This window comes from Zingiber officinale, chromosome 9A (genome assembly GCF_018446385.1).
Source record: "Zingiber officinale cultivar Zhangliang chromosome 9A, Zo_v1.1, whole genome shotgun sequence".
NCBI lineage: Eukaryota > Viridiplantae > Streptophyta > Magnoliopsida > Zingiberales > Zingiberaceae > Zingiber > Zingiber officinale.
The window spans coordinates 199,636-255,813 of record NC_056002.1 but is presented as its reverse complement, the minus strand read 5'-3'; the positions used below and the strand labels follow the sequence as shown (position 1 = coordinate 255,813).

Below are 56,178 nucleotides of genomic sequence, written 5' to 3'. Positions count from 1 at the left end.
TAAGTATTATATGGGATATAATAATATATTTATGGGTATAATAACATATTTGAGATTTATATTTGAACATACATTGACTCTATTAAATAAAATAAAAAATTACTCTCGTGAACAGCCGTGAACTGTGTAACGCGTAGAATATTAGGGGGTGTTTGTACGCGTATTTTCCATTTTCATTTTCTGGAAAATACGCATTTTCTGGAAAATGGTGTTTGATTTGCGTTTTCCGTGCGCATTTTCTAAAAAATTGGCTATCGTTTTCTAGAAAAACAGAGAATGACAAAAAGTCATTTTATGTTTTCTAAAAAACACGCGTTTTTCAAAAAATGAAAATGAAACGGTACTGATCCTGTCCGAACCAGAAGTCAACAGACGCTGGGCACGTGACGCTCCAAGGCTCGCTGATGTAGGTCTCCAACTAGTGTCGAGATGCTCCGGCTATCCTGCACAGAAGTCGAGCCGGGAAGGGGATTCCCAGCGACGACCCTCCGACGCTCAAGTCAGGTAAATCACGATGAACAAGGTGGCTCCAGAAGTCTCAGAGTACATACCAGCCTCCTTTGTCGATGAAACCTGAGGTTCTTTATATAGAGCTGTGAAAGGTTTGGGCACGCGTACCAAGGTGCATAAGTGTCCCCTGTCCTATCCCAGGTATGCGGCTGTCAGAAAGCTTACCTGTCCTTTCCTAGGTACGCGGCTGTCAGAAAGTTTACCTGACCCATATCGCTACAGTCAGAGCATGCCCTCGATGGGACAGCAGAATCCCCTGTCACAAGATTTGGAGCATGACACACACGTGAAACCTACAGGTTGTCAGAGAAAGAAATCCTCTGGCCCTTTCCTTTGCTCCAAACTTGTAGTCCGAGCGGAAAGATACCTAAACATCCGACCGGACATCCGTAGTGGTTTACTTGTGCTTTGTGGAGACTAACAAACAGGGGTGCTTTATGACTGTGATCGGTCAAAAGGTCAGCTCGGTCCATGACCTTTTTAACTGAGCGTCGGAACCCCGATTTGACAGGGTGCCTACCAACTATAAGTGCAAACCGGCCGGACCCTTCCGGGTACTCGATTCCATCGGCCGGCCGGCAGTCCAGTCGGACCGACCATCTATGGCCGTCCGTCCGGTCGGACCACACTCTCCTCTGGGTGGGCGGCTGTTCCGGTGACTTCCACTTGGCGTTGACTTTGCCAGAGAAGGGGGGGCCCGCTCTTACTACCGGATCACTTGCCTTCCCTTCAAGTCTAGTCGAAGGAGGCGCATAGTCCGACTGACTGGACTGTGAGTCTAGCCGAACGGCTCTTCCATGCTAATCTCCTCCGCCCGGTCAGCGGCAGAGGTATCCTTGAATGAATCAATGATGGCTTTCGCCGGATCTCCTTTCTGCGCCAATCTTCGACATCAATGTCGATCATACCTTCATTAAATGCTCCGAATGATTGACTGCCACGTGGAGCAATGCCATCAGAGTACGGAGGCGGTTGCATGATATTTTGATGTGACCGAAGCAATTCGAAATAAACGGCTAGATGTATGCATTGATTCCCGTGACCTGGATCCGACGGTGGAGGCCGACCGGCCCTCACCCTATAAATTCTTCATTTCCTTCTCGCCTTCACACGCCTCCGTTACCTCTACTGTTGCTCTCTGCGCTGTGGAGCTCCGGCGATCTTGTTGCTGCCTTCTGACGCTCTCCGGCGCCTTTCCTCGATTCATCTCCCCTCAGTAAGGTTTTAGATCTATCCTCCTTCCTTTCCGGTATCTAATCCGTATTTCTTCCCCTAGCTCGAGTCTTTGACATTCCATTCCTTCGTCTTTGGAACTTCCTTTTTGATTTCTTCTGCCCCGATCATGGCCAGTTCTTCTCATCCCGAAGAACAATCCTTAGGCCCATGGTATACTACCATGCGATCTCGTTTCGAACAACGGGATTTTGATATTTTGACTGACAATTTCGAAATCCCCGAGGATATCGAAGTTCGCCTAGCTGGTCCTGCCGCTCGGCCACACAGACCGCCGCGCGGTGGTTTCTGTGTCTTTCGCGACCAATTTACCGCCGGTCTGCGGTTCCCCGTCCATCCTTTTATAGCAGACGTCTGCAATTATTTTGGCGTGCCGCTCGGAAGTTTAGTACCAAACACCTTCCGTCTCCTCTGCGGCGTTGTCGTTTTGTTCAAGATTCACAACATTCCCCTCCGACCGGAGGTCTTCTTTTATTTCTATTATCCTAAGCAAGCCGAGCCGGGCACCTTTATGTTCCAAGCTCGGCCCGGTCTGGTCTTCTTCAATAAACTACCCACTTCCAATAAACATTGGAAGGACTATTATTTCTACATTCGCATGCCCAGTCAGCCCAACTTTCCGACCCAGTGGCAGGTCAGTCTACCTCCTACTCCCGAGTTGAAGAAATTCAAGACCCGACATCAACAAACTTCTTCACGAGGGAGTGATGTACATTTTTGGGCTGAGTCCTATACGGATCCCACTTCCGACCGGCTTCGGTAAGAATTTTGCTTGGGCGCTTGCTTTAATTGCTAACTGATTTCTTTTTCTTTTCATGCAGCTGACATCGTCATGGACTCGGTGATGGCCGGCGTTCTGAAGAGAAAGGCAGCGGCGCTGGAGGCCGCGGCGGCAAAGGAAATGGAGGCGCTGGGTATTCAGCTGGTCGGTTCTCACGAGGGAGAGAGCGGCACCCAGGCTGAATTGGCCGCTCCGGCCTCTCAACAGCAGGGAGCCAGCGGAGCTACCCCATCCAGGGAACCAACGGCCCCAGAGGAAGGGTCCGTTCGGGAGGAGGAACAGCCACCGAGTGGAGACACCGCTACGCTCGGCTACCTCCGTGGTCCAACCCTCTGACCGGGCCGCCTCGACTGCGAAAGGGAAGGCACCGGTGCCTGAGACCATTTCATCTGACCGGACGCCTTCTGACTGGGACGAGCTGACTGCTCCGGTCGAGGCCACTCCGGTCGACACTCTCCCCCCCGCTCGCCGTTCAGTCCAACGTTCGACCATCCATTCGCGGTCTTCTGCGCCAGCTTCTGATCCCGGTCGGGCGATCCCTGGGCACGGCCGCACAATACGGGTTACTCTTCATCTTCCGACTGAAGAGTTGCTGCCAGAAGCTGACCGGACGACCGTGCCCGAGCACACTGTTACTTTGAAAGGGCCCCTCGCCGAGATGTGGGCCGACGCTCGGGCGCGCGTAGCACTGATCCCTCTCCAGAACTTAGCCAACAGCCACATGCAAGCGGCTACGGGGGTAAGTTCTTCGTTGTTTTTTGTTTTTTGTTTTACCTAAAATATTTCCGCTCGGCTTATAACAACTGCGCCTTCTCGTTTCAGAGGTGGGTGGAAGAGATAGCAGTTTCCAACCGTCTGGCCATGGCGGACGAGGAGATAAGGCAACTGCGGGGTGGTCCGAGCGGCTCCCAAGGACCTTCCTACTCCGAGCTGCAAAAAGAGCTGAAGAAAACTCAAACTCTGCTAGCTGCTGAGCAGAAGAAAACAGCTGATCAGGCCCACGCCCTAGCCGAGTCCGAGCGACAGGTCAAGTCGCTTGACACAAAGATAACTCTGGCCACCACTCGGAAGAACACAGCCATCTCCGATCTGGAGAAGAAAATCGTGGTGGCCCGGGGCCTGGAGTTGAAGATAAAGGAGCCGACGGATCAGCTCGGGAGAAGGCAGGCCGCTCGGCCGATGCGGAGAAGATTGAACGTCTGAATGAGGCCCTGACAAGCTCCCAGGCAACCTTCAAGGAATACCAGGATGCCGAGCCGAGCCGAGTCGCCGCTCTCCAACAAAGTTACATCCGATCGCCCGAGTTCTCGGAGAAAATTTGCGAGCGGATGTACTCGGCTTTCGACCTGGCAATTACGGCCACTATGACCTATCTGAAGTCGAAGGGCCTTCTTCCGGAGTCCACCAATATTCCAGCCGGCGATCAAGTGGAGCTCCTGAGCAACATTCCGAGGGACCTCTACGACTACATCGAGTAATTTTTGTAATTTCGCCGCTCGGCTGAACATGAACCTTTTTGTACTTAGGCCACTCGACCTAAGGTTCTAATTTTAATGAAATGCTTTCCTTTCGTGTACTCTATCTTTTTGCACTGTTCCCTGGCTAACACTTGTACGGTCCGCTCGTCTTCTATCACATCATACCTTGGGCATTCGAGGTGCATTCTTCCAGAATGAAGTGTTTTCCCCAGCTCTTCCGTCCGGCCGAATATCAATCTGGGCTGCTAGCCAGAATCGCTCGCTATAAGCCGATCCGAACCTTTTATACCTCGAGTCCGATCGGAAAATAGCTTCGGTCTGACAATCGGCGGGGAATACGGATAATCGCAGTGTCGACGATATTCCGCTCGGATTATTTATAGACGCCGGCTCGTCTCTTGATTTTTAACGACGGAGCTCGTCGGTCTTCCGCTCGGAGGGTTTATAGACGCCGGCTCGTCTCTTGATCTTTAACGACGGTGCTCGTCGGTCTTCCGCTCGGAGGGTTTATAGACGCCGGCTCGTCTCTTGATCTTTAACGACGGTGCTCGTCGGTATTTATAGCCGGTCGGCGCGGCTCTCGATCTTTAACGACGGAGCTCGTCGGCGCGGATACTTATAGCCGGTCGGCGCGGCTCTCGATCTTTAACGACGGAGCTCGTCGGTATTCCGCTCGGAGGGTTTATAGACGCCGGCTCGTCTCTTGATCTTTAACGACGGTGCTCGTCGGTATTCCGCTCGGAGGGTTTATAGACGCCGGCTCGTCTCTTGATCTTTAACGACGGTGCTCGTCGGTCTTCCGCTCGGAGGGTTTATAGACGCCGGCTCGTCTCTTGATCTTTAACGACGGTGCTCGTCGGCGCGGATATTTATAGCCGGTCGGCGCGGCTCTCGATCTTTAACGCCGGAGCTCGTCGGCGCGGATATTTATAGCCGGTCGGCGCGGCTCTCGATCTTTAACGACGGAGCTCGTCGGTATTCCGCTCGGAGGGTTTATAGACGCCGGCTCGTCTCTTGATCTTTAACGACGGTGCTCGTCGGTATTCCGCTCGGAGGGTTTATAGACGCCGGCTCGTCTCTTGATCTTTAACGACGGTGCTCGTCGGCGCGGATATTTATAGCCGGTCGGCGCGGCTCTCGATCTTTAACGACGGAGCTCGTCGGCGCGGATATTTATAGCCGGTCGGCGCGGCTCTCGATCTTTAACGACGGAGCTCGTCGGTATTCCGCTCGGAGGGTTTATAGACGCCGGCTCGTCTCTTGATCTTTAACGACGGTGCTCGTCGGCGCGGATATTTATAGCCGGTCGGCGCGGCTCTGCGGTTTAACGTCTGGGCTAGACGGCCGTCAAGGCTAATTTTGACAATTCTGTTCAGAGTTGCTCTTCGCCTTTCCCCCAGCTTGGATAATGCCTTCCTGGCCGCACGGCTCAGGATCTACTTCATCGAGTATTTTGGCTCGGATAATATACCTCCGTTCGAAGGGTACGGGGCCTTCGATCTTGCGTTTGGCTTGACCAATTTAATTCCGGCCGAACGGCACGGGTTATTTGCTTACAAGTCTAACCACATAAACCTCCCGGCCGATCGGCCTGGAGGCCTTCGCGCTACGATGATAATGCCTTATATTCGCTCCTTGACTTTTCATCTCGCATTTCAAGTATTTAGTCGAAAAATGAAATACACGGTGATTCAGTGATACACCTTTCACCCCGCTCGGTACAGAGTTGGTCCCGCCGCCGTCCGTCCGTCCTCATCCTCCAGATAATCTCCCGAGCGGAGCTTCTCGATGATTTTGAAAGGGCCTGCCCATGGCGCTTCAAGCTTGCCGACGTCGACCGGCTTGACTTTCTTCCAGACGAGATCGCCGACTTGGAACGACACGGGAATTACGCCGCGGTTGTAGTTTTGCTTCATCCGTGACGGTACGCCATCAGCGAACGGACGCCTTTGCCCTCTCCTCTTCTACCAAGTCCACTCTATGTTTCTTCGTTCGGTGTTGTCATCATCATAGTTCCGGATCTGGCTGACTCAACGCCTACTTCGACCGGTATGACAGCCTCACCGCCATATACCAAATGGAACGGTGTGACTCCGTCCCTTCTTTTGGCGTCGTTCGGATAGCCCACAAGACGCTCGGCACTTCATCCGGCCAACTCCTCCCAAATGGTCGAGCCGAAGCGTAGAATTCGAAGGAGGCTTGACCGTTGCTCCGAGGATAGGCCACGGACGTGAAATGTTGCTCGATCGTAGCTTTGGCACCAATCCTCAACATCTTCCCGTGAACTGCGCCTGTTGCCGGACACCGATCGGCGAGGATCGAACCGACAAATGATGTCTTGCCAGATGAATTTTTAACCGCTCGGTGATCTTTGCTAGCGCCTCGGCCTCCACCCACTTGGAGAAATAATCTACCGCCACTAGTAAAATTTCCTCTGCGGTCGCCATCGGAAATGGACCCACAATATCCATTCCCCAGCGATCGAACGGACATGAGATGGTTGATGCCTTCATCTCCTCTGCGGTCGGTGGGAGAAGTTGTGATACTTCGGCATGAAAGGCATGTAGAGCAGCATCCGCTTGTAAAGTTGGCCAAAGTATCCGGCCAAGAGGATCTTCTTGGCTAACGACGCCCGGATGACCTCCACATGATCCTTGATGTACTTCACGGAGGATGTAAGCTGAGTCCTCCGAGCTCACACATTTTAGCAGAGGACGCGAGAAAGCTTTCTTGTTGATCTCCGATGAGTGTAAACCGACCGGCTCTTCTCGGGCTGCATATTCATCGGATGGTGTGGTGCCCGAACGGAGGAATTCTATAATAGGTGTCCTCCAGTCACTTGGAAACGCGAGGCCTTGCATCCGGTCGACATGCGCCACCATCAGCGTTTTTTCAATTGGCTGCTGAATGGCGACCGGCGTTATTGAGCTTGCGAGTTTGGCCAACTCATCGGCCGCCTGGTTCTCCGTTCGGGGAATCTTCTGGATAAGCACTTCTCGGAAAGTAGCTTTGAGTTTTTCAAAGGCCTCAGCGTAGAGTTTAAGCCGAACACAGTTGATTTCAAAGGTGCCGGAAAGTTGCTGAGCGGCCAACTGTGAATCCGAATAGAGAGTTACCCGACCGGCCCCCACATGTCGTGCCGCCTGCAATCCGGCTATAAGGGCCTCATACTCTGCCTCATTGTTGGTGGCCTTGTAGTCCAGCCGGACGGATAGGTGCATCTTTTCTTCTTGCGGTGAGATAAGTAATATCCCAATTCCGCCTCCGAGTCGAGTGGAAGACCCATCCACATATATCTTCCACAGAGCTTCCGGCTCGGGCCTCTGCACTTCGGTCACAAAATCAGCCAAGGATTGGGCTTTAATCGCCGAGCGGGGCTGGTATTGGTCGAATTCTGTTGTCCACTTGATAAGCCGTCCGGACGCTTCTGGATTCAACAGGACTCTTCCGAGTGGACTGTTCGTCCGGACAATGATTGTGTGGGCCAAGAAATACGGTCGAAGTCGCCGAGCGGCTAGAACCAATGCCAAGGCCAACTTCTCGAGCCCGGTGTAGCGAGATTCAGCATCTTTCAAAATATGGCTCAGAAAATACACCGGCTGCTCTTCGCCGCTCGCCCTCACAAGTGCTGAGCCTACGGCATGCTCGGTTGACGACAAATACATATACGGTGACTCACCTCCGATCGGCTAGGCCAGTACCGGCAGGGAATTCTGATATGTTTTCAACTCTTCAAATGCTCGGTCACACTCTTCGTTCCACTGGAACTTAGTAGCTCTGCGTAGGATCTTGAAGTATGGCAGGCTCCGGTCGGCAGTTTTGGAGATGAAGCAGTTATCCGGCCGGTCAACCGCTGCACTTCCCTTGTGTTTCGGAGGAAGCATGTCTTGCAGAGCTTTCACCTTGTTGGGATTTGCTTGATCCCCGCTCGGTCACTATATACCCCAAGAAACGCCTCCTTTAGCTCCAATCTGGGGATTTAGCTTGACTCCATATTTGCGCAGTGTTCGGAAGGTTTCTTCCATATCCTTGAAAAGATCGGCGCTCGGACGGATTTGATAAGAATGTCGTCCACGTAAACTTCCAGGTTCCGATCTGCTCCTTGAATACCTTGTTCATCAAGCGATGGTGGCATTCTTCAATCCGAGCGGCATCACATTGTAGCAATATGTGCCGTCAGTCAAGCTCACCTTTTCTTGATCTTCGCGGGCGAGCGGTACAGTGATAGCCCCGGTAGGCGTCGAGCATGCAAATTAACTCACAGCCGGCCGTAGAGTCCACCAGGCAGAGGATAAAATCTTTGGGACATGCTTTGTTTAAGTCCCGAAGTCAATGCAAACTCGCCACTTGCCGCCCGGCTTGGAGACCAATACCAGCTTGGCTACTGCACCTCGCGTATGTGGCCGGCCTCCAGAGTTTCTCTACTTCCGGATTATGGCATTATGCTCGGCGCTAAAATCTCTTTTTCTTTGCTCGTTCGGTCGGACATGCAACTCATGTTGCGCTAGGCTTGGCGAAATTCCAACGTGTGTCGACCAAACAAAGACATCATGATTTTCTGGAGGCATTGGATCGACTTCTTCTTCCATTTTTCCTCTAGATCCGAGGCGATGAAAGTGGTGGCCTCCGATCGGGTCGGATGGATCTGAACTTCCTCCTTTTCATCATAAATTAAAGCGGGAGGTTTCTCGGTTATGGCGTGTACCTCGATTCGGGGACCTTCCGAGCGGAAGAAGCTTCGCTCGGATCATCTCTATACCGAGCTGCTAGTTGATCTCCCGCACTTCTCCAACTTTGTCCTCCACGAAATTTTATCTTCGGTGGAAGGTTGAGACAACCGCTCGGAATTCGCCGGTCGTCCCAAAATGACGTTGTAGGATGAGGGAGAGTCAACCACCACGAAGTTTGTTGTCCTGGTCCTCCTGAGTGGTTCTTCTCCTAGTGAGGTGGCCAACCTGATTTGTCCGACCGGCTGAACTTCATTGCCCGTAAACCCGTAGAGCGGGGTCGTCATTGGAAGCAGCTCGGCTCGATCAATTTGCAGCTGATCGAACGCCTTCTTGAATAGTATGTTGACCGAGCTCCCTGTGTCAACAAATATGCGGTGAATGGTGTAATTTGCTATTACCGCTTTAATGAGCAGCGCGTCGTCGTGGGGTACTTCTACTCCTTCCAAGTCTCCGGGCCCGAAAGTGATTTCCGGTCCACTTGCCCGCTCTTGGCTACAGCCGACCGTATGGATCTGCAGCTGCCGAACGCCTGCCTTTCTTGCTCGGTTGGAATCTCCTCCGGTCGGCCCTCCAGCAATAACGTTGATTTCGCCCCGGGAAGTATTGCTCCTGTTTTCTTCCTCCCGAGTGGATGGTCGGGACCGTTCCCTGGACGTCCGGCGACTCTCCTGTCTTGGGGATCTATGCCGATCGGACGTATGGTGATGTCGCCTCTCTATGCGGGTCCGGTCGGCTTCCTGGGTCCTTTGCCTCGTGTTGAGGGGAGGAGACCGTCGTTCGGCTCTCCGGGGAACAGGATTGGACACAAAGGGAAGGCTTCGGCAATCCCTCGTGTTGTGCGTATCCGTTTGGTGGAATTTGCAGAACATTGGGGTCCACCTCTTCTTTGGCTTGGGCCGAGCGGCGGCCACTTCTTGCACGTGCGATCTGGTGTGGGGAGATCGAATTGCTTCAGCCCTTGGTCCTCTAGGTGGTTGCTGAGCGGAGTGATGCTTCCGCTCGGCATGAACAAGTGCACGCTCTGTTGGAGCTTCTTTTTTCCGAGCGGCTTGCGCTTCTTCCACGTTTATGTATTCGTTGGCCCGATGTAGCATGTGATCATAGTCTCGGGGCGGCTTTCGGATGAGCGACCTGAAGAAGTCCCCATCAACAAGGCCTTGTGTGAAGGCGTTCATCATCGTTTCCGATGTGGCTGTTGGGATGTCCATCGCCACTTGGTTGAATCGCTGGATGTAAGCTCGAAGCGATTCTTTTGGTTCTTGCTTGATGGCGAACAAGCTAACGCTTGTTTTCTGATAACGCCGACTGCTGGCGAAGTGGTGGAGGAAGGCCGTTCGGAAGTCCTTGAAGCTTGTGATGGATCCGTCCGGCAGTCTACGGAACCACCGCTGAGCCGATCCCGAGAGCGTGGTAAGGAAGACTCGGCACTTCACTCCATCAGTGTATTGGTGGAGCGTGGCGGTATTATCAAACTTACCCAAATGATCATCCGGGTCCGTTGTTCCATTATACTCGCCGATCGTAGGGGGCACGTAGTGCTTGGGCAGAGGATCTCGCAGAATGGCTTCCGAAAATTGGCGGTTGGTCCGCTCGGGAGATGAGTCCGTCCGGGGAGCTTTCCCCTTCCTGTCATCCCGCCTTGGCATTTCATCTGAGGAAGATCCTATATCTCTTCGGGCTGGCGTGGCTCCAGGGGTGCGAAATAAGGCCGGTGGAATCGACGGTGGTCGGAGGTGCTTCGCCGCCCCGACGGGACGTTGCTGTTGCTCGCCCTTGCTCGGCGGATGCTTTTCTTTGCTCCACGAGTTTGGCGGCCCTTATCTCGACCAGGGCGAGTTCCTCCCTTGAAAGCGTCACCGTGTGTTGTCGTCCAGCCTCGTCCATTGTCTCCGTTCGGATGCAGGAGCGTTCCCACGACGGGCCAATTTGATCTGTCCGAGTGGCCGGACCTCGTGCACGTGACGCCTCCAAGGCTCGCTGATGTAGGTCTCCAACTAGTGTCGAGATGCTCCGGCTATCCTGCACAGGACGGGAAGGGATTCCGGAGACGACCCTCCGACGCTCAAGTCGGGTAAATCACGATGAACAAGGTGGCTCCAAGTCTCGAGTACATACCGGCCTCCTTTGTCGATGAAACACGAGGTTCTTTATATAGAGTGTGAAAGGTTTGGGCACGCGTGCAAGGTGCATAAGTGTCCCTGTCCTATCCTGTACGTCGAGCTTACATCCTTTCCTATGGTACGCTCGCGAAAGTTTACGACCCATATCGCTCTGATCGAGCATGCCCTCGATGGGACAGAATCCCCTGTCACAAGATTTGGAGCATGACACACACGTGAAACCTACAGGTTGTCAGAGAAAGAAATCCTCTGGCCCTTTCCTTTGCTCCAAACTTGTAGTCCGAGCGGAAAGATACCTAAACATCCGACCGGACATCCGTAGTGGTTTACTTGTGCTTTGTGGAGACTAACAAACAGGGGTGCTTTATGACTGTGATCGGTCAAAAGGTCAGCTCGGTCTATGACCTTTTTAACTGAGCGTCGGAACCCCGATTTGACAGGGTGCCTACCAACTATAAGTGCAAACCGGCCGGACCCTTCCGGGTACTCGATTCCATCGGCCGGCCGGCAGTCCAGTCGGACCGACCATCTATGGCCGTCCGTCCGGTCGGACCACACTCTCCTCTGGGTGGGCGGCTGTTCCGGTGACTTCCACTTGGCGTTGACTTTGCCAGAGAAGGGGGGGGCCCGCTCTTACTACCGGATCAGGTACAAATCAAACGCACCCTTAGTTATTTACCTATTAACATTTGGTAATGTAATGATTTTATATTAAATTAGTATTTGGGTTGACTTTAATTAATTTGCATCAATTATTTTTTATATATGATTATGGATATATTTATAAAGAAAATCGTGTTTTTTATTTTTGTTAATTTTGTGTTTTGAGTTTTCTTAAGGAAAAAATAATTTTAATGTCCAACATCTCCCTCTCCATTGTTGTCTTGTCGGCATCAATCTTTTCTGCCGTCACTGTCATGCTTCGTTATGAGTATTTGAAAATCGAGCATATCTAAACTCCCAGTCAAGATTTTTTAAAAATAAATAAATAAAATTATAATATAAATTTTATTGACTAATTAAATTAATTTAAAATTTAAATAATCATTCAAACAAAATTAGTTAAATTTAAATGGATAAAAATTAAAAAGACTTTTTTAAAAAAATTATAGAAGGAGCATCTTATTTGATTTTTTATCAAAAAGATATCCACACTATTATTCAACCATGCATAAATACACAACTGCTCTTTAGTATTATTTAATTTTGTTATCTCTTGTTTAATTTTTGAATTGTTCGAATTTAAACTATAAAATTATATTTTTTTTATAAACAGCGAGTTCATTGACTAATCTATGTTGGCTTAAACATTCAAGTTGATTGAGTCAATTTGAACATTAAATTTAACCAATTGAACAGTTTGTCTGGAACTCATTCAATTCGATTGCGATTAGCTTGATGTAGCCACATGGGCGTTGAACAAGACAAATAAACACATTCAAGTCGCTTATTTATTACAAATAATTTATTTTTTGTTGTCGACGGTTAATTGAATTTGATTTTTCAACTCTCAGCAGTTCACTAGCAATTGGGCGAAGAACCGCGGCGAAATCGGCGACGGCGGCGGCACGCCGAACAACCCGCCCGTGCTCTCCTCCTCCACATCCCACACGCTGCTCCAGCTCGAAGGCGACAAGGGTCGGACGAGGAGGAGGTCGTCGACCGCCTCCGCATGCGCCGATCGCTCCTTCTTCACCTTCCTCGATTCCTCCGTCTCCGTCGATATTTTCCTTTTCCCCCCCGACGCCGGAGACGGAGGCGTCGTGGGAGGGAGGGGATCCGCCGATTGTCCGGCGGAGCAGCCGATCTCGTTGGGGAAGTTGAGGATGGCCTTGCGGCCGCGCATCTGGAAGGCGGCGCGGTCGTAGGCTCGGGCGGCGTCCACGGCGGCGTCGAAGGTCCCCAGCCAAACGCGAGAGCCACGGCGACTAGGGTCGCGGATCTCCGCAGCGAACTTGCCCCACGGGCGCAGGCGGACGCCGCGGTACCGCCGCCCGGAGGGAGCGCGATCCTCCTCCGCATAGGAAGCCCGGTCGATGTTTCGGGAGGAGGGTGTGGCGACGCTGAGGGAGGACCACGGATCTGAGGTCGAAAGCGTCGGATCGGGAGCGGCGAAGCTGATCATGGGGGCGGCCGGCGAGGGGAAGCTGAAGGATGCAGTGTCAAAGGAAGGCGCCTGAGGGAGGTCGGCGAGGAGGTGCTCGCGGATGAGATCGAGCACCGCATCGCCGCCGGAGCTCCCGCCGAGAAGTGAGTGCATACTAAAATCGGTAAAGTGCAGATCAAGACGAAACGGAAAAGGCACGAACTCAACGCAGAGAAGACACCTTTATGCGGGGGGGGGGGGGGGGGGGGGGGGTTTAAAGGAATAAAATGATTTTTTAAAAATAAAAATGGTATGGGAAATTAGTGGGACCGGATCTTCGTCGCGACTTAGCTCACTCACTATGGAGAACAGAATACGAAGGGGAATCGGTCGTGCAATTGTGGACTTAGCTCACTTTGCAGAATAGGAAGCGGTCTTCGAACCGTGATGTGGTCCACGAAATGGAACCGGGTTCAACTAATTATTTGGGTCAATCGAGATCTAGAGGAGCAATATGATAAATGCTATGCACCAGGAGCAATTGCTTCATCTGTACGGAGTGAATAGGAAAAAATATAATTTTTTAATTAAAAAATTATCATCTTTGTTTATGTTAGGATGAAAATGGAAAACAAATTTAATGTGTTCCCATCGGAGGATCTCTTCAACTTGATGACGAACACGGCATTCACATCGATAAAGATAAAGAGACGAAATTAATAAGCAAAGCAGACACTAGACAGGTGCTCGATGTACGTGGTCCTTTCATGTCACTCTCGCAGCTCTTACCCTAAATGGATAAGATCTTTCTTTTTTTAATATATATTTGAAAATAAAAATAAATAAATAAATAAATATGCAAGACGATGAATGACGAAGGTAGATATGAAGATGGAGAAGTAAAATAACATTTGATGAAAGAAGATTCGACGACAAAATCTAGCTGTGCCAATTTAGATTGAAGCGTACACACTGACCAGTAGTCAAACCCCACTTCGAAAGATCGCAGCGGGTCAGCTCCATTAAGGATGTGCCATCGGACGATTGAAATTCAGCCGACATGGCACTTATTTTGCCCTCTAAGAATCTGTCTGAACCAAGTAAAGAATGGAAGTGACATAGAGAGCCGTGCACGTGCGATCGTGAGTGAATACTTCTTTAGTTTGTAAATTTTGACACGAATTTAGTGTGGCTTTTATTCATCCAATAAATTATCGGTATAATATTATTTTATTTCATATCAAATATTTTCTCTATTTTTTTTAGTCTTTAATATAATAATAACGTAAACTTTTGAATGAAATATAACACGTATAACATCAAAAGTAGACGGCTGCTAATTTGTTTTGTTAGAGTTAAAAAATAAAAGTAATATAAAATTAAGGATTTTGGTCAAAGTCGGAAATTTTGACTCGACCACATCTTGATCGTTTCCGATTAGTTTGACACATGAAGACATTGCCACATTGGAGTTAGTGTTTGACTTCATCAGCTTAAACGTGTGGTTGCATCACAACCGTCGATTCGAACCATTAAAATTACTCGAATGAAAAGTTCTGTAAAATTGTGTTTCACATTCAAATGTCGGTGTAAGATATTGGCAAATTAGATGATCTTAGTTAAATTAATTAGAGTTGATTAAATAATTTCTTATTATTTTATTAAAAAAATTTCTTCTTTACTAATTAATTTTGATGAATTCTAAAATGAATTTACGTTAATATTCTTTTATTATTCACACTAAAAATAATTCCAAGATTTATTAGTAATTCCACAAGCGAAATAATCAGTGATCTAGAGTTCGAGACTCAGCTGCGGCATATTATTATGAATTTTTCTCATCATTAATTTTCTCTGGTTGTTTTCTAAAAAAAAATATAGTTTTCTTTAGTCCCACATCTTAGAATTAAGAAACTTCTATAAATATTTTAGGCCGACAATCTTAAAATATATATTTTTCTTAATTTTTTTTACTAAGATAAGAATAATATTAAATTAAATTAATTATTTTTCATAGGGAAGTCATAAGCGTGACAATTGAAAATCCAAATAATTCGAATTTTCAAAGACCCAAATAATTCAAATTTTCAAAAGTCATGTACTTTATCGATTCTACTTTAGTATTTTAATGCTAAAATACTTTAATTAATATAATTTCATTATAAATTGTCAATGTGATTTCAATGTATTATATTACGCACGCGACGCGTGTGCACGATCACTAGTATCGATAAAAATTCTGGAATAGTTCTTATCCACCTAAAATTGGGTCGTACAACTTTCCTCCCAACTCTGCCTTCAACAATGCGAGTTGCGGATAACCTTGCCGAGCACAGTTCTCCTGGACCATTTTTTATGGTCCAGGGGATGTGCCACTTGTAATTAATTAAACATGATGCATAAGTTCTAATACAATTATACTCATCCAGATCGTGTCTAAAAACTACATAGATAATACATTAGGCATGATGAAATGAAAATTGATTAGTAGAAGATTTTTTATTTTACCGACAAGCTTTCTTTCAATCCTGTGTGATCCTGTCCGAAGGCTGAATCAATGGACGCTGGGCACGGAGTGCTCTTCGACTACTGAAGTGGCTCTGAAACTGCTAGAACGAAGCTCCGGCAAACCTGCACAGAAGTCGAGCCGGGAAGGGGGTTCCCGGCGGCGACCCCCCGACGCTCAAATCAGGTAAGCAACGATGAAAAAGGTGGCTCCCAAAGTCTCAGAATGCGTACCTCCAGTGAAATCTGAGGCTCTTTATATAGAGTTGTGAAGGGTTAGGGCATGCAAACCGAGGTGCATATGTGTCCTCTGTCCTTTCCTCGGTATGCGGTTGTCAGAATGCTCACCTGACCCATACCGCTACAGTCAAAGCATGTCTTCGTTGGGACAGCAGAATCCCCTGTCACAAGATTTGGGGCATGGCCTACAAGTGAAACATACATGCTGTCAGAAAAAGACCTCCCTTGTCCTTTTCCCCTTTACTACAGATCTAGCGTCCGGGCGGACATCTCCCTCAACATCCGGCCGGACATATGCGGTGGTTTACTTAGGGAGATTCTCCATCACATGCTTTATGGAGACTATTAGCAGTGTTACCTTATGGCTTTGGCCGAGAGTGGGGTCCGTTCGGCCCACGACCTTTTCCCCTGAGCGTCGGAACCCTGCTTTCGACAGGGCGCCTTTAACCATCAGCCGTATATCGTCCGGTCGGCAAGCCGATCGGACCCATCCCTCTCCGGGCGGACGACTACCACCATGGCTTCCACGTGGCGTTGACTTCCCATGGCGGGGTCCCCTTTCTTACTACCGGATCACTTGCCTCCCCTTCAAGTCTAGTCGAAGGAGGCGAATAGCTCGACTGACTGGACTAAGAATCCGTCCGAGCGGTTCCTCCGTGCTTGTATCATCCGCTCGGCCAACCGTAGAGGTAACCTAAGCGAATCAACAATGGTCTTCGCCGGATCTCCTCGTATTCTGCGCCAATCTTCGACATCAAGGTTGAGCACGCTTTCATTAAATGCTCCGAATGATTGAATGCCACGTGGAGCACTGTCATCGGTGTACGGCGGCGGTAGCATGATATTTTGACGTGATCGAAGCAATTCGAAATGGACGGCTAGATGCATGCTTTGATTCCCGTGACCTGGATCCGACGGTTGAGGACGCCCGACCTTCACCCTATAAATTCTTCGTTTCCTTCTTCCCCTCACTCGCCTCCGCGACTTCTGCTACTGCCCTCTGCGCTTTGGAGCTCCGGCGATCTTGTTTCTGCCCTCTGACGCTCTCCGGCGCCTTTCCTTAATCCCTCTCCCCGCAGTAAGGTTTTATATCCTTCGTCCCTCTTTTCCGGTGTCTCATTCGCATTTCTTTCCCTAGCTCCAATTTTTGCAACTTCTTCTCTTCGTCGGTTGTTTTCCTCTAGCCTTTCCGCTCCTTTTTTTATTTCTTCCGTCCGGACCATGGCCAGTTCCTCTCATCCCGAAGAACAATCCCTAGGCCCATGGTACACTACCATGCGGTCCCGATTCGAACAACGGGATTTCGATATTTTGACAGACAATTTCGAAATCCCTGAGGATTTCGAAGTTCGCCTCGCTGGTCCCTCCGCTCGGCCAAACAGACCGCCGCGCGACGCTTTCTGTGTCTTTCATGACCAATTTACCGCTGGTCTACGGTTTCCTGTACATCCCTTCATAGTAGATGTCTGTAATTATTTTGGTGTGCCGCTCGGCAGCTTAGTACCCAATACCTTCCGTCTCCTCTGTGGCGTTATTGTTTTGTTTAAGATTCACAACATCCCCCTCCGACCGGAGGTCTTCTTTTATTTCTACTACCCTAAGCAAGCCGAGCCGGGCACCTTTATGTTCCAAGCTCGACCCGGCTTGGTCTTCTTCAACAAACTACTCACCTCCAATAAATATTGGAAGGACTATTATTTCTACATCCGCATGCCCCATCAGCCGAACTTCCCGACCCAGTGACAGGTCAGTCTGCCTCCTCCTCCCGAGTTGAAGAAATTCAAGACCCGACCGGATTATCTTCATGCCGCAAATGTACTAGTCGGTTTGCGACTTGACATCAACAAACTTCTTCACGAGAGAGTGATGTACATTTTCGGGCTGAGTCCTATACGGACCCCACTTCCGACCGGCTTCGGTAATAATTTTGCTTGGGCATTTGCTTTAATTGCTAACTGATTTCTTCTCCTTTCCATGCAGCTAACACCGTCATGGACTCGGTGATGGCCGGCGTTCTGAAGAGAAAGGCAGCGGCGTTGGAGGCCGCTGCGGCTAAGGAAATGGAAGCGTTGGGTATTCAGCCGGTCGGTTCTCACGAAGGAGAGAGCAGCACCCAGGCTGAATCGGCCGCTCAGGCCTCTCAACAGCAGGGGTCCGCTCGGGAGGAGGAACAGCCCCTGCAAAAGAGGCGCCGGGTGGAGACTCCGCTGCGCTCGGCTACCTCAGCGGTCCAACCCTCCGACCGGGCCGCCGAGACAGCTAGAGGCAAAGCGCCCATGGCAGAAACCCTTTCGTCCGACCGGACTCCTTCTGACTGGGATGAGCTGACTGCTCCGGTTGAGGCCACTCCGGTCAACACTCTCCCCCCTGCTCGCCATTCAGTCCAACGCTCGACCATCCATTCGCGGTTTTCCGCGCCGGCTTCTGATCCTGGTCGAGCGATCCCTGGTCACGGCCGCACAATACAGGTCACTCTACATCTCCCTACTGAAGAGTTGCTACCAGAAGCCGATCGACCAACCGTGCCCGAGCACACCATTACTTTGAAAGGGCCCCTAGCCGAGATGTGGGCCGACGCTCGGGCGCGAGTTGCAATGATCCCCCTCCGGAACTTAGCCAACAGCCACATGCGGGAGGCTACGGGGGTAAGTTCGTTGTTTCGCTTGTAATTTTTCCGCTCGGCTTTTAACAACTGCGCCTTCTTGCTTCAGAGATGGGTGGAAGAGATAGCGGTTTCCAGCCGCCTGGCTATGGCGGACGAGGAGATAAGGCAACTGCGGGCGGCAGGCGGTCCGAGCGGCTCTCAAGGCCCCTCGTACGCCGAGTTACAAAAGGAGCTGAAGAAAACTCAAACTCTGCTGGCGGCCGAGCAGAAGAAAACAGCTGATCAGGCCCACGCCCTGGCCGAGTCCGAGCGACAAGTCAAGTCGCTTGACACAAAAATAACTCTGGCCACCACTCGGAAGAATACTGCTATCTCCGACCTGGAGAAAAAGAATGTTGAGGCCAGAGGCCTGGAGTTGAAGATAAAGGAGCTGACGGAGCAGCTCGACCGGGAGAAGGTGGGCCGCTCGGCCGACACGGAGAAGATTGAGCGTCTGAATGAGGCCCTCACAAGCTCCCAGGCGGCCTTCAAAGAATATCAGGATGCTGAGCCGAGCCGAGTGGCCGCTCTTCGACAAAACCACATCCGATCGCCTGAATTCTCGGAGAAAATTTGCGAGCGGATGTACTCAGCTTTCGACTTGGCCATTACGGCCACCATGACCTATCTGAAGTCGAAGGGCCTTCTTCCGGAGTCCACCAATATTCCAGCCGACGATCAGGTGGAGCTCCTGAGCAATATTTCGAGGGACCTCTACGACTATATTGAGTAATTCTTGTAATTTGGTCGCTCGGCTGAATGTGAACCTTTTTGTACTTAGGCCACTCGGCCCAATGTTTTAATTTCAATGAAATGCTTTCCTTTCGTGCACTCTATCTTCTTGCACTTTGTCCCCTTGCTAATATGTGTGTTACCCGCTCGCCTATTATCCTACCTTCGGCATATGCCAAGCCCTTCCGATCGGACAACTATCATTCTGTGTTTCTATCAAGAGTCGCTCGCTATAAACCGACAAGAACCTTTGGGTCCTGAGCCGAGAGGAACGTAGAGTCGGTCGAACGATATTGGCGACGACCTTCTCAGACACTTGTAGTCGTCCGCTCGAATGATTTATAGACGCCGGCTCATCTATCGATCTTTAACGTCGGAGTTCGACGGTCTTCCGCTCGGATGATTTATAGACGCCGGCACGTCTCTACGGTTTAACGTCTGGGCTAGACGGTCTTCGGCGCGGATATTTATAGCCGGTCGGCGCGGCTCTACGGTTTAACGTCTGGGTTAGACGGTCTTCCGCTCGGAGGGTTTATAGACGCCGGCTCGTCTCTACGGTTTAACGTCTGGGCTAGACGGTCTTCGGCGCGGATATTTATATCCGGTCGGCGCGGCTCTACGGTTTAACGTCTGGGCTAGACGGTCTTCCGCTCGGAGGGTTTATAGACGCCAGCTCGTCTCTACGGTTTAACGTCTGGGCTAGACGGTCTTCGGCGCGGATATTTATAGCCGGTCGGCGCGGCTCTACGGTTTAACGTCTGGGCTAGACGGTCTTCGGTTTTTGTGTTGATGCTTGGGTATCGTACGCCCGGCCGAACGGCACGGGGTCTTCAGCATTGATTTGGATAATTTACCTCCATCCGAACGGTACGGGGCCTTCGATCCTCGAGCGCTCGGCTTGACCAATTTACCTCCGGCCGAACGGCGCGGGGCCTTCGTTCCTCGTTGACGATGCCTTATATTTGTTCTCTTGATTTTCATTTCTGCATTTCAAGTATTCAGTCGAAAAAAGTACACAAGATGATTTACATTGGCACACCTTTCACCCCGCCCGATAAGGCTAGAGGTGGTTCGCGCTCCACGGTCTATCTAGCTGTCGGCCGTCCTCATCCTCCAAATAATACGCGCCCGAGCGGAGCTTTTTGATGATTTTGAAGGGGCCTGCCCACGGAGCTTCAAGCTTGCCGACGTCGCCGACCGGCTTGACTTTCTCCAGACAAGATCGCCTACATGGAATGATCTGGGAATGACGCGCCAGTTGTAGTTTTGCTTCATCCGTTGACGGTACGCCATCAGCCGAACAGATGCCTTGGCCCGCTCCTCATCAACCAAATCCAGCTCCATGTTCCTCCGCTCGGCGTTGCCTCCATCGTAACATTGGACTCGGACGGACTCGACGTCGACTTCAACCGGGATGACCGCTTCGCCGCCGTACACTAGATGAAAAGGTGTGACGCCCGTTCCTTCCTTAGGAGTCGTTCGAATGGCCCATAAAACGCCCGACACTTCATCTGGCCAACTTCCTCCCAAGTGGTCGAGCCGAGCACGCAGAATACGGAGAATTTCCCGATTGGCTACTTCGGCTTGACCGTTGCTTTGGGGGTAAGCCACGGACGTGAAGTGTTGCTCGATGCCGTAGCTTTTGCACCAATATTCTAGCACCTTCCCTGTGAATTGCCGCCCATTGTCGGAAACCAATCGGCGAGGGATACCGAACCTACAGATGATGTGTTGCCAGATGAATTTTTTGACCATCTGTTCGGTGATCCTGGCTAGTGGCTCGGCCTCCACCCACTTGGAAAAATAATCGACCGCCACCAGCAAAAATTTCCTCTGCCCGGTCGCCATCGGAAATGGACCCACAATATCCATTCCCCATTGATCGAATGGACATGAAACGGTTGATGCCTTCATCTCCTCTGCCGGTAGGTGCGAGAAGTTGTGATACTTCTGGCACGAAAGACACGTAGATACTGTCCGAGCGGCGTCTATTTGTAAGGTCGGCCAAAAGTATCCAGCTAGCAGGATCTTCTTAGCTAGTGATCGTCTGCCCGGATGCCCTCCGCACGATCCTTGATGTACTTCTTGGAGAATGTAAGCTGAGTCTTCCGAGCTCACGCATTTCAACAGCGGACGAGAGAAAGCCTTTTTGTAAAGTTGATCGCCGATGAGTGTAAACCGACCGGCTCTTCTTCTCAGCAACTGGGCTTCATTCCGGTCGGCTGATGTAGTTCCCGAGCGGAGGAACTCCATGATGGGTGCCCTCCAATCGCTTGGAAATGTGAGGCTTTCCATTCGGTCGACGTGCGCCACCAGCAGTACTTTTTTAATTGGTTGCTGAATGGCGACCGGCGTTATAGAACTTGCTAGTTTGGCTAACTCATCGGCTGCCTGGTTCTCCGTTCGGGGAATGTTCTGAATAAGAACCTCTCGAAAAGTAGCTTTAAGTTTTTCGAAGGCCTCAGCGTAGAGTTTAAGCCGAACGCTGTTGATTTCAAAGGTGCCAGAAAGTTGCTGAGCGGCCAACTGTGAATCCGAATAGAGTGTCACCCGACCGGCTCCCACATGCCGTGCTGCCTGCAATCCGGCTATGAGGGCCTCATACTCTGCTTCATTGTTGGTAGCTTTGTAATCCAGCAGGACGGATAAGTGCATCTTTTCTTCTTGGGGTGAGAACAGCAATATTCCAATTCCACTTCCGAGCCGAGTGGAAGACCCATCCACATATATTCTCCACATAGCTTCCGGCTCTGGCCTCTACACTTCCGTCACAAAATCAGCCAAGGATTGCACTTTGATCGCCGAGCGGGGCTGGTATTGGATGTCAAATTCACTCAGTTCTGTCGTCCACTTGATGAGCCGTCCGGACGCTTCTGGATTCAACAATACTTTTCCTAGTGGACTATTCGTCCGGATAATGATGGTGTGAGCCAAGAAATATGGTCGGAGGCGGCGAGCGGCTAGAACCAAAGCAAAGGCCAACTTCTCGAGCCCAGTGTAACGAGATTCGGCATCTTTTAAGATGTGGCTCAGAAAATACACCGGCTGTTCCTCGCCGCTGGACCTTACAAGTGCCGAGCCTACAGCATGCTCGGTTGAAGACAGATAAATATAAAGTGACTCACCCCCGATCGGCTTAGCTAGTATAGGCAGAGAATTAAGATATGTCTTCAATTCTTCGAATGCTCGGTCGCATTCCTCGTCCCAGTGAAATTTAGTTGCCTTGCGCAAAATTTTGAAGAAAGGGAGGCTCCGGTCGGCAGTTTTGGAGATGAATCGGGACAATGCGATTATCCGACCGGTCAAACGCTACACTTCCCTTGTATTTCTTGTAGGCGGCATGTCTTGTAGAGCTTTCACCTTGCTGGGATTAGCTTCAATTCCTCGCTCGGTCACTATATACCCCAAGAAACGCCCTCCTTTTTCTCCGAACAGGCACTTCTGGGGATTTAGCTTGACTCCATATTTGCGTAGCGTTCGGAAGGTTTCTTCCAAGTCCTTGAAGAGATCGACCGCTCGGGCGGTTTTGATAAGAATGTCGTCCACATAAACTTCCAGATTCCGCCCGATCTGCTCTCTGAACACTTTGTTCATCAAGCGTTGATAGGTGGCCCCGGCATCCTTCAATCCGAACGGCATCACATTGTAGCAATATGTGCCGTCGGCCGTTACGAAGCTTACTTTTTCTTGATCTTCACGGGCGAGCGACACTTGATGATAGCCTTGGTAGGCGTCGAGCATACAAATTAATTCGCAGCCGGCCGTAGAGTCCACCAGCTGATCTATCCGGGGCAGAGGATAAAAGTCCTTGGGGCATGCTTTGTTCAAGTCCCGAAAATCTATGCAGACTCTCCACTTGCCGCCCGGCTTGGAGACTAATACTACGTTAGCCAACCAACTCGGAAACTGTACTTCTCGTATATGGCCGGCCTCCAGAAGCTTCTCGACCTCCGCCCGGATGATGGAGTTCTGCTCGGTACTGAAATCTCTTTTTCTCTGCTTTATTGGCCGAGCGTCCGGTCGGACATGCAACTCATGCTGCGCTATGCTTGGCGAAATTCCGGGCAATTCATGTGTCGACCAGACGAATACATCATGATTTCGTCGGAGGCATTGGATCAGCCCCTCCTTCTGCTTCTCCTCCAGATCAGAGGCAACAAAAGTCGTGGCCTCCGATCGGGTCGGATGAATCTGCACTTCCTCTTTTTCTTCATAAATTAAAGAGGGTGGCTTTTCAGTGATGGCATTTACCTCGATTCGAGGCGCCTTCCGAGCGGAGTTGGATTCTGCTCAGACCATCTGGATGTAGCATCGCCGAGCCGCTAACTGATCTCCCCGTACTTCTCCCACCTTGTCTTTGACGGGGAACTTCATCTTCTGGTGGTAGGTTGAGACGACCGCTCGGAATTCACCGAGCGCCGGTCGTCCCAAAATGACGTTGTAGGACGAGGGAGAGTCGACCACCACGAAATTTATTGTCCTGGTCCTCCTGAGCGGCTCTTCTCCCAGCGAGGTAGCCAGCCGGATCTGTCCGACCGGCTGAACTTCGTTTCCCGTAAACCCGTAGAGCGGGGTTGTCATGGGAAGCAGCTCGGCTCGATTAATTTGCAGCTGGTCAAACGCCTTCTTGAATATGATGTTGACCGAACTCCCTGTGTCAACAAATATGCGGTAAATAGTGTAATTTGCTATTACCGCTTTAACGAGAAGAGCGTCGTCGTGGGGCACTTCAACTCCTTCTAAGTCCCCGGGCCCGAAAGTGATTTCCGGTCCACTTGCCCGCTCTTGGCTGCAACCGACTGCGTGGATCTGGAGCTGTCGGACGCCCGCCTTTCTGGCTCGGTTGGAGTCTCCTCCGGTCGGCCCACCAGCAATAACGTTGATCTCGCCCCGGGAAGTATTGCTCCTGTTTTCCTCTTCCCGAGTGGACGGTCGGGACCGTTCTCTGGACGCCCGGCGATTCTCCTGTCTTGGAGATCGGTGCCGATCGGGCGTCTGTTGATGTCGCCTCTCGGCGGGGGTCCGGTCGGCTTCATGGGTCCTTTGTCTCCTGTCGATGGGAGGAGACCGTCGTCCGGCATTCCTGGGAACGGGATTAGCCACGAAGGGAAGATTTCGACAATCCCTCGTGTTGTGCGTATCCGTCCGGTGGAAGGAGCACAACATAGGGGTCCATCTCTTCTTTGGCTTGGGCCGAGCGGCAGCCACCTCTTGTACGTGTGATCTAGCATGGGGGGATCGGATTGCTTCAGCCCTCGGTCCTCTGGGCGGCTGATGAGCGGCGTGCTGTTTCCGCTCGGCCTGAATAGGTGCCCGCTCGGTTGGAGTTTCCTTTTTCCGGGCGGCTTGCGCTTCTTCCACGTTTATGTATTCGTTGGCCCGATGTAGCATGTGATCATAATCTCGGGGCGGCTTTCGGATGAGCGATCGGAAGAAGTCCCCATCCACTAGGCCTTGTGTGAAGGCATTCATCATGGTCTTTGATGTGGCCGTTGGAATATCCATCGCCACTTGGTTGAATCGCTGGATGTAAGCACGAAGCGATTCTCTTGGCTCTTGCTTGATGGCGAACAAGCTGACACTTGTCTTCTGATAACGCCGACTGCTAGCGAAGTGGTGGAGGAAGGCCGTTCGGTAGTCCTTGAAGCTTGTGATGGATCCGTCCGGCAGCCTCCGAAACCACCGTTGAGCCGATCCCGAGAGAGTGGTAAGAAAGACTAGGCACTTTACTTCATCTGTGTATTGATGGAGCGTAGCTGTGTTATCAAACTTACCAGATGATCATCCGGGTCTGTTGTTCCATTGTACTCGCCGATCGTTGGAGGCACGTAGTGCTTGGGCAGAGGGTCTCATAGAATAGCCTCCGAAAATTGGCGATTGATCCGCTCGGGGGATGCATCCGCTCGGGGGGCTTTCCCCTTTTTGTCATCTCGCTTAGGCATTTCGTCTGAAGAAGATCCTCTATCTTTTCGAGCTGGTACGGCTTCAGGGGTGTGAAATAAGGCCCGATGGAATGCAGGGGTGGCTTGAGGTGCTTCCGCTCGGCCACCCGACGCAGATGTTGCTTGCTGCTCCGGCCGCTCGGCAGATGCTTTCTGTTTTTGCTCCACAAGTTTGGCGGCCCTTATCTCGACCAGAGCATCGAGTTCTTCCGTCGAAAGCGTCACCGTGTGTTGTAGTCTAGCCTCATCCATTGTTTCCGGTCGGATGCAGGAGCGTTCCCACAGACGGCGCCAAATTGATCCTGTCCGAAGGCTGAATCAATGGACGCTGGGCACGGAGTGCTCTTCGACTACTGAAGTGGCTCTGAAACTGCTAGAATGAAGCTCCGGCAAACCTGCACAGAAGTCGAGCCGGGAAGGGGGTTCCCGGCGGCGACCCTCCGACGCTCAAATCAGGTAAGCAACGATGAAAAAGGTGGCTCCCAAAGTCTCAGAATGCGTACCTCCAGCGAAGTCTGAGGCTCTTTATATAGAGTTGTGAAGGGTTAGGGCATGCATACCGAGGTGCATATGTATCCTCTGTCCTTTCCTCGGTATGCGGTTGTCAGAAAGCTCACCTGACCCATACCGCTACAGTCAAAGCATGTCTTCGATGTGACAGCAGAATCCCCTGTCACAAGATTTGGGGCATGACCTACAAGTGAAACATACCTGCTGTCAGAAAAAGACCTCCCTTGTCCTTTTCCCCTTTACTACAGATCTAGCGTCCGGGCGGACAGCTCCCTCAACATCCGGCCGGACATATGCGGTGGTTTACTTAGGGAGATTCTCCATCACATGCTTTATGGAGACTATTAGCAGTGTTACCTTATGGCTTTGGCCGAGCGTGGGGTCCGTTCGGCCCACGACCTTTTCCCCTGAGCGTCGGAACCCTGCTTTCGACAGGGCGCTTTTAACCATCAGCCGTATATCGTCCGGTCGGCAAGCCGATCGGACCCATCCCTCTCCGGGCGGACGACTACCACCATGGCTTCCACGTGGCGTTGACTTCCCATGGCGGGGTCCCCTTTCTTACTACCGGATCACTGTGCATGTGAAGATGAGTCCACAAAATGTCAGCGTCTAGAAACCAAATGGGGAAACTCTGGTGAAAGCTCTCCAACGTTAACGTCAGTACTAGTCTGAACAAGTGAATAAATAATAATAGAGTATTCTGTAGATATTCAGAGAACGTACCTTCTCTACGGAAAGGACTCTCCCTTTATATATCACCTCAGATAACTTCCTCAATCATACGGTGGCACAGTGTGTTAGAATTTGTAAGGTAAAGGAAAGTGTACATCCAAGGAAATGAGTCATAATTATCCGAGGAATCTTTCCTTTATCCACATGTATACTTTTTTTTTGTCACTTATAACTTCTATTATTTTTGGAGTTGTTGAAGGAATATATTGTTATAAATAGTCGGCTAATGGGAGATACAATGATCTCTGAAGAAATTTCCAAAAAAATATTCTTTGACACATGTTTGTTATTCTTACATGTCGTTAAGATTCTAAAAATATCTTAAATTTTAAAATAAAATTTAATTTAATCTAAAAACCCCATTAAAACTTAAATTTAGGTTTATCCAAGTCAACCTAATATCTACTTGAAAATCTCTAACCCGAAAATCCTCCAATCCGAATTCAAAAAATTTCAATCTAAACTTGGTTTTTTTTTTTGACACCAGGTTGGGTCGGGTTTATTTTTGACACCTATACGCCCAATGCATCTTTAGTTTTTTTTTTGTGTGTGTGTGTGTGTTTAGCTCATTTTGTAAATTAGATTTTACCTTTAGAATTTAGAGGTTGGGTTATAGTGATATATATATATACTGCTCACAAATAGATCTAACCACAGTTCGGATCCTTAGTTCGAGGATTTATGAGGAGCTAACCCTTAATCTTAACCGTTCAAGATGGTTATGCTTTATGGTTTGAAATTGCTAATTCACAGTTCGTGCATGATTTATCACAGTTTATCATGATTCAAAATTATTTTTATATTTTAAAAAAATAAAATTTTTTAAATTAATTAATAAATTTCTCTTAATTAATTAATAATTGATAAATTATTATTATTTAATCTATTACACACCTTTTTATATGAAAACAAAAACTTAGTTATTAAAAGACTAACTAACAATTATAGATTTTAATATGATATAGATAGGATATTTTGCCTTTCACCTAAGAGATCTAGGTTCATATATTTATAATAGCAGTTTTTTTTAACAAATTTATATATATAAAAAATATCATATATATTAAAATTGAAAAAAAGTTATCATATATGATCCGGCAGTAAGGACAGGGGACCCCCTTTGAGGGGATTCAACGCCACGTGGAGGTCAAAAGTCAAATGGCCGATCAGAGAAGAGTAGGGTCAATCGGCCGAACGGGTCTAAGCGGAATCAAAGACAACCTGACTAGGAGTTGGGTTTCAGACGCTCATGGTGAATAGAGTCGCTGGGCCGAGCATCCCTCCGCTCGGCCGAGGCATAAAGCAGCAGTGCTATGAAGAAAGTCTCAGCCGAGCACGCGACTGGGCATCTTCCCGGTCGGACTGATAAGGACGTCCGGTCGGAAGAGATGCGCCGGCCGAGCGGCTGGACGCTCGGCGCAGGAATAGAAGTGACAAAGGGACAAGGGAAACATCGGAGAACATCTTCTGACAATAGGCATATCCTACGATTATGCCATACGCAGACCCTTATAACAGAAGGTTCTGCCGTCCCATCAAAGAGGTGCTCGGATTGTAGCAGTATGGTGTCAATCAAGCTCCTTTGACAAGCCCTTACCACGATATGGTAAGAGGACACGTATTCACCTCGGTATGTGTGCATAAGCCTCTTCACCACTCTATATAAGAGCCCCAGACTTCACCGGAGGTACGCATTCTCTGATATTCGAAGCCACTTTACAGTTTCCTCTTGACTGACTTGAGCGTCGGAGGGTCGTCGTCGGGAACCCCTTCCTGGCCCGACTTCCTTACAGGTTCGTCGGAGATCCATACGGTCGGTCGTAGATCCACGTCTTCAGTCCGGAGAACGTCACATACCCAGCGTCCATTGATTCAGCGTTCGGACAGGATCAATATATATTAAAATTTAAAAATAAATAAAAAAAATACGGTTCTAGTTATTTTACCTATGGTTCAGGTCGGGTCCGCCCGTGGACAGATCTACTCACACATGAAAAGCGAGCACCAAGTGTATATATATATTGTTAGATATTGGGGCCTTAAATGGACTAAAACGATTTAGAGGAAGGAAGCTATCAATTGTTGAAAGTCGTAATTGACTTCAAAATTGAAATCTACGATTCGCGTAGATAGATTTAGACTATTAATTTGCTCAAAACCGATTGAGGGTGAATGAGAAATTAATGTTTAAAGTGAGCCCAAAATAACATTTATTATTCATTAATAAAGTGCATGGGAGAATAGTCTCACATCGGAAATTCGCGATGTGTATTCTCTACTTATTAATGAAGATGTGTTAATGGAGTTAACACAAAAATAAAAAGACAGGTTACCCCTTAGCCCAGGGCGAGCAGGTGCTCGCACCTGTGAGCCCGCCACGTGCACACGTGCGCAATGGGCGCTTTGTAGGCGCACTTTGCACTTTGCACTTTGCACTTACGCATCATCGCGAGGAGCATTGAGGAGCTTAAATTTATGCTCCAGGTGACATTGCAGTGCCTACGTGGCACTCGGGTGACGTGTCAGACTCGTACCTGACGTGGCAGCACCTATGCGGCATCCTCGTGGGCAAAGGGAGATGACTGGACAGTTGACTTAGGGAATGGATGGCTACCGTTGATCAACGTTGATCAAATAGGTATGATGGATCGATTGTGATGCGATCTAGAGCGTTGGATCGTAAAGAGTAACGATCTGACGGCTTGGGATGAAACTTGATCTGAAGCATCGAATGAATGAATCCAGATCCGATGGCCGATGACAATAAGCGCGATCTGAGGGTCACAACTCCTCAGATCTGATGGATGAGATTGAAGTGGGCTTGGTGAAGGGTTACAACCCTTCAGAATGGATGATCTAGATCGATCCAGCCCAAGGAACACATCCACTCACCCAAAGGACAATCAACCTCTTCTTTCAGTATAAATAGAACCCTCCAGATGATGGAAAATTCACACAATTCACTCAATACTCTCTTCTCTTCCTCAAGCATTCATCTCATCTTGTGTATTCAAGAGTCCAAGAAGTCTACTAGAAGGTTCGCTGGTCTCGGAAGTCGGAGTGCTACGATTCCGAGACGTTCGTCGTCGTTGTATCTTGGGAACGAATTGCAACAATCCGTTAAGCACCGACGATCAGTTTATGGAGATAGTGTCGAACACTAGCCTCGACGATCAGTTTGCATACTCCAGAAGCTACCCGGGGAAAAACAGTCGTAAACGATATTTCCTGCAGACTGATATGGCTACCAACGACATTCCGACGGCTGTTCCGACCGCCATTCCGACAACCATTCCGCACGGAGAAAAGCCGGAGAAATTCATCGGAACCGACTTCAAAAGATGGCAGCAGAAGATGTTGTTTTATCTAACAACGCTAAACCTTGTACTATTTTTGCACGAAGACACGCCAGTCGCTACGGAAGGTAGTAAGGCTGCTAGCGATGCGTGGTCTCCTGGAGATTTTCTGTGCCGCAATTATATACTCAACGCCTTGGACAACACGTTATATAACGTATATTGTTCACTGGAGACGGCAAAATCTTTGTGGGAATCCCTTGAGAAGAAATACAAGACCGAAAATGCTGGATTGAAGAAATTCATCGTCGGTCGGTTTTTGGATTTCAAGATGGTGGACTCAAAAAGCGTCTCATCTCAAGTCCAAGATATGCAATTAATACTGCATGATCTGGACGCCGAAGGCATGAAGCTGAACGAGACATTCGCAGTTGCTGCGGTAATTGAGAAGCTCTCTCCGTCATGGAAGGATTTCAAGAATTACTTAAAGCACAAGCAAAAGGAGATAGGGCTGCAAGACCTGATCCTGAGGCTACGAATAGAGGAGGATAATCGAAAGTTATCCGACTACAGAGGAACCAAGCGGACTATAGACGAAATGTCCAACCTGGTCGAGCCGAACGCCAAAAAGCCGAAGCAGTTCAAAAAGAAGGCTCAAGCAAAGAAGTTCAAAGGCTCCTGCTACAACTGTGGAAAGGCAGGACACCTATCAAAGGACTGCAGACGCCCAAAGAAACCAACCAAGGGACCAAAGGATGTTGCGAATCATGTCGCAACCTCCCTTGAGGACTTGGATCTCACTGCGGTTGTATTTGAAGCCAACTTGGTGGATACCAACCCGAAGCAGTGGTTCATTGATACTGGAGCAACTCGTCATATCTGTTCCGATAAAGCGATGTTCTCCAAGTATACTCCAATAAATGGCAGGAAGCTCTATATGGGTAATTCCACGACGTCGCCAATTGTTGGACTCGGAAAGGTTGTTCTGAAGATGACGTCCGGAAAGGAGCTAACACTCATTGATGTACTCCATGTTCCCGACATCAGTAAGAACCTAGTTTCTGGAGCGGCATTGGTCAAGGCCGGATTTAGGCTAGTGTTCCAGTCAGACAACTTTGTACTTACGAAGAAAGGTGTCTTCGTAGGAAAGGGGTACCTAGAAAAGAGTCTATTTAAAATGGTTGTAATGTCTGTACTCCGAAATTTTGATGGTAATAAAATATATGCTTCCAGCTATGTTGTTGAGTGTTTTAATTTATGGCATGATCGACTCGGACATGTGAATAATAATACTCTCGAACGTCTCATCAAATTAAATTTATTACCAAATGTCAATGTTGACGGAACACACAAATGTGAAGTGTGCGTGGAAGCAAAAATGACGAAACTACCTTTTCATTCGGTGGAAAGGACAACAACTCCTCTAGAGTTAATACATAGTGATCTATGTGACTTGAAATTTGTGCAAACTAGAGGAGGTAAAAAATATTTTATTACTTTTATCGATGACTGCACAAAGTTCTGTTATGTCTTTTCTTTTAAGAAGTAAAGACGAAGCCCTAGAGGCGTTCATAACCTATAAAACAGAAGTTGAAAACCAACTTGACAAACGAATTAAAATAATTTAAAGCGATAGAGGTGGAGAATATGGTGCACCGTTTGATGAATTTTGTACAGAATCTGGCATTATCCATCAAACAACGGCGCCTTACTCACCTCAATCAAACGGTGTTGCCGAACGTAAAAATCGGACACTAAAAGAAATGATGAATGCCTTGTTGATAAATTCAGGATTACCTCAAAACTTGTGGGGGGAAGCAATATTATAGGCAAATCACATTCTCAACAGAATCCCTCATAAGAAAAATGATAAAACTCCATATGAACTATGGAAAGGCCGCGAGCAATCGTACAAATACCTGAAAGTGTGGGGGTGCTTGGCAAAGGTCGAAGTACCTAAACCAAAGCAAGTAAAGATCGGACCTAAAACGTTCGATGCGATATTTGTCGGATATGCCCATAATAGTAGTGCATATCGTTTCCTAGTTCACAAATCAGACATTCCTGATATACATGTGGGAACAACCATAGAATCTTGGAATGCGATATTATTTGAAAACGTATTCCCAAATAAAAAGGGAAACGTTGAAAGTGATAACAACGGAAGTTCAAACAAAAATGACGTTACCGAACTTAGCTGTTATAAAAGGACTATTGACGATCAAAGTGAAGAGCCACGTCGTAGCAAACGGGCTAGAGTTGAGAAATCGTTCGGGCCAGATTTCATGACTTTCATGTCAGAAATGGAACCAAGAACATTAAGTGAAGCTCTCTCTATACCCGATGCTCCAATGTGGAAAGAAGCTGTCAATAGTGAAATTGAGTCTATCATGAATAATCATACTTGGGAATTAGTAGACCTTCCTTCTGGTAATAAACCATTAGGTTGTAAGTGGATACTAAAACGTAAGTATAAAGCTGATGGATCAATTGACAAGTATAAGGCCAGACTTGTAGCCAAGGGGTATAAGCAAGAGGAAGACCTTAATTACTTCGATACATACTCACCGGTGACAAGGATTACGTCCATACGAGTGCTAATAGCCATTGCAGCACTGTATAACCTTGAAATACATCAAATGGATGTTAAGACTGCATTCTTAAATGGTGAGTTGGAAGAAGAAATTTATATGGAGCAACCCGAAGGGTTCATGGCTCCTAGAAATGAGAAAAAAGTGTGTCGACTTGTTAAGTCGTTGTACGGACTTAAGCAAGCGCCTAAACAATGGCAAAAAAATTTGACAAAGTAATGCTGTCAAACGAATTCAGAATAAATAAATGTAACAAATGCATTTATGTCAAAAACACACCTGAAGGCTATGTAATTGTCTGTCTATACGTAGACGACATTCTAATAATGGGCAGTAATCATGATGTAATCATGACTACAAAGAAATTGTTGACCAGAAATTTTGATATGAAAGATATGGGTCAAGCAGATGTTATATTGGGAATTAAAATTCTCAGGACATCAGAAGGGATAGTTTTAACACAATCCCATTTTGAAGAATATGTATTGAAAAAATTCAATACGTACGATCTCTCTACAGTGAAAACACCTATGGATCTAAGTCAACACTTAGCGAAAAATCATGGTGAGACCATATCGCAGTTGGAATATTCTCGGATAATAGGCAGTTTGATGTATCTCACAAACTGCACACGTCCGGATATTGCCTGTGCGGTTAACAAACTGAGTCGTTTTACGAGTAATCCAAACGACACCCATTGGAAAGCATTGATGCGAGTTCTCAGATATTTGAAATATACTATGAACTATGGATTACATTATGGAAAATATCCCGCTGTGTTGGAAGGATATTGTGATGCTAATTGGATATCAGATACAAAAGACTCCAAATCCACTAGTGGATATGTATTCATGATCGGTGGGGGAGCAGTATCTTGGAAATCCACTAAGCAGACCTGCATTGCTCGGTCAACTATGGAATCCGAGTTTATAGCACTAGACAAAGCAGCTGAGGAAGCTGAATGACTGCGGAATTTCTTGGAAGATATTCCTAGCTGGGTGAAACCTGTGCCTGCCGTACTAATCCACTGTGATAGTAAATCGGCGATTGGAAGGGCACAGAGTAATATGTATAATGGGAAGTTACGACATATACGTCATAGACATAATACCATTAGGCAGTTGATCTCGAATGGAGTGATTGCAATCGACTATGTTAAGTCCAAAGATAATTTGGCAGATCCTCTAACGAAGGGGTTGAGTCGAGATCAAGTATATTGCTCATCAAGAGGAATGAGATTAAAAAATCTACAACTAAAAACGACTGTAGCGGTAACCCAACCTTGTTGACTGGAGATCCAAGATCTTGGTTCAATGGGACAACGAAGTTACAGAAGTTGTGGTCCAGCACATTAGATAGTTTATCTCTATCCCAATCCTAGGATGAATTTTGTGCTGTCCTACCTCATGTAGTGAGGTTAAACTTATGCTTTTAGTGACTTCTATACCTGATAAGGTGTAGTATGGTAGGATACTCTTGATAGAAGTGTCACCTATGTGAGTGTGAAGACAGACCGCTTCAATGAAACACTCATGAATCCAAGATGGTATCCATGGCCGAAACGGAACCAACCATGAGAACCTAAAGTAGGCGAGATAGATCTCTGTGTGGGTGTTATTGTCTCAGTATACACCAACAGCTGAGCAGTTCAAGACATCACGTTCACTGCGCAGCCTAGTATACTCGATAACATTTCACTACGGAAGGTTCAAAGCCACAAGCTACCTCTCCCGATGCAGTGACTTATCGATTGGACTCTTGTAAAATGTCAACATGCATACACGCATTGCATTAATTTCCATTCATGTGGGGGATTGTTGGATATTGGGGCCTTAAATGGACCAAAATGATTTAGAGGAAGGAAGCCATCAATTGTTGAAAGTCGTAATTGACTTCAAAATTGAAATCTACGATTCGCGTAGATAGATTTAGACTATTAATTTGCTCAAAACCGATTAAGGGTGAATGAGAAATTAATGTTTAAAGTCAGCCCAAAATAACATTTATTATTCATTAATAAAGTGCATGGGAGAATAGTCCCACATCGGAAATTCTCGATGTGTATTCTCTACTTATTAATGAAGATGTGTTAATGGAGTTAACACAAAAATAAAAGGGCACCGTGAACCCGGTGCGGGAGATCATCCAGCTCGCCCACGCCTACGGGGTGCCGGTGCTGGTCGACGCGGCGCAATCCGCGCCGCACATGCCGCTGCGCATCGTCGCGAGGAGCATTGAGGAGCTTAAATTTATGCTCCAGGTGACATTGCAGTGCCTACGTGGCACTCGGGTGACGTGTCAGGCTCGTACCTGACGTGGCAGCACCTATGCGGCATCCTCGTGGGCAAAGGGAGATGACTGGACAGTTGACTTAGGGAATGGATGGCTACCGTTGATCAACGTTGATCAAATAGGTATGATGGATCGCTTGTGATGCGATCTAGAGCGTTGGATCGCAAAGAGTAACGATCTGACGGCTTGGGATGAGACTTGATCTGAAGCATCGAATCAATGGATCCAGATGACAATAGGCGGGATCTGAGGGTCACAACTCCTCAGATCTGATGGATGAGATTGAAGTGGGCTTGGTGAAGGGTTACAACCCTTCAGAATGGATGATCTAGATCGATCCAGCCCAAGGAACACATCCACTCACCCAAAGGACAATCAACCTCTTCTTTCAGTATAAATAGAACCCTCCAGATGATGGAAAATTCACACAATTCACTCAATACTCTCTTCTCTTCCTCAAGCATTCATCTCATCTTGTGCATTCAAGAGTCCAAGAAGTCTACTAGAAGGTTCGCTGGTCTCGAAAGTCGGAGTGCTACGATTCAGAGACGTTCGTCGTCGTTGTATCTTGGGAACGAATTGTAACAATCCGTTAAGCACCGTAGCGGAGTAATATCGTTTACGGAGATAGTGTCGAACACTAACCTCGACGATCAGTTTGTATACTCCAGAAGCTACCGGGGGAAAAACATATATATATATATATATATATATATATATATATATATATATATATATATATATATATATATATATATAATATGATTTAGTATTTAGAATTTAGATTATAATATTAAAGTAAAAAAAAATTAAATATGATGTTCACTTTTAGAATTGTTACGCTGACCAAGTCATAGTAGAGCGCGCCAGTTCATTGCACGACGGGGTGGGCCGATCATTATCTTGACGGAATAAAAAATTTTCAATCCAATTTCACCCAACTTAAAGCAGATTGCGAGTTAGATAGATCAGCGGCGTAGAATGGCAGTTGAAAAAATTCTATCAAAACCATCATTTACCCTTGAAAGCTTTTATTCCTTCTTTAAGCTCCCGCCTGTTACTTCGATGGAAGGAGCTTGTCAATGCTTTCGTGGAAGAAAGATTGAATGCTCCATTTCACTTATAGCTCGTATAAAAAATGATCTTCATCTTCACCTGTGAAGCTAAACTGACAACAAGGTCCCTTTTCATTGCTGGCATTCTGTATCTGCAAATGAAATGATCTCTTACGTGTTAAAACGGTAAGACTCCAACCAAAATAAAAAATATATATAAAAAATAATACAAATTTTATGTTTGTGGTACGGATTAAACAAGTTAACCCATGAACGTATCAGTGAATTTCGTCCGATAGTAAATGATGGACCTACGTAACTTTAAATCCCTACAAAATTAAAATTTATGGATCTTTGTGAAAAATGCCACTCTTAATCATCAACCTTCTTGCGAGTTTATTAAGGCAAACCCCGATAAAAAAAATAATTAAAGGAAACCACAATGAAGGTAAGGAAAGGCCTCCACTTCATTTATTATTCTCCACTACAGTTATTTTAATACAAGGCCGGAATATTTAATTTACCAAACTTCGATCCAGTGTATTTTATTTAAGTTTTTTTTTCCAAACAACATGAATAATGTCTGAAAAAATCATTCTATTTCTTAATTATTTAATAATTTATTATCTTTCATATAATCTCCGAATAGATTTACATACTTCGCATAATCTCAAGACGGATTGGGAAGGGCAAATATAATGGACGGTCGACTTCAAACTGTGAGGAAAGAAAAGGATGTCAATTATAAAATCATAGATTGAGATTTACATCTGTTTAAACGTGGAATGTTTAAATTATATTCTAATCGAACTATTTAATTACTTAAAAATTATTGAGCAAAAAGTATGAATTCCCTTAAAATATGAAGACAACATAATTATCTTCACGTGCTAGAATAACAAGGAACCTTCAAAGAAACACACGAGCCAGGGAGGCCAAGAAAGCTTCGAATCGAACTCATCGCCTTCTCCCCTTCCTTCCGCCCATATATAAACCTCCACTCCTTCCCTTTCCTCTCATCGGCCATCGCCATCGCCATTGCCATCGCCTCCATCCGAATCCCCCAAATCGCTCGCTACCCTAACACCTAGTGATGTCCGGCAGCGCCGACGCCGAGCTCGCCCTCCTCGACGACCCCGCTCTCTTTCCGCTTCTGCCGGCCATCGGTTCCTCCGGATCCGTGCCCCTTCCTTTCCTCCCCGATGACTCCGACGATATGCTCGTCTTCGGTGCCCTCGCCGACGCCTTCCGCTTCGGATGGACCCCCTCGCCCTCGCCCTCATCCGCCGGAGCCCCCGATCCCTCCGCGCTGCCGACGATGTCGTCCGCCTCCAGGGGACGGCACTACCGCGGGGTGAGGCAGCGGCCCTGGGGGAAGTTCGCGGCCGAGATCCGCGACCCGGCGCGCAACGGGGCGCGGGTGTGGCTGGGGACATTCGAGACGGCGGAGGACGCCGCTTTCGCTTACGACCGCGCCGCCTTTCGGATCCGCGGCGCTAGGGCTCTGCTCAACTTTCCTCACCTCATCGGCTCGGCCGGTGATTCGCCTACCTGGTCTTCTTCCTCTAGTTCTTCCTCAGAAAAGCCGTCGCCCAAGCGGAGGAGGAAGAGAGCGACGGCAGCTGCTCCAATTGCCAGAGTGTCGCCCGCTGATCAGCCGGGGATCCTCCCGGAGACCGAGCGATCGGGTAACGCCAAGCATCTCTCGCCTCGGTAAGCTGAATGGGTCGAGGGTTTGTGCGTGTTCTCAATCTATTCAGATGTTCATCGTCCTCGGAGTTAATAAAATTATGGGCCAGGCGTAGGCCTGCTTCAGCCCATGTAACGGCCCATCGCCATTCGTAAATTCGAGTCCACCGGTCCGGTTCAAATCATTCGGCGATGGCCGTCGAGTCGAACGTTAATTAATTTATAAAATTGCAGCGAATTTAAATTCGTCAAACGAGATGATGCAGTAGAAGAAATGAAGTGGCCGTCGACATCGTTGAACTACAGCAGCAACCAGAGATTTATCACTCATGCACCGTCACCACCACTATGCCACTACCATGTCCCCGGATTGCGACGGCTAGCTGCAAGATAAACATACATACAAATATCTCCCCGGCTGCAAGATAAACATATATCTTCCCTACTACCACACCAAGTTGATTATGATGCACAACAAACTAATTTAAATCATGCATTAATTACATTGACTTTTTATCGCATTACAAAGTCAAAACGATCTCTCTCTATATATATACTTCTACTACAAAGACATCCATGAGGCTCACATTAGTCACGATGGATAGACTTCCACTAAAATTTAAGATAAAGAAATTAATATAATCACTAATTGATAATTGTTTATTGTATTGCATTGCATGAACTAAACGATCCTTGTCGCTATTCAGACGTGATAAGATGGCGGTAGTGGAAGTTTGACCACCGCAATATCTTGCTATACTGTTATTATAAATACCTACCTCGTTAGTTAATCCGAAGCACCATCACCAGCATCTCGCATCGCATGCCATAATAAATCATCATGTCTTCCACCACCACCACCACCACCATCAACTCCTTCCTCCTCCTCCTCTTCTTCTCGTCGATTCTATGCTTCCAGTTATTTATAACTGTCTCGAATTCCAGCCCCTCCGACCAGACTGGGGGCGGCGCAACCAGCCCGGAGCAGCCAGCCGGAGGATCCGGCGGCGGTTCCGGCCCCGGGTGGGAGTACAGGTGGGGGTGGGGGGCAAGCCCGGGGGCAGGCTGGGGTTATGGCTCCGGCTCCGGCCAAAGTCCTAGTGGAAGTGGGAAGGGGTTCGGGTACGGGTCCGGGTCTGGATACGGGTCTGGCTCCGGATTCGGTTACGGGTTCGGTGGAGCGGGCGGAGGCAGTGAGGCCGGGCGAGGAGGAGCTTATGGTTACGGAGGTGGATACGGCGGCGGAGCCGGCGGCGAAGGTGGCGGCGGCGGTGGCGGGGGTGGCGGTGGCCGGGGTGGCGGCGGCGGCGGATCGGGCTTCCGTGGAGGACGGCCGCCGCAGTTCTCGAATCGTAAATGTTGTTGATGTAAGATGGAGCCTAAAGAACATGACATTATGTCAAATAGCAGTACATGTCTTTTATAGCAACTCTGTTCGATCATTCTGCCAACCTTGGCAAAGATATCAATACATAGATGGAAAATATTAATCTGCTTAGATTTCAAATGAAGATTTAGATTGGTGAATTGCGTCACTAAAAGAAGGTCCATCCCGGACAAAAATGACATGTTAGTGGTTTTAAATTAAAAGATGTGGATTGTGACCTATTCTTTATGTTTGCACTGTCATGAATCGATGATCGATGATGCTTTTGCAGCTAAAAACCTACTAACTGAGCACTTGCAGTTATGGATTTCTGTATTAGATTTTGTAAAAGATGATGAAGTTTGAAAAATGCATAAGAATCCAGTGAAAAGCTACAAGTTTGTCTATAGCTAGCATGCAACACGAAGCCTGTTTGTCTTTAGCTAGCATTGATTGTATGGTATCGCAAAATTAGATAGCAAATGTAAGATAATTAGCTATGTATAGAGCAGAGGATTCATTCGGTCACTTTTTATTGAGTAGCAAGACCTTGTGATTGTTTGATCATGAACGCTTGTTCTTACAGAATTATCATCTTTCTGCACAATTCACATTGGCGCCAAAAAGTCACCACTGCTATCGACTTCAGAGTCGATATCAGCTTCAAGTTCATCAGTTTCCGCTAGCTCAGAAAGCGTACGGTTGGAAGCCGTAGGGCATTCGGATGGTTTCTTAGCTTCTTCGATGATGCGCATTATCTCTTCCACACTTTGTAATGCTTGATCATTCTCTGTTTCGTAGTTTGTCTTCTCGCTATTCATAATTTCATTGGGTAAGTTCTTCAGAAACCATGGATGCTTCTTTATCTCTGGAATTGTGATCCTCTACATACAAACCAAGGCCGTTGACGATGAAAAGAGGAAGTTCGATGAGACAGAAAATGGAAACGAGCAATGAACACACCTTTGATGGGTCGGCCACGAAAATTTGCGATAGAAGTTGCCTGCACTCTGGGGATACGCGTATATAGTCCGGAATGGAGTAATTGACACTTAATATTCTCTGTTTCAATGTCATTGCTAACAAAAATTACCAGAAAGAAATTTGAGAAAGTGACAACAGATCATTGTTTTGTTAAAACTTACACTGATAGTCTTCCTGAAATTTCTAGGATCTTCTGGATCCTCAAATGGGTACGAGCCAACTAACATTACATACAATGTGACACCGCAAGACCAAACATCTGCAATCTAGAGTCAAGAAGAAATAACATCTCTATTGTTATGAAAATGAGGACCAAAAAACCAGAACTCTGCAAGATTAGAAGAAATATGAAAAAAAAAACAGTAAAGCTGAGGCGGTAGGAATGGTTAAATAGATTGAAGCAATTATAGAACATAGCATTCCCCTAATTTCCATACTAACATCCTGATATCAGACATGTTTTTAAGAAGACTAAGTGAGATTCAATTTGTATGCTTGAATCACATTAACTTATTGACTGCTACTGACTTGGTAAATCCTTTTTTCAAACAGTTTCCCTACCAAACTAATGATAATAGTCTAAAAAAAACTTCTTAAACACATCGCGATCATGATAAGAAGGTTTCATTTTCTGCCACAAACACCTATCCTGTGTTCAAACAATATATATGGAACTAGGCATTCAATTTACCTTTCCGTCGTATTCTTTTCTTGACAGAACCTCTGGTGCAATGTAAGCAGGAGTGCCTACTGTTGACTTGGGCTGTGAATGCAACAAAGCAGACTGCAAGACAACAAGGGCAGTCATACAAATCAACTTTAGCATTGAAATTGATAGAAAGGCATAATCAGCAGATCAGTTCACCTTTGAGTACCCAAAGTCGCATATTTTAACACGCGGTGTAGGACTTCCATCCAGGAGTGTATTCTCAAGTTTAAGATCACGGTGACAGATTTCCTGAGGGGGGAAAAAAAAAGCCAAGCTACTGAATGACTACCTTCTCCCTAGAAGAATTCTGATCAAACATAAATGTAATGTACCATAGAATGACAATAGCTGACTCCTGATATCAGCTGCTGAAAAAAGAACCTTGCCTGTTGAATACAAGAAAAAAGAGATTCACACAGAAATTATAACTAAACATAAGCTAATATACACACAAAAAAAAGAGAAAGAGTGTTGAATGTGACATTCTTGACATAAGAAAACATGTTAAGCACTTAGATAACCTCATCTTCACTAAACCGACCAGCATTGCATATCCTTTCAAAGAGTTCACCGCCAGCAGCATATTCCATAACTATAGCTAGGTGTGTTGGTGTCAGCACCACCTGCAAGAAACCATCTCTACAGCAAATGATAACATTTTATGAACTCAAAAGACTCTAATTATAACTTACTAAATTGCACAAGCATAAAGAAACATCAAACAAACATGAGAGAATTTTTTCATGTTTTCTTTCCTTAAGTATATTCACATGCATATTTAATGAATAAATGTTTGACTACAAGAAACATTTTCTCTCATGCCTGATAATTGAATCTACAAGTAAATCAAGGTCGAAGCTCTTCATGGAGGTTCCCATTATGCCTAGTGGAAAAGAGCCTCTGTATATTTTCTTAAAGTCTGTATATTTGCACATGATTGCAATATTACATAGCTTAGATGACTGTGTCTAGAGCATAAGTATGCATGGCGATTAATATCAGATATAATCAGCAAACACTTACGACAAGATCATTAAGCCATGAAACTAAGAATAATATAGGTATTTTACTGCAAAATAAGAAGGAAACAGATTAAAAAAATATTTGAGAAGCTAGATGGCTAGAAAGAAACGGCAAGAGGAGAATTCTGCGATAGATGCTTTAAAATAGAAAAATATTATCATTGTGCAATTATAGCCAGAAGTTGAATAGAGTAACAGTAAGATGTTTGCAACACAGTTAAAACTACTTGCCAACGCATATACAAGAACAAGAGACATCACACAAGAAAACTAGAGAAGAATTTTAATCTTGATCCCTGTCGTTGACAACATAATAATGGTGGGCTATCTACATTTCAAAAGTCTAAAACATATTTGCAAATTTGCACAGATAAGGAAGTGAAAAGAAAAAAAAATCACCAGTCGTGACTTGTGAGACATCAACTACCTGTGAAAATAAAATATAAAAGTCGAGTTTCTACCTCCTTAAACCGCACAATATTTGGATGCCTCAATGACCTGTGGTTAATTATTTCTCGTTGTACATGCTCATCAATCTGAAGAAAATGAAAGGAATCATTCAGCTTCAAAGATATACAAGCCACAACTTCACACAAGAATTTTTAACAAACATAAACGATTCAACTCTCAAACCAAACGCTCAAACAGATAACAAACAGTCCAAAAGTCTCCAATACGTCGATCGCACTAGAAAACTGAAAAGAAAAACAAAACTCCCAAAAGCAAAAGAAACCAAGCAGTAATATTTCATAGAACGATTTAACCACAAGGACAGAATCTTTTCCCACAAGATTCCTTTTTTTTACCTTCTTCCCTCTTTCAATATACTTGACGGCGACGAGCTCCCCTGTCCTTTTATCCTTCACCAACCTCGCCACCCCAAAATTCCCGGCTCCCAGATCCTTCAGCGACTCGTACCTCTCCTCCATCCCTCCAACCCCGAACCAATCACGGAAAGGTCGCAAATTGACAACTTCTTGGATCAGGCAACTGATCGAACACCACCAGGGTCGATAAATCGGTCGTCGCTCCAATAGTTCCCTTCCCCCGTGGGAGACGTTACGGGCAACACCACCTCCAGGACACGCGTAGCGGGAGGACCAGGTGGGCGGGCGTTGCTGGTGGTGGCTGATGGGTCGCGATCGCTAAGAATTGAAGGTCGCTTTAAGGAAGGACATCGGAGGGCCTAAGCTCTTTACTGTTGACTGTCCTAGTTCTGATTCGTTTCTTCTCTTCGAGTCCGGATCCTGTGCAAGGGAAGTTGGAAATAGTGATCTTCAAATTTAGATGGTTATTAAATAAAATTACTATTTCTTTCTTATTTAATTGGAAGAAAGTTACCTAATCGATTTGTTTTCAGCAATACTAATTAAGACATGTTCGTATCTTTCAATCAAAACATAAATGCAACATTAATGAGCAGCTCTACGTGTCCCTTTGCATTTATTAACTACTTACACCAACAAATTTGACTTTTTTTTTTTGGAAAGAAAATGTTTTGTAAAGAGACCGACGGAGGAGGAATCTTGTGTTTTTTAATGGATAAGTTGAAAGATAAATTAGGAGTAATAAATAAATTATATTTGTTATCGTTATGAATGATTTATATTTCGATAATTTATCCAAGTGTATTTAAAATTTTAAATTTATTAAAAGGGGTATGTTATTTTATTATTTACTAAAGGACATTTTTTTTTTAAGTGTAATTTTTATTTTATCCTCTTGACAATCTAATTTTGTCTATTATTTTTCTTTTCTCTGTCATTTTCTCTCTTCTCTATTTTACAAACCTGCAAAATATATGAATAACATTATATAAGATTTAATCAATTTTTAATAACATTTTAATATATTTAAAGAAGCCAAAATTTGAACTCCTTGTAATTTCATATCAGATATACGTTGGACCTGATATAATGTGGATTTTTTTGACGATTCTTTCATTTTATATATTAACATCAATAAAAAATTGAAATAAATAATGAATATCATATTTGAACTCCTTGAAACCTCATATTATATATTAATATCTATAAAAAATCAAAATAAATAATGGATATCATATTTGAACTCCTTAAAACCTCATAAATCCATATGAACTGAAATGAGTGCAATCGGATCTCTCTAGGTCTATCAGTGGATTTTGATTGAAACCCGCTGATGAACTTAGAGAGCTCCGATTACACTCATTTCAGTTCCAGTAGATTTCTAAAATTACAAGGAGTTCAAATATGTTATCCATTATTTATTTTGGATTTTTCAAATATATTAAATTATTATTAACAAAAATTAACTAAATCTTATGTAATATTATTCATATGTTCTGCATACCTGTAAAATAGAGAAGAGAGAGAAAAATGATAGGAAAAAAATAATAGAAAAAGGATAAAATAAAAATTGTACTTGAAAAAATAAGTCTTTTGATAAATATTAAAATAACATACCTTTTTTAATAAATTTAAAATTTTAAGCGTGCTATTTGATAAATTACCGTTTATATGCTACTTTACCATTTCTTTGATGCATAAAAAGTAAATATAACATCTGATTTTTTAAAAATTCTCTAAATCACCATTAGGATAGTGACTTAGTGTTCTAGAAGCCCAAACTCAACAAATTAAGCCCGACCTATAGAATTATAGAACAAACTTAATCGTAATTAATTAATTAATTAATTCAAAATCAAAGTGATATCCGCTCCGTCTTAAACTATATTAAACTTATCGTGCACACCAATTTTGACTTCCAGGCATATCTTAATTAATTCAGGGAGAAAAATACATATTTAAAAAATTAGTTTATTTTTTCAGAATAAAAACTTTTGGTCTCGAACTGTAAATTAACTTACCTGAATAAACACGGACTGCCCTTTATTTTCATTTTCTTCGCATCTTAATTTTTAAAAAATATCAAAATAATATCTTATCTTTAAAATATTTTTATTTTAGTAAACTATTATAATAAATAAAAATTTTATCCAAAAACTTTGATTTTCTAAAACTAAGATGCCGATAACAAAACTAATAAATATTATATATATTATGCAGGATTAATCTGAACAAACTTGTATAGAATATATCCTTGAGTTTGACTTTTAAGTTAACTTTTATTAGTTAAAAAAAATAAAGAGCAATTGTCTAAATATTTTATTTTTTGTCCATATAATTTTTTTTTTATTAATTAGCCATCCAGTCGATAAATTTTTTTCGACAATTTATCAAATCACGTACCTAGACATCTTAATTGATCAAAAGATGTATGTAACTTTGGTATTTACCAAAAGACGTACTTTTTCAAGTGCACTTCCCTTTTTATCTTTCTGACAAATCAAATTTTTTTTTTTTGTCAGTTTTCATTTCTCCCTCTTCTCTTTCCTATCTCCTTTTTCATCAACGACATTTAAGATTTAGTTAATTTTTTAATAATATTTTAATACATTTAAAGAAGCTAAAATAAACTATGAATCGCAAATTTGAACTCCTTGTAATCTCAAAAATTCACAGGAACTGAAATAAGTGCAATCAGAGCTCTCTAGGTCCATCAGTGGGTTTCGGTCAAAACCCACTGATGGACCTAGAGAGCTCCAATTGCACCCATTTCAGTTTCTATGGATTCCTGGTGTTGCAAGGAGTTCAAATATGCTATCAATCGTTTATTTTGACTTTTAGAAGGTGTTAAAATATAAGAAGAAAGAATTAGTAAAAAAAATTCATATCAGACCCACGTTGGGCCTGATATGATTCCATATCAGGCCCAATGTGGGTCTCACTCTATTAGGAATGCTCAACTGTTTTATGAACTCTTCATTTCATAATGGATGTGTCTATGGTTGCTCTAACACTGTATGGACAACAAAAATTAGAGAACAAAAAGCAGAATATGCTGAGAAAATGAAAAACAAAATTACTATGGTTCACAAAGCAGCCAAAGAGAAGAGAGCAATGACTGAGGCTATGTGTTGTGAAGAGCTATTGAAGTCAGAAGAAAGTGCGGCCAATATCACGCCACAGGGCAGATGCCAAAGCAAGGTTGTAGCTGCCTCAATTCATGAGAAATGGAGATAGTAACAAGATGTTATCTCATGCATACTTTCTAGCTTATGGTGTGTTACTGAGGACTTCAGCTTGTATCATTGTAAGAAAATGAGAGGTATTTAATTTACCAGTCCAATTCTTCTTGTCTTTATAATTCTTCATAAATACTGTATTTTGTCTCTGTAATTCATTATGAGTTTTATGTTTGGATCAGTAGTACATTCTTTCACTTGTATACTTACTGCAAGCTAAACATAAGAATGCACTAAAAAAAACATCATATCAGTTCTAACATAGCCCTGATATGATTCATATCAGGCCTAACGTGGAGGTTTTTAACTGATTCTTTCTTCTTATATTTTAGCATCTTCTAAAAGTCAAAATAAACAATTGATAGCATATTTGAACTCCTTGCAATATTAGGAATCCATAGGAACTGAAATGGGTGCAATCGGAGCTCTCTAAGTCCATTAGTGGGCTTCGGTCAAAATCCACTTATGGACCTAGAGAGCTCCGATTGCACCCATTTCAGTTTCTATGGATTCCTGCTGTTGCAAGGAGTTCAAATATGCTATCCATTATTTATTTTAACTTTTAGAAGGTGTTAAAATATAAGAAGAAAGAATCAGAAAAAAATTTCATATCAGGCCTAACGTGGAGCCTTTTTGCTGATTATTTCTTCTTATATTTTAACACCTTCTAAAAGTCAAAATAAATAATGGATAGCATATTTAAATTCCTTGCAACATCAGGAATACACAGAAATTGAAATGAGTATAATCGGAGCTCTCTAGGTCCATCAGTGAGTTTTGACCGAAACTCACTAATGAACCTAAAGACCTCAGATTATACTCATTTCAGTTCCTGTGGATTCCTGATGTTGCAAGGAGTTCAAATATGCTATCCATTATTTATTTTGACTTTTAGAAGGTGTTAAAATATAAAAAGAAAGAATCAACAAAAAGGCTCCACGTTAGGCCTAATATGAATCATATCAGGCCCAATTTGAATCTCACTCTATTAGGAATGCTCAACTATTTTAGGAACTCTTCATTTCCAATGTAGCATTTTATTTTGACTTAAATCTCAGTTCATGATGTATGCCTTTGTTAGGGGTTTGAAAAATTATGCACATTGGAAAAGCCTCAACTGCTGAATACCTCTTCAAATATGTTGGATTGGTTATTGAAAAGTAAGAATTTTTTGCAATTCCTCTACCTTTTGCTTGGTATCGTTTTCCCATTTAAATAATTGACACACTTTCCTTTCAGCCTTCAGAATTTGGAGTGGTGTCTCTTTGTCTTTTTCCCTTATTTCTCATAAGTGATATCATTTTCTGGATTAATTTTCTTTTACAAAGAAAGAAGAAATAAGTGAGTCATGACTTATTTGCAGTTACATGCTAGTAGAAGAATTAGGTCTATCTGGTATTGTGTCAATTCTATTGATTGGAATTATACGTATCTTCTTTTTTTTTTCAATAACTATACTATGACTATTTGTTCTAAGTGTTTGCATTTGTATTTCTTACAGGTAATAAAGCATTCTCCAATTTGTCAGAGAACTCTCAACATTTTGCTACTACCTTTTTCCACTTGATTTCATCACTAGCTGAAACATTTATGTAGGAGGATATGCATTGATGTCCTTATTTATTTTTCTACTTAGAGCAACCATAAACACATCCATTATGAAATGAAGAGTTCCTAAAACAGTTGAGCATTCCTAATAGAGTGAGACCCACATTAGGCCTGATATGGAATCATATTAGGCCTAACGTGGGTCTGGTATGATTCATATCAGGCCTAACGTAGAGTCTTTTTGTTGATTTTTCTTCTTATATTTTAACACATTCTAAAAGTCAAAATAAACAATGGATAACATATTTGAACTCCTTGCAACATCAGAAATCCATAGGAACTGAAATGAGTGCAATCTGAGGTCTCTAGGTCCATCAGTGGGTTTCAGTCAAAATCCACTGATGGACCTAGAGAGTTTCGATTACACCCATTTCAGTTTCTGTAGATTCCTGATGTTGCAAGGAGTTCAAATATGCTATCCATTATTTATTTTGACTTTTAAAAGGTGTTAAAATATAAAAAGAAAGAATCCGTAAAAAAGCTCCACGTTAGGCCCGATATGAATCATATCAGGCCCAACGTGGGCTTGATATGATTCCATATCAGGCCCAATGTGGGCATGATATGAATTTTTCATTGGGCCTGATATGAATTTTTTTTTACTGATTCTTTCTTCTTATATTTTAACACCTTCTAAAAGTCAAAAAAACGATGGATAACATATTTGAACTCTTTGCAACACCAAGAATCCATAGAAACTGAAATGGGTGCAATCGGAGCTCTCTAGGTCCATCAGTGGATTTTGATCGAAACCCACTGATGGACCTAGAGAGCTCTGATTACACTTATTTCAATTCTTGCGGATTTCTGAGATTACAAGGAGTTCAAATTTTTTATTCATAGTTTATTTTAGATTTTCTAAATATATTAAAATGTTATCAAAAAATTAACTAAATCTTAAATATCGTTGATGAAAGTGGAGATAGGAAAGAGATGAGGGAGAAAAGAAAAATGACAAAAATTTTTTTTGATTTATCATAAGGATAAAAAGGGAAGTGGACTTGAAAAAATACATCTTTTTAAATATCAAAGTAATTTTTTTTGTCAATTAAGATGTCTAGTGCGTGATTTGATAAATTATCAAAATCTTTTTGATACATAACAGAATAGAATAGAATAGAATAAAATAGAATAGAATAAAATAAAATAAAATAAAATAAAGTAAAATAGAAGCCACGAAAACCACCCAGTCACCGACCTACCAACCCCGGTGGGACGTTACTATGCAAAGTTCCAAATCCGCCCGAATAGCGACGAATAACGGAAGCCTCTCCACCGATCAGCCAATCAGCGATCCCGTCGGGAGAATCCAAATTCCAAACAGGCGAAGGCACTCTCGTAGAAGAGAAAAGGGGACTCAGATTTCCTTCCGTCGCTTGTGTTTGTTTCGCCTCGATCTCCCTCTCTGCTTCCCTTGATCTCGTCGCTTCCTTCGTCGAGGTCCTCATGGAAACCCATCAGGTCGGCGCTGCATCCGAATTTTATCAGGGATCGGTTAAGGAAGGTTTCGATTTTGTTTTGAGAATTTATTGCTCAGAATTGTTTATTTATTTTGGCTGTATCGAGTTTTGAAACTGTCGTTTGGTATTTTATTTTTTATTTTTATCCTTGTTTTGTCCCTTTTGGTATTTATAATTTTGTATGCTTAGATGATAAAAAAATAGGTTGTTTTCCTAAAGTTTTGAGCTTCAGCTATTGGTAACTTGATTCCTCTATTTGGTCCCGGAAAAAGGCTTCTGCTTTATTAATCCAGGGTTAGCTGATGTAGTTGCGAAGACTTAGGAGATAGTTGGTTTGGTTTTCTTTTTCTGTTAATTGATGATTGTAATTTTTTTTTCTTTTATTTTCTGATTTCAGGCGAATTGGCTGGATCATGCAGATGGTTGCGTGCTGTGAATTCAAGGCCCAGGGCGGTTTGTGGCTGTTTTAAATGGGCTGTTTACAGTCAAAGGGTCGAAGGCAATTCCCAGGATATGAGGACCCCGTTCTTCTGGCTTCTCAGACAGCATGTTAGTGAATATATGGGTGAAGCATATTGTGGTCTAAGCTGTTATTTCTCTTGCTGGTTTGATACTCATGTGACAGATAATGCATTTGGTGATTTCTAGATGTCATTTTGGTTGTAATCCACTTCTGTTAGTTTTTTGATGGAAGATAAATCGTGGCAGTACTTATATATATATTATATAATTACAGTCACTGTCAGTGAAGTTGAAGCATTGTTTGAACTGTTCAAGAGCATTAGCAGTTCTGTGATAGATGATGGATTAATCAACAAGGTAAACAAAAATTTGCTATTTGTTCCTGCTTTCTTTTGTTCTTGAGCTTTATTTTCTTTGATGATTAGTTATTTTTATCGCCAACCCCACTAAGTGGGATAAAGGCTTCATTGTTGTTGTTGCATTAGTTATTTTAATAAATTTTCATGATACTGGATTTCATAAATGAAATTATGACTATATAGGATTTATAGTCTTCCTTTTTGTTGCCATGGTCACCAATTTTTCTTTCTTTCTGAAACATAATGCTCTTTTGATTAGATGCTGATTACAGGTGAAATTATGATGCTAGGGTTGGACAGGATCATTCATGTACCTCTTGCAAATATGTAACCTAGCTTCTATAGTTATTGGAGAGTAAATGGCTGAGTTTTGCATTTTTTTCCTACAACAAACAATACGCGACTATTTGGATAGAAGACTTATGCGTTTCATAGCTTTCTGGCTTTGTATTGATTGCTGAGAGCCCCAGATGGGATTCTTTACTTCAATACATATAATTAGCTAGTTATTAATGCACTTGATTTGCAGATAATTTTTATTTGACTTGACCTACCAATATTGGCTATGTTCACAGCTGACACTTCCTGTATTTTGACCAATGTGACCATTTTCTCACTCCATCTGATGATATTTGAGCAAGCTAAGCGGATGCTTTGCAATATCTAGAATTTTCTTTTATCGTAGCTTTATCAATTCAAGTTCAACTTGAGATATTCATAATTTTCTCTTAGCTATTATGGATGTCAAACAGTCATATTTAAACTTCGCTTAGGTTAGTTGATGATTTTGCTGATTTTCTGTTATTTCCTAGTAAATTTGTTACATATTTATTTTCAGTAGAGTTCATGTTTTGCATACCCTATCTTGATTATATGTTCAATTAGTGTATGTTTGTCTTGCTAATCACTTTGTGTATGTTGACTACTTAATGGTGATTTGGTGAAGTTTCCCTTGTAAAGCAATAAAACTCTTATTTTTCATTTAGAGTGTCTTGATAAGGCTTAGTTGTTGTTGCTGTAGTGTCTTGATTTGCATGTGTTTTAATTTATGCAGGAAGAGTTCCAACTTGCATTATTTAAGACAGGAAAGAGGGAAAATCTTTTCGCAAACAGGGTACAATGTTATGGAGAGCTCCTTGTTCATCCTGTTAATCTTTTTTCAACATTTTTGCATTAATTGTGGTGTGAATTTGTAGCAATATAATATTGTGATCACTAATACTAACTTCTTCCCCCTCAAGCTTCTCTCATCGGTCACCATGAGATGAGGAATAACAAGGTTTACGAAGACTAGAGAAAGGTTGTACATATCAGTTTGAGAGGTCAACATTCTAAATAATGAAATCATATTTTGGTCAGATTAAGAACATGGATTGTAAAAAATTCTGATGCCTTATTCTCCTTCGAAGCATATTCACAATGGCCTCAAAATTTCAGAATATAAAAATCTTTTTTGGAGGCATGACACTTCATTGTTGGTTGTGACAACATGCCACTACATCGTAGATGCTGGTAACAAAGGGTGCCTCCATGATGTTCTCACAGGACTTGCAACATGCCACTTCCTAGTTATTTTTGATTTCTTGGTTTTAGACGTCTAATTAATAAAAAGATGCTATAAATTAGTTAAATCACTGTTGTTCTTTATATCTAGATACTATTTTGCTAGTTATCAATTATAAGCCCCATTGCAGATCTTTGATCTATTTGATGTCAAGCAAAAAGGTGTTATTGATTTTGAAGATTTTGTTCAAGGTCTGAATGTTTTTCATCCGAATGCCCCACATGAAGATAAAGTTGATTGTAAGTATTTATGGTTTTCTTTGGGAACTTTAGACTGACAAAGAACCTTATTGCAAACTCCATTTGATTCTACAGTTTCCTTCAAGCTTTATGATTTGGATGGTACAGGTTTCATTGAAAGGAAAGAGGTACCTTGATATTCTTTGAATGGCTAATGTTGATTTTGAGCAGTTAGAAGATGCTGGATGTGTCCGTTTAGAAGGCCTTATAAACTCAACTCTTTACCTTTGAACTTCAATTCAGTTCTTAACTGCCTGAATTTATCTATTTTCTATGGGTTTGAGTCATGTAAGTTACCTTTGCAATATACTGTTATTGTGTTTTTTTGTTCATCATGCATATAACATAAGAGTAACACATCTTATTTTTATTTTTCCTATAAGTGAACCATTGAGAACATGGAGAGGAAACTATTTGAGAAAAAAGAACCATGCCAGTACATTTTATTGAAGTTGCGAATATATATGGCTTGAAGATAGTAAACATTTAGCGATGACAATTTGATCTTCTCCCATAAGGAACAGTTCTGACCTGACTTGATTGAGGCTGCCCCACCCCACCCCACCCCACCCCACCCGAAACATAAATAGGGCAGGATGGGATAAAAAAAAAGTAAAGTGCATATGCAGAGCAGGGTGGGAATAAGGTAGAACTTTCTTGCTCCAATCCATCCACCCTAAACATATATCTGATTTTATATTTTATTACCCACTCCGAAATTGATTTGCTTCTCAAGCGAGTCAGGTCTGGGATGTGGAAGAGTTTTTCTTCCCCACTCTAAGAAATTAGTTCAAAGGAAATGGCTATCTGTTACTTGCTATACAAGTTTTTAAGAGCATACCCTGCAGTCACAAATCAAGATTAAGATGAAAACTTATGAATCTGATCTTGATATTATGAACCGTTTTCTTTTCCTCGCTTCATGTCCATTTCCTTATTCTGTAACTTGCGGAATCATGGCAGGCAAGATCTGAAGCAAATGCTAACTTTGCCTAAGGAAGCTCTAATTAAGCTCCATGCACTCTATTACTAATCTGATTGGTGAAAGCATTATCTGAGTATTGGGTGTGTTTTATTTATGACATATGGATACATGGTCCTTACTATTTCATCCGACTTGCAGGTGAAGCAGATGCTTATTGCTCTGCTATCTGAATCTGAGATGAGATTAGCTGATGAGGTTGTGGAGTCGATCCTAGATAAGGTTTGTAGTCACATCTGTTTTCATAACTATCAGAAGCTAGCAAATGCTTCCATGATTCCTAATTTTTCTTGAACAGACATTCCAAGAAGCTGATGCAAATCAGGATGGAAAAATAGATAAAACCGAATGGGAAACTTTTGTTTCTTGTAATCCATCATTGATGAAGATTATGACCCTTCCATATCTCAGGCAAGTCATTCTGCTGTTAGAAAAATTGTACGCATTGTAGCTGAGGATGCCTTGTGCAGCAATAACTTTGTATTTCTTTCACAGTTCTGCACAAATATCAAAGTTATTAAAATGATAAAGATTAAACTATTGATCTTTTTCCATAGTTTAGAATATTTTTTCATGTTGTCACCTAATTTGTAAAGCATTTCTGTTTTATGTGAGAAATTAGATGAAACAAGCCCTAAATTTTCACAGTTATTACATTAGAGAAACTTGGACTGAAAGGATTCTTTTTGTAGCAACCCATAACTTCTGTGAGAGACTTAAGCCACATAATCAGTATGCTATTTTTATTATTAGTACATGTGCAAAAGCACTTCAATCGTACCTGCTCATAAACTGATGCATGTTGAATGTGCAGGGACATTACGACAACTTTCCCAAGTTTTGTATTCTATTCTGAGGTCGAGGACATTGCTACATGATGAGTGTTGCCTTAACACGAACAAGGAGATTTCAAAACAATAAGGCAGTTGCTGTTCCATGAAGTAAAAAAAACAAACTACATTTGAACTGATTGCCATTCTGTCAAAGTTTCTAGCCACAGCTTTATAATGCATTTGCGTACTGCGTTGAATGACTGCTAGTGATTTTAATGCCCTCGCGAGTACTGAGGATGATATCTAGCACGTATACATATGATCTCTCCGTAACTTTATCTCTGCCAAATTTGATGTGGAAGTTATACAAGTTTTTACTTCTTTTTGGTGCATTTTCTTCTGAATTTATGTTGTTCAAATGTATTCTGTAAAATTTATACTCTTAAATATTTTTCTTATGTGTGTAAACATCACCTTATTTGGGCATGGTGTACGTGGTGGAGGGTGTACTAGCTGGTGGCAAAAGGTGGAGTTGTCACCTTAGCAGTCCCTCCAGAATGACTCAACACATTCTAACCTTCTGTTTGGCTGGGATGAGCAAAGATTCATTAACAAAAGAGAAAGGGAGGGGAAATAAAGTATTTATATTCTTCTTATTTGAGAGGGAGGGAAAGTTTATTAATGTAACATGTGTTAAAGTTATAAAATTATCTTTATTTTTGTTAGGGTTGTAAATGAACCAAGCGTTCGTGAACAAGCTTGGTGTTCGGCTTGGTAAGAGCTTGTTTATGTTCGTTCAATATACATAAAATTAATTAAACAAACAAGCTTGAACAGCTCGTTAAGCTAAACAAACAAGCTTGAACACATATGTGTTCAGCTCGTTAACGTTCGTGAACAACGTTCGTGAACAATGTTCGTGAACAACGTTCATGAACAATGTTCATGAACCATATTCATTAATAATATTCTTTTCAATATGCCAAATAAATAATAAAATAAATAAATAAATTTAAATTATCAAGCTCAATATCCAATCAAACAACTAAAACTTTCAAACAATCAAATAAACTTGAATTGAGAGCTTGATAACATCTAAATGAACCAAGCTCGAGCCAAGCTCGAACCAAGCTCAAGTCAAACTTGAATTGAGAGCTTGATAACATCTAAACGAACCAAGCTCAAGCCAAGCTTCAAACAAGCTTAAGCTCATAAAAAATAAACTAAGCCAAGCTTGAACACTCATTTCAAAAGCTTGGTTCATTTTAAGCTCGGCTCGGCTTGGTTACCTTATCAAACAGGCTTGAACACCCCAAAGCTCGGCTCGGCTCATTTACTGCCTTAATTTTTGTTAAAGATTTACACGTTTAAGAATCTAGTGTATCTTATATACATTTATTGGTTAAGACTTATGTGTTCAAATAATTATAGATTATTTGTTAAAGGTCGACTTCGAGGTCGATGTTGACATCGAAGTCAAAGTCGAAGGAGTGCGAGCCTCGAACGGTGCAAGTGTTTTTAATCGCGATGTAAAGAATACCTAAAATAATATTTTTTGAAATTAATATAATAAAATATGAATAAAATTGGAACATAATTTTTTTTTAGTTCCCTTTACCCTCTCTTACAAGTTACACCTTAAATTGGGGTGTAAAAAATTCTTTCATTTCATAGATAATAAAAGTTAAAGTTTATTCTTCCTTATTTTTCTTTTCTATAGCTCACTTCCTCCCAAATAGGATTTCAAATTTCTCTTCTTCTTCTTTATCGTTGTCTCCCCTTTCCCTCACCACCTCCCAACAATATGTAAAATCTGACCACCTCTCAAAAATTTCTCTTAACTCCCAGATACTGACTCTCAACTCCCGGCTCCTTCGAAGGTTTGAAAGGCGCTTTCTATCGGATAAAATTAAACTTCGTCAATGATAAGGAGCAGTGTTTGTCGAGATAAAATTTTGCCTATGGAAGGTGCCTTCAGCGCTATGGAAGACGCCTTCCACACTCCATAAAAGAGCATCGCGACTAGCCCTTCAACACACCTCAATTTACAAGCTTATGTGCGTCTATTTGGCGTTCCGATTGCTCAAGCTTTCTGCTACTGCTTCAAAAAAGTCTCTCTACCACCAAGCTACTTTTTCGAGTCATTCGATCATCTTCGGCAGAACAATAGCAATACACAAGCTAAAACTGACCGAGTTTTTTCTTGTATTCTTTTCAGTTTAAATTTTTTGTTATGGTTTTACTTTAAATTTATAAAATAACTCTATTTTCAAAAACACGTGATTCACCCTCCTTTCACGTACTCACGATCAATTAGTGGTATCAAAGCGAGACCGTTTTAAATTTGTGAACCACCAATCGAGCAGGGGGTTCCTTTATTTTAAAAATATATATCTCATTTTTAATTAAAAATATTCGTATACCTTTTTTTATTTTGATTTTTTTACCATTAGTCAGCATTGGTGAAAATATCCATTTGACAAAATTTGTCATGATATTTATTATTATTATTTTATTTTTTTCTCGAAATTAATGAAACACTTATTTTCTTATCTCTCCATACTACTTACCTCAAGACATAGTCTTGAATCTTCGTGAGTTCTTTTTCAGTGTTGAAAAATGGTGAACAAAGAAATGCTTCGACGTAATATCAACGAACCACCACCATACAATCAAGATTTCAATTACTGAAGGCGAGGAATGGAGTGTTTCTTAGAAGTAAAAATATTGACTATTTGTTGATATTAAAAAAGGCTTCTCCGGAGTTCGGACTCAAAGTTGAATAAAAAGATAACTAAGTCAATTTGTACTATTTTACCTAACAATGTTTTATGCAGATTTGAAAAGTTCGAGAATGCATACGAGCTTTAGATTCAATTGATCAAGCTTCAAGAGGAGCCATTGAAGCTAGAGGAGCAAATCAAAAGTGAATCTAGACTCGGTTCAAATCCAACGGAGAAGCCTATTGAATTAGGGGGTGCGCTTAAAGTTAGTATAATTTATCAAAATACCCTTGTTAATAGTAGTTTAAATAATCTGTATGATAGTTTAGATAAATATGAAATTATCCTGAGTATGGTGCATGATAATCAAGATTTGCATGTGATCCGGTAATAGTGAGGGGTTCCACCGAAGATGGGTCAAATTAACGAAAACCGGGCGATGTGGAAGATAAAGTCAAGCAAGATGACCAAGTCGGCCTAGCGGACCAAGTATGGTCGAGCGGACGACACAAGTGTAGAAGACAAGCAAGCCGGGCAGCTCTTGGCCGGGTAAAATAGCCCTCCGACTATAAAGAAAGCTAAGCAGTAGTTGGTTTCGTTGACCGGACTCTACGTTTGGTCAAACTAAGATAATCGATGGTGAACAGAAAGTAAGGAAAGAGACGAGACAACAACTCCGAAGGACACTACCG

General features: G+C 43.9%; 5 protein-coding genes across 6 annotated transcripts; 3 read left to right on the top strand and 2 right to left on the bottom strand.

Annotated features, from left to right (window-relative positions):
• Positions 1-12,211: 12,211 nt before the first annotated feature.
• On the bottom strand, positions 12,212-13,184 carry LOC122020623 (ethylene-responsive transcription factor 5-like). The gene has a single exon (XM_042578626.1). The coding sequence runs from the start codon at positions 13,110-13,112 to the stop codon at positions 12,363-12,365; it is 750 nt and encodes a 249-aa protein (XP_042434560.1). The 5' UTR covers positions 13,113-13,184; the 3' UTR covers positions 12,212-12,362.
• Positions 13,185-36,473: 23,289 nt separating this feature from the next.
• Positions 36,474-37,351, top strand: LOC122019740 (ethylene-responsive transcription factor 1-like). The gene has a single exon (XM_042577236.1). It carries the CDS (start codon positions 36,574-36,576, stop codon positions 37,195-37,197), a length of 624 nt encoding a protein of 207 aa, XP_042433170.1. The 5' UTR covers positions 36,474-36,573; the 3' UTR covers positions 37,198-37,351.
• Positions 37,352-37,489: 138 nt separating this feature from the next.
• On the top strand, positions 37,490-38,667 carry LOC122019741 (glycine-rich cell wall structural protein 2-like). Its single transcript, XM_042577237.1, has one exon. It carries the CDS (start codon positions 38,011-38,013, stop codon positions 38,533-38,535), a length of 525 nt encoding a protein of 174 aa, XP_042433171.1. The 5' UTR covers positions 37,490-38,010; the 3' UTR covers positions 38,536-38,667.
• A 370-nt stretch (positions 38,668-39,037) lies between these two features.
• LOC122019739 (serine/threonine-protein kinase SAPK3-like) lies at positions 39,038-42,415 on the bottom strand. The gene is made up of 9 exons (XM_042577235.1): positions 42,057-42,415; positions 41,712-41,786; positions 40,750-40,851; positions 40,561-40,614; positions 40,385-40,477; positions 40,211-40,303; positions 39,681-39,785; positions 39,499-39,597; positions 39,038-39,419 (listed from the first exon to the last, which is right to left on the bottom strand). Exons 1-9 carry the CDS (start codon positions 42,177-42,179, stop codon positions 39,144-39,146), a joined length of 1,020 nt encoding a protein of 339 aa, XP_042433169.1. The 5' UTR covers positions 42,180-42,415; the 3' UTR covers positions 39,038-39,143.
• Positions 42,416-48,117: 5,702 nt separating this feature from the next.
• Positions 48,118-53,231, top strand: LOC122020039 (calcineurin B-like protein 1). Of its 2 annotated transcripts, none has more exons than XM_042577747.1 (9): positions 48,118-48,428; positions 48,782-49,021; positions 49,121-49,203; positions 50,260-50,319; positions 50,900-51,008; positions 51,084-51,136; positions 52,132-52,212; positions 52,289-52,401; positions 52,805-53,231. In XM_042577747.1, the coding sequence occupies exons 1-9, from the start codon at positions 48,371-48,373 to the stop codon at positions 52,866-52,868; spliced, it is 861 nt and encodes a 286-aa protein (XP_042433681.1). In that variant the 5' UTR covers positions 48,118-48,370; the 3' UTR covers positions 52,869-53,231. The 2 variants fall into 2 exon arrangements, with proteins under 2 accessions (XP_042433681.1, XP_042433682.1); XM_042577748.1 differs by having other exon boundaries at positions 48,119-48,385; positions 48,782-48,933.
• The last annotated feature ends 2,947 nt before the right edge of the window (positions 53,232-56,178 follow it).

What these genes read in the sequence shown, in the direction of transcription:
- LOC122020623 (XM_042578626.1), bottom strand. Translation starts at nt 13,112, where the DNA reads ATGCACTCACTTCTCGGCGGGAGCTCCGGCGGCGATGCGGTGCTCGAT.
- LOC122019740 (XM_042577236.1), top strand. Translation starts at nt 36,574, where the DNA reads ATGTCCGGCAGCGCCGACGCCGAGCTCGCCCTCCTCGACGACCCCGCT.
- LOC122019741 (XM_042577237.1), top strand. Translation starts at nt 38,011, where the DNA reads ATGTCTTCCACCACCACCACCACCACCATCAACTCCTTCCTCCTCCTC.
- LOC122019739 (XM_042577235.1), bottom strand. Translation starts at nt 42,179, where the DNA reads ATGGAGGAGAGGTACGAGTCGCTGAAGGATCTGGGAGCCGGGAATTTT. An exon ending in GCGACTTTGGGTACTCAAAG is followed by an intron (nt 40,304 to 40,384) that starts GTGAACTGATCT and finishes GTTGTCTTGCAG; the next exon opens with TCTGCTTTGTTGCATTCACA. An exon ending in TCGTGGCCGACCCATCAAAG is followed by an intron (nt 39,420 to 39,498) that starts GTGTGTTCATTG and finishes GTTTGTATGTAG; the next exon opens with AGGATCACAATTCCAGAGAT.
- LOC122020039 (XM_042577747.1), top strand. Translation starts at nt 48,371, where the DNA reads ATGGAAACCCATCAGGTCGGCGCTGCATCCGAATTTTATCAGGGATCG. An exon ending in ATGATGGATTAATCAACAAG is followed by an intron (nt 49,204 to 50,259) that starts GTAAACAAAAAT and finishes TAATTTATGCAG; the next exon opens with GAAGAGTTCCAACTTGCATT. An exon ending in TGGAGTCGATCCTAGATAAG is followed by an intron (nt 52,213 to 52,288) that starts GTTTGTAGTCAC and finishes TTTCTTGAACAG; the next exon opens with ACATTCCAAGAAGCTGATGC.